This window comes from Amia ocellicauda, chromosome 10, assembly GCF_036373705.1.
Source record: "Amia ocellicauda isolate fAmiCal2 chromosome 10, fAmiCal2.hap1, whole genome shotgun sequence".
NCBI classification, from domain to species: Eukaryota; Metazoa; Chordata; class Actinopteri; order Amiiformes; family Amiidae; genus Amia; species Amia ocellicauda.
In genome coordinates this window covers 14,417,245-14,489,333 of record NC_089859.1, presented here as the reverse complement: position 1 = coordinate 14,489,333, position 72,089 = coordinate 14,417,245, and the positions used below count along the sequence as shown (strand labels likewise).

Genomic DNA, 72,089 nt, shown 5'->3' with positions numbered 1-72,089 from the left:
ACCAGATTCTATTGCTTTGTAATTTACAACCCTGTCACACTTTTGCTCATGGCATTAAGAAAGTAAAGAATCTATACAGAACTGGACGTTATATCTAATCTGTAATAACAGAAACAAAACAACATTCTTAGTGTCTCTTATATTAATTAGGGACATGTTACATAAAACAAATGGAAAAACTCTGCTGCCTTGAGAAAAAAAAATGTAACCTTGAAAAACCTGTATCCATTATAGCAGAAATACATACAGACTCAGCCTGATAGGAGTGCACTCTGAAAAGGTCCTTTTCCACATCTGTTTTAGCAATGTTTATATCTGCCTTTCCATCACCCCGGGCTATCAGTCTGCTGTACAATACCTCTAGGCTCTGAAATATCATAATTTTATGCTTTTGAAAATATCAAAATACCACTACACAGGGAACAAAAATGTGTCTGTCTGGCTGATACAGATACAGAGAGGCTTAACAGGCGCTATGGTTGGCCATGCTTTCTAAGCTGCTTTGACTGGCTACATAATATAGTCATAATTCTACCAAGACAATAATCCATAATAACCTTTATGCACAACATTTTTTTTCTATTAAAGATTGACATTAATTCTGAGAGCGTAGAGTAGTTGCAAATTCATAACAGACTTACTTTGACAGAGAGACTGAAGAAGACATCAGCCAGGTCGGGTTTCTTACTGTCTAGCCATGTTCTTCCAGTCTTAATGGCCATCTGCAATTAAGCAAATAACATATTAATAACAGTATACTTATTTTAACCTACAATGTTGTATTTTATGAATGTGCATGCTGTCTAGAAAGCGCAAAACCCCATGAGTCATGCAATACACAGATCTACAGGTAAATGGAGTGACTCACTAGAATCTGCCTACGAATGGCTCCCTCCGATGGGTCTTTGGTCTCATATGCATACGCCAATCTGCAGGCCACGTGGCGTACTAAAACATATCATAACGGGATCGGGACAAGAGCCCAAACAAAAAGTGTAATTTAATAAAATGCAAATAGACATGTTGATGATAGAGTATGCTCTTTTCAGTAGACACTAGCATACTCCAGAGGTGGGTTAAGGATTTAAGCATGTTTCAGATACTGATTGGATTGTCTAAATATGCAGTCAAATCAAAAAAAGCTAAACATCAAAAAAAGTGCAATGTTTAAACGTGTTTGAGGTCAGAAGTATAGAAACAAAGGTCACGTTGTTTCAGCGATTTTGTTATTAGGAAGCATTTCATCATGAATTAGGAAAGCTTCATTGCTCAGCTGTTTCACTTCACTGATTAAAAACCATACAACAATAAAGAGAGTATATGGGTAGTTTGATATAATATTGATTTAGAATGACAATTTCAAAAAAGTAACCTTTTGCCCTCTGCTCCTCAGTGATGGCTGTGCCCACATGTTTGGTTACTGCCCAGTTCCACAGTTTTATGGCACAGTCTTCCACCTATGGCATGACAATATACAACCTCTGAAAATGAATGTAGCTTAGAAGTGCATTTACTTAATCCAATCAGCCGACATACATTTATATTTGAATTGCAGAGCAACAGTGAACCCCCTGATTTTGTGACTTCCCCGTGGCACTCATACTACTCTTATCCGAATAAACATGAACCAGTTTCAATACTATACGAATCCCAATCCACTTCTCAATACAACAGATAGAAAGACTGTATCCGGGGCCGCTTCGTCGCTCTCGGTACCTGAGCCTCTGACGTCGTAACTAACGTGACGCCATCCAAACACGACGCCTCACTGAACAGTTTCTCGATGACGTCATTCGCGTTTTCCGGGGTCTGTTTCTGTACCAGCTGCTCGGTCAGATCTACAGAAGAGAAATAAAATACATCCAGCACTGATATTCCGTAAAGAAAACGTGTCTGTGATGGAAGAAGGTGCGATTCGCATCTCCCTCGACACTGAAGACGGAGAGCTAGAGATAGCGGGAGAGAGGGAGAAAGAGAGGGCCGGGGGAAGTTCAGAAGCGTCTTATGTGGTAGGCCCCGTTTGTCGTCTTATAATTCGCCAATACAAAAATAGTCTAAACTAAACTAAAGTGTCGAATACAAACCAGAGAAATGTTTGTTTAGAAATAATTAATAGTTCATTATTATTATTTTTATTCATAAACGAAACATACTCACCTTTCATATTACAGATGAAATCGTCCATGATACACAGACAAACATAAAACACCGAAATTATAGGTCTGTTTAAAATGTACGTCCGCCGAATTGTATCTTATTTCGCGAACAGAGGGATGTGAGACGAGTTTATATTTGAAATGATCTATATTTTATTATAGTTGTGTTAACAGCCTCAGCGCGAGCCGAGCGATTTCCCGCGCGTTGGGTTCCTGTCGTCTCGCGCGCACACGTCATTCTGTTTGCACCGTTTCGCCACTAAACCCACCGTAACAATCACCAAATAAGACATTTATTGGCACAGAATAAAGCTTTACAAGGACCTTATTACACATGTTCCTTATTAGTTGCTAATTATATGTTAATAAAGTATTTGTAACTCATTTGCGGCAAACAAAACAACCAAAAACAGTGACTGAGACAATGTCCTGGAGGCATACATACAGCTCCCTAGAGTAATCTATGCAACTGTGCTGGCACTACTGCCGCCTGTTGTATCAGATCTATTGTAGCACTGTACTGTACTGACTATTGTACAATTTGGCCTCCGTGAAAGGCAGTTTACTGGATAGTTGAATCGGGTTGTAATCTAGCCCCACCTTCAGTTAGTGATAATTTTACAAGAATTAAGTACAATTACTACATCAATGCATCATTTTTTCTTAAAAAAATATTGAAACTGTAACTGCATCTCTCAGCACAGTGCAGTAGGGGTCTCCAATATTACAAATAATGTACACAAACATATTCAGCTCATAAATATACTATAAATTAAGGTGTACATGGAATGGGTTTTGTTGGGACCTCAGGAAAGTAATACTTTAACTTTAGTAAGCATTATTTCGACTAAAGTACTGACTATCTCTGATACTAACCTGCATAACACGAAACACCGTATTTAATATTACATCTTCAGTCATTTATTATGAAAAACGTACTTTCACAAAGTAAATTCAGATGCTTTAAATTATTATCCAGGTATTGTTATTTACGTAATAGATGCAAAATGAAATGCTTGTAAATGTCATATTATTATCGCCCGCTAGGGGGTGCTCGAGGCCTTATAATCCAATCAATGCTGACAAATTGAGCTACAGAGAAACTACTCAAAAGCTAAATATATTTTTGTGAACATTTGATGTAAATGGTTTAAATAAATTACATATAAAATATGATCATCAGTTCACTGCTATATTAAACCATTTTCTACTTTGTTGCCTTAAGGTTCCAATGTAAACTGAAGAAAATAAAATCTCCCAATTCCTGTACAGTAAAGAAATTATACAGTAGATTTCTATAGAAATCCCCCTCTCTTTTGTAGATATCAGACACATTGGAATGCATTCTGTTCAACTGTGTCTTCCTTTTGCCTTTCTTTCTTTATTTAAAAATGGTGAATGACCCTACAGTTAAGGTAATTCGTGACGCATTTTACAACCAGTAATATGATACAACCACATAGAATGAGGAATTGTGTTGACATTGGCACACATTCTTCTTTTCATCTTATTACAATTAAGCTGATCCATTGTTCTTGAAATCCATCTGGAAATTAAATTACTACCCTGCAAATTGTTCCACTATGAACAGTTCCTGTTTGTCTTTGATTCGCCCTGAAAAGAGTTGCATTAGTCTTTATTTATTATTGTTTTACAGAACCCAACATATTCATTATGTCTGTCTACCAACAGTAATTTATTGTATCAATTTTTTTTAATGCTTTAGGATAATATAGTGGCACTGTATGCTTTTTAGAGAATACTGTGTAACATATGACATGCCTGTGGCAGTCTGAAAAATATACAAATTGGTGCTCAGTTTAAAATATAAACAGCAGATATTTAAATTTGAAATCATGTTGGAAACTGGTGCTGACAGCTAATTTAAACAAGTTAAATAGAGACAAACATAATTGTCTTCTTTGCCAACAATGAACAAAATCGATTTCATATGCCACTTTTGACTTGAATTATTTACCAATCATTTTGCACCAATATAAAAATGTACATATTTCAATAAAGGAGTGTCAAATCTTTATCATTTACAGTAATACTTCGAGATACACTACATGTCCAAAAGAATTTGTACACCTTCTCATGGAACATCTCATGCCAAAATCATTGGTTGGTCCCCCAATTGCTGCTATAACACCCTCCACTCTTTTGGGACAGCTTTCCACTAGATGTTGGAACATTGCTGCTGGGATTTGCTTCCATTCAGCCACAAGAGCATTAGTGAGGTTGGGCACTGATGTTGGGTGATTAGACCTGGCTCACAGTCGGCGTTCCAATTAATCCCAAAGGTGTTCGATGGGGTTGAGGTCAGGGCCACAAGTTTTTCCACACCGATCTCGACAAACCATGTCTGTATGGACCTCGTTTTATGTACAGGGGTATTGTCATGCTGAAACGGGAAAGGGCCTTCCCCAAACTATTGTCACTAAGTTGGAAGCACAAAATCACCTAAAATGTCATTGTATGCTGTAGTGTTAAGATTTCCCTTCAGTGGTACTAAGAAGCCTATCCCGAACCATGAAAGAGAGCCCCAGAACATTATTCCTCCTCCACCAAACTTTACAGTTAGAGTTATCCTGGCATCTGCCAAACCCAGATCAGATGATGAAGCGTGATTCACAATTCCAGAAAAGAGTTTCCACTGCTCTAGAGTCCAATGGTGGCGAGCTTTACACCACTCCACCATTGTGCATGGTGATCTTAGCCTTGTGTGCGGTTGCTCGGCCATGGAAACCCATTTCATGAAGCTCCCAACGAAGAGTTCTTGTGCTGACATTGCTTCCAGAGGCAGTTTGGAACTCGGTAATGCTTGTTGCAACCGAGGATAGAACATTTTTATTTTCTGTGAGGTTGTGTGGCTTACTGCATTGCAGCTAAGCTGTTGTTGCTCCTAGATGTTTCCACTTCACAATAACAGCCCTTACAGTGGACCAGGGCAGCTCTAGCAGGGCAGAAATTAACTGACTTATTGGAAAGGTGGCATCCTATGACGGTGCCATGTTGAAAGTCACTGAGCTCTTCAGTATGGCTCATTCTACTGCCAAATATTTTTCTATGGAGATTGCATTGCTGTGTGCTTGATTTTATACACCTGCCACCAATGGGTGTGGCTGAAATAGCCGAATCCACTAATTAGAATGGGTGTCCACATACTTCTGGCCTTTTCTCACAGCTTGGGGAGCATTATTCAATTAACATCTATATAAATCACTATAAAATAAAAAGACACTTAAAAGTTCCATTGAGATCAAGGACAATCTTAATTATTAAGAATTATCACAGCTGCCAGGCCACCTGGAATTCATCGTCAAGGCTCTTTAATGCGATTTCAAGCAGAAGCCATAGGTGTAGATGTGGCACCTACAAAGTGGACTGACTTGCCAGGCACCCCAGCTTCCATGTAGTTCCGTGTACACACATACATAAACACACACATATGTAGATTGAATTTTGTGAAACCTGTAATTTTCATTAGACACCGATCACAATGATGTGATTTGATTTACAGATGGCTTGCTCCAATTCTGTCCCAGTCCTGGCATGGTGCTCTTTTGTTATTTGATTTTTTTTTCTTCCTTTCAGATAATTTGTGAGTAATGTTTCCTGTCATGCATACTGGATCCCCAGATGTATTAATTATATGTCCATTGTTATCCCTCTCATTTAATCATACTTTGAATTTACTGGATGCTTCAAACCAATACATTTTAAGGTATTGAATGCAGTACAAGCTTTCTGTTGCCACTTTGAGATATAATAATGACCATGATTTTAAAACACTCGGTCATACACCAAACTCTAAAAAACCTGAACTCCACAGTAACATTGCGGCCCTTAGACATCTGCAACTGTTCTACCACTGCAGCCCCCAAGACAGTGTGTTGTGAGATCACACAGACATAACTCAATAACAGGCATTAGTTTGTGACTAAGTGGTAAAAATTTTGAACGTTGCAGATCTTCACCTTCATTGTAATGCCCTTCAGAAACTCTGAAATGAGGAAAATGTTCACCTCACCACACAACACATTTGCCTGCAGGGTGCAAAATATCTCAGTATTTGAATAATCCAGTATGCAAAATATCCTCTATTAAGATTTTTCTCTGAAAAACCTCAAACTTCAAGAAACAAGATTCTTATTAACCTTCACCGGATTTCCTGGCTGGTGGCATCAGATCTGGACACTGCAAAATCGTTGGCACATCATATTGTTTCTCTGGTCAATGCCCAAGTCTGTAAGTGCACATGGGTGAATTCAGTGGTGTCACCTGCGCTGCTGAATAGTGGCATGCACTGTAACTGTTGGCCCAACCCTGCACTCCCTGCTTTGATATTTGCAGCAAATAAATAAATAAATAACAATATAATAATATATTACTGTACAAGGAATTCTGAGTAAACATAGAATTAAATATTGTGTTGTTTTTGTCAGCTGCACAGTACTTTTTTTATCAATTGCAACTTCATCAACCAGATTGAATAAGGAGAGCAAAGTAGTACAATAGTTGAGAAAGTCAAGAAATATGCTTTTCCATTATTACCCTAAACAATTACTAAGTAAGGCCATGTTGACACACTGATGTTATTGCATACCAATACTGTGAAGCCTACATCATTCTAGTCTAAAATGTAACTGAGTTAGTAAAAATGTAACTTTGGAACAACAAGGCTCTGGTTCATGTTAGCAGCTAAAGTCAAGCTTATGTGTGAGAATTGTGGAACAGAATATAGTTAACTTGAGTTGGACAGTTTTACTGTATTGTTGCCAATAACAGACACAGGTCTTCATGTCGCTGTTATATTTTTGTGGCACCCGGGACCCCGGCAGGGGCGCTACAAAGAGGAAATGAGGGTTGAGTGGCACTGTGGGAGAGAGCAGACAGATGGATGATGGTTAATTATTTTTTATGGTTGTTAAAAACAATTAAAATACAAACAATTAGAATACTTAAAATACATTAAACAATGCATCAATGCGTCATCCAAATTTGGTTCAATATTTATTTTTGTGCACAGATGAATCAGTTGTATATTCTAAATTAATGTTGAAAATGTTAAAATAACAGTAATGCTGTGGTGAGTGTGTGTTTTTTTTAAACATCTATACACGTACCTCTATTTGGTTGAGCAGCCAAGCTTCATGAGAATTTCAATAAGTGTCAAGTTTGAAATTACAGTGAACATATTAGGCCGCACATTCAATTTCAACAATACTGTATTGTGGAGAACTAGAAGTACTTTAAAATAATTGCAGTAATTGCTGCATCTGTGCATTTTCCACAAGAACAACAGCCAGCCTCTTTTAATGGGATTATTTTCATTGCTCAGTACTCTGTATTTGCCTTCAAAAGAACATAAACAGAATGTCCATTAAAGAGCATTAGTCAGTGCACACTGAGATTATTTGGTCAAGAAACAATCATCCAAGCATAGTCATAGAGAACAAAATACACCAGTTTTAGGATTATGAACATTGAAGCTCATTTCACAGGTTTGCCAGTCTTTTGTGGAATTGTGACAAAAGGCTTCTGGATATCTAGGATACAAATATTGCTTGCACATTGTATCTACTGTATTATGGTCCTATTTATTCTAGAGTAAAATATATTCTCAGATCTGCTGTTGCTTTATAGGCATTTTTTAAACCTGAGTTTTATTGTTGGTTTAAAGGAAGGGCTTCAAGCTGTGTGGACAGGATTGTTCACGTCTTCTAATGGCATTTTTCGGCCCTGTTTCTAAAATAAAATGTCTTAAGACTCATTCCTCTCAGATCCCTGCTTCCAGGAATTGTTCTTGTTACAGTCTTATCTAGCCATCATTCCTATCCCAGCAGGAACTGGCATTAATTTCAACAAGGCAAAATGGCAAATTGCAAATTAACACAAAGAAAAGTAAATCACGAACACTGGTTGCTACAAACAAATTAAATTACTATTTAAAAAATCGAAACTGTTGCCCTTTAACTGCTGTTTAAATACATCTATTTAAACTGCTGCAACATTTATATCAGCTAGACCATCTTTGAGTGATTTGCATAGCAGAGAATACATGTTTTACCTTGTGATACATTTTAAGATGATGTACTCTAATTTTTATAACATCCAGTATTAAACACAGCTCATTACCAGTGCAACTCTTAGCTTTTGAATAATTTGTATGTTGAGTTATTTGACAGGAATGCATATAGCCCCAATTAAAAATACATACATTTCTTTAATGTGTTATTATTAATTTTTATATACCATATTAAAAACAATACCAGATGTGCTTTTTGCAAAGCCAGTTTGACAGTATTGAATCAAATGGCTTAAATAAATACTTAAAAAATTAACCACTTTAATGCTGCTTTAGTGCTTGTCAAATCTTGAGATAAAGCAAGCCTGTTCTGTGTAGTTCTACCATTTTCACAATTGTGCTGTTTTTTGGAGGAGGCTTATAGCTCTATACACAGAATAAAGTACATGACGTGTATCACATCTGTATGAGAAACATAGGTAATACATTTAATGATGTACACATTAAAAAAAAAATAACAAGACGAATCATCTGTTGTTGCTATATAGTGGTAAGCATTCTTAACTGGAACTTTGTGCTAAAAAGTAATGATAGATTGAATTTGATAAATTACTGCATGCTTATTTGGTTTCTCAAGTACAAGTTTCTCACTTATAGTCTAGGATCTTCAGGACTTACGTGTGTAGGACTTACATGTAGAGGAAAGATCTTAGGTCTTGATCCCTTATAAGATTTTGTTAACCTTAGAAAACAGATAAATGGCATGGTTTAACTTTAAAATAGGGATCGGTTGCTGATTTATCAATGCTGAATAATAGAATTCTATGAATAAATGTGTAACGTAATGAAACAAGCTGACATCAAATGCATTAGCCATTAACTTCATAGGAAATCTTCTGTTACAGTACTTAATGTTTAATTACACCACAATTAAATCATCTGTAGCAGAAATTGCCAATGAGTTAGTGCCCAAAGGATATACTCTGTTCTGTATTAGGTTATTAAAGGATATGTTGATCTTTAAAAATTAGGGGCACTACCTCTATTCAGATTTTCTCTGTATGGCCTTTACTTTCCATCTAGTTTAAACTGTACATTAATGCCTAGCTTTTCTGCCTAAGGTGCTACACAATACGATACAAGCATTACAAAATATTATACCCAAGTTTTGTATTGAAGATTTGAAGGTAATGTAGCCCCTTATTTTAGCACAACCAAGGATATCAGAATTCTTCACAGTAATAAACCATCACCAATGGTTCACCATATGGCAACTGCCCAAATAGAAAAAACTGCAAATGAGCAGAAAGGATGTGAATGTGGAAAATCACAAGTATAGAACTGGTCTAAGAATATTGGGTGTGATGTGCTTCACACAAATTCAGAACACCATCATTCTCACATATGTTATCATTGTGTTTTCCCATCTACGATATCACAGTTATCCCACCATAACCCAACCACTGTTGAGGACGCTCTGGGAAAGGAAGTTTGTATGTTTTTCTGCATAAGAGTAATCTCTTAGAGTAACTTATCAGTATTGACAACTGGAACATCGTGTTGTGAACTAGTATCCCCTTATACATGCTCCCATTCATAGAAATGTCAGGTCTTCTTATCTAGGGTGAGGGGAAATTGCAATAGGATGTTCAGATATGGAGGATGTCCTACCTGGCACCAGGGCGTCCTGCTGGTAAACCCATTTGTAACATCGTCAAGGTAAACAGTCTGCTTAACTTCCACAGAGAAAGGGCGTAGCTTGGGACAAGGGATCTAAACTGTTTATTTACAGTGATATAAAAAGCTGCACATCCTGTTTCGATAGGTAAAAATAAAACCAGCAAACATTTATTTAAGATATTTGGACATCTTCTTTCAGATTGTATTTTTGCTTATTTATTTATTTACTTTGCAAACAAACAGAATGACCTTTGAAATCTCAACCAAAGAATGTCAACACATTTTGTGTCTCCAAATCCAGTAGATCCCGCTTAAAACAAACAAACAAACAAAAAAAAACCTAAAAACTCAAAACATTTGCTTATATTCTTTAGAAAACCTCAAATTAATCTCATGACATAAACAAGGATTTGGAGTAGCAGATTTGCTCTAAAATTAAACTACATGTTTATGCAATCCAGATTTTAAGTTAAGAGATTGATTACATTTTTTTAAATCAAGTTTGCATATCACATATATATATTTTTAATATACAGAAAGTTAACTAAAAAAAAAAATATATATATATATATATATATATATATATATATATATATATATATATATATATGGCAATACAAATTCTAATTTAATGGAATGCTTTAACTCCCAGTTGCTGCACCCATGTAAAATTCTGTTAAGCTATCAACCTATAAATTCAATCTATTGATTCATAAAAGCAACCAATAAAGCCAAATGTAAAATAAAGGACATAACATCACATGATCCTCTGTCTCTCTGTATCTCTTCTTTTTGCTCACATTATTCTCTTGATACTCAGCTTTATCACCAGTGTCCAATTTATATTTCTAATCTGTTGGCTCAAAAAAGGTGTTCCTCGTCCAAACAAGTGACTACAGAAGACTAAAACACATCAGTTGTGTAAAATTATCTGCCTAATATCTTCCTCATTCATACAGTTGTCCCAATAGTTTATTTACAAATGGTTACCTTACAAACATTTCTACCAATTATACTATGGCCAGTTATACTAATGACTCTGCATTACAATCCTTGAGAAAACACAAGTTCACTGGCTTCAAAACTAAACATTTTATTTATAACATTCATATTAATTGATTTTTAATAACATTATGCATTATTTGCTTTTCTTTGTCTTTGTAGAATGAGAAAATATTCTAATCTTATTTTCTATCTATTCTAATCTAATATTCTATCTAAGTCTGTGTGATCCTGTGTCGACTACTGATACAGTTTTCATGCTATTTGAAACTATGATATTCTTTAATTTTCATGTATTTAATCATCATTGAACATTAAACTATATGTATTTATCAGTGATATCAAGTTTGCAGAAAAAACTGAAGATTCAGATTGATTGAACTAAGATAGGATGTGTGTAAACTTCAGCTACCACTGAAAATGTATAGTTTAATGACAAGTATCTAGGTAACACTTTACAATAATGGACACCAGTTCCTAATTAATTACTGTATGAATCCCATAGGAATAACATATGAATGCCCAATGTACTTCCACTGAGTTCTGATGTTGATCACATGTATAAGCCCAAACCCTAAACCTAGTGTGTAACCTTATCCATAACCCTAACATCCATAAACCTAACAGCAGAACTCAGATGAAGTGCATGAGGTATTAATGTGATATTTGTAAATGAATTAATTAAGGACTGGTGTCCATTATTGTAAAGAGTGACAAATTCAATAATTATCTGAGTTACAATGTTTCAAATGAAGGGTGTGAATGCATGAAGCTAAAACTATTACCCTAACTTTAAGCTTCGGTGATAGGCACCTTTAGACTGATTGAAAAATATTGTATTGCATGTTGTATGTAACTTGTTTAGAGATAATTCTAATATGTGTATATATATATATATATATACACACACACACACACACATATATATATAGTGTAGCCTATATCAATATACAACCATTTTTTATATGTAACGATGAAGTAACTCTGCTGAAGTGGCGTCATGTCAAAGTGGTAGCAATCGCGACTGCAGAAATTGTGACGTTACCTCCTTCCTCTGTTTTTCACTATAAAGGATTTCAGCACTGAACAAACAGCCCAGAGCTGAAAACTGACGGGAAAACAATATCGCGGAGATTCGGCAATGAATTAATTCAGTCATTATTGCAGAGCTGATTTTTTTGTCGTCCTTTGTATTTTTAAAGAAACAAACAGGGATGCGTTTTGGAGCGTTAACTGTGGGGAATTAGACGCCCAAAGCGCTCGGTTAGATTCCCATCACTTGACTGAGAGAGGAAAGAGAAAACCGCAGCACCTGCCCCCGCGAGCCGGGTCATCTCTCCGGGTCCTTGCTAAAGTCCCACAAGCAAAGACACAACCGACATTTTCGCAAACAAGAGCTGGTCTTTTGAACTGGGTTTGGAGCTCCTCTGACAAAAAGTCATGCGTGGAATTCTGAAAGGTTCTGGAATGTAACTTTCGGTTCCAGAAGCCAAGCATTTTACCTCAAGGATACAACAAATATCGTTTTTTCCTGTCCTTTGGATTAAGATAAATAATAATATTATATCAAGAAAAACTTTTAATTGAAATTCGCCAGTTAAGCACTACTGGAAAGCACCACCGTTTTGGAAGTAACGGGATTACTTCCTGGCACCAGAATGCCCCCAGTACACTGTGCGGTTTTGGCAATCGCTATGCTTCATGGACTCACCTGCGTCTGTGGTAAGTGGATTTATTTATTATTAAGTAAACAATTGTTGTAAATGAATTTGATAAGATTTTAATCCCTGTAGATCAGGTTGTACGATGGATGGCTCCTTAAAAAATAACCTATTCAAATGAATGTATGCAGCGCCACTCCGTCTATACCTGTCCACTACGAAAACAGCGAGACTTGATATTCAGATTAATAACACATATTTACGTGCCTTGAATAAAGAAAAACACGTTGCTCCGTTTTCACTTAAAATACTATTATTATTGTTAATATTAATTTCACATTGTATTTCAATTGAATATTTATTAGAAATTGCATCTAAGAAAATGCAACCTTGAACAAAAAGTTGAATTACCAATAACAATAATTTATAAAATGTCAACCAATTAAAAGCAACATTTGTGACCAACAAGAAAGTACAGAATTCGCAACCTTATATTAACGTGATATTAAATTGAAATAGCCATTTTCGAGGCCTTTATAGAGGTCTCGGAACGTCCCAAGTAGCTGTAGCTATAACTTGAGGTAGATATGGTATCAGCATGAAACCAAACCTCTGCTTGCTCGATACTACATGTTATCTTACATTCCGCTTTTTGATGTAACCCCCTTTAATATATCTATACTATAATTTATTAATGTATTTACTTAAATATAATCAACATGTTGTATTATTTATCTTATTTTAGTATTGTTAAACATCGTACAGTGCCAACTATTATAACTGAACTGGGAATATTCCTTATCAAAGGTTTAATAATTGCAATTGTACTGTTACAACTACAAGTTCATATTGTCTCCAGTAGGTGGGGTGTGTTTCCACTATTTTTACAATTAATAAGATGCTTGGAAACCTGAAGATTGCTTTAGAAGTTTGGTGATCATGGCATTTCTAGGTGGTGGGCTGAGATTTGTGGATGGATTGTCTGTTTATGTTGGGTACCACTAATAGTGGTAAAGTAGGGTTAATTACATAATTACCTTATAAACGGAAATTTGCATAAAATATAGAGCTAGACAGAGGTTGCAAAATTCACCAAATAGTCTAGAAAAATGTTCTCTGATACTCTTAGAATTGGTTACTTTGATCGAGTAACCATTTCTATTCTAACACAAGGTATAAGAGAAAATTACTTTGGGACATGTAATTAAAAACAGACAAAGTATACAAACGGTTGATTGTTCATTACATGTATTTTGGATTAGATTAGGCACCACCCCCTACACACACACATACACAGACATAGCTTCTTTCTATGAACATGGTTTTAACTTTGTTAGTAAAGGAAAACATATGTGTGAGCCACCGCAATGCTCTCACTTAAACATATGGCAGATCTGGAAATGTTCCTAAATATCTTGAGTTTGTTAGATTCCTGTTAAAATTGAGATAATCCATTGTTTCTAGTGGGCAATGCTGCTGGCTCTCCTGTACTAGTACACAGTGGGGGTGGTTCTCTGTTCTGTATTGTGCACCGTCTTGTGCTGACCAGAGCTTTCTAAATAAACAGCATCCGATCTGATTCCAAACAAAGGAAATACAGCCAGCCCCTTCATGACTATTTTCAATTTTCTTGCTTTGTCAATGGCATTTCCAAGTAGATTTCCTTCGATGTTCCTCTGTTGTTGGCGAGCGTGGGAAAGACGCAGTAAGGAAGTGGACAGAGAGACAGGAGGCACCCTGGAATTGTTCTTGTTTGCAGAGGTCAAGGAAACGTGACCTGCTACCTGTGCTAAGATCCGTCTCTCGGCTTCCTCAGCTTCTTCCATTTAGCCTAGCCCTAAGTATTTGTGCTAACCCTCCGGTGTCTTAGGACAACAGTCAGGAGGAAAAGAGAAACCCATTGTTTTTAGTGATACCGCTACTGTAATCATTAGCTACTGCGGAGCCGTGTGGTTTACACCAAATGAATAAAAAATGTGCAACAAGCAACATGTGTTTCAGGTTTGTCATCAGATGCCTGCTTCTGTAGTTCATAAAGGTCAGGTATTTAAACCTACAAATGTGCTCATGTCAGTTGTAAATGTCACAAACTAGCAATGCAAGGGGTATACATGCCTGAAAAACTCTCGTTACTTTTTTTTTAAAGTTAGTGAATCCCAGGGGCTTACATAATTTTCCAGCATATGATTTATATATGACCAGAAACGCCTGCGATTAGAGACCGTCCTTATACTTAAGGACATGTATGAGCAGCACCCAGGGAAACCGGAAAACATTCCTAGATTCACTTATGATCATTTAAAACTGGTTTAGTCATCTAAAAATCTAATAAAACTATCACTTGTATTAGTGCAACAAATAATAATAATCCTAATTCTTTTCAAAGATACATGAAAACACAAAAAAACGTTTATTTGTGTGATTTATGTGCACTAAAAGTACATCTTGGATTCATTAGTAAATATAGCAGCACAATAATCCCTCCTAACTCCCTTTTATGCCTGGTATTACTGCTTAAATACCAATAATACATGTGAAATTATGCCTCAATTCAATGCCTTACAGATAAACCCACACTGATTTCATTATTAGCAAATATTTCATTCTTCTTGGTATGCACCACTGCTTTTGATATTACACAAGACAAGGATCCATACCTTTTGTTTTCCTTCAGTCTGCCCATGTTGTTTTAAGCAGAGATTTTAAAGAAAACATATGGTGTTTTCTATTACTTTTTTTCCCTCTCTCACTCTTAAAGAAAAAATGTGGGCCATCATGATTTTACAGGAATTGTCTTTTATGTCGCCTTGACACTGCCACTACCAAACTGATACTAGGTGTAGTTAAAAGATTAAAATAGTAATCACTGGATCAGGGTGATAAGCTCTTGCAGAATGGAATTGGTTGATATAGTCATACACGGGCTCTATTCAAGTATCAGCAGCAGCATCCAGCAGTTAAGCTTAATTTCACACTAATCCCGGGCCAACAAGAGAAATAAAACACCTATCTGCTACCACGGACAGAATTAAATACATGTATAGATTGAACTGTTGGCACTTTCACGACAGCCTTTCCCTGAGCTGTGCTTGTTTGTGGTTTCTGATAACATCACAGTGCTGGGAACAGTGTTCTCCCATCCACCTTTTGTAAATGTTTTGGACAACACCCCTCTCAGGCCAGAACACAGAGGGTGTGTGGTAGTGGGGGGGAAGGGGGAGAGTTGAGACAGATGTAGAGCATCCTGAAACTACTTTTCCAACACATTTAACTAATTTACCGCACTGAAATCCAGGAGACCGAAATATTCCAATGCCCCACAAAGGAGTCTGGGTGATTCAGACCAGTCTGGGGCCGAGACAGTATGTAATGAATGCTGATGCTGTGATCAGGGGAAGTTCCTCATTCCTTTGTTTTACCCAAATCAAGGCCAGACAGATCTGGATCTTAGACACCGATATTGAGAGACGGGAAAGACTGACTTCCCTCCACAAATGAAAAAGAATATTTTTTTCTAATGTGGGAATAATTTATTATCAGACCTAGGAATTGGGCATTGTCTTCTTAATGGGCAATATGTATACAGATATAACATCTGTTAACTTGCTCACTCTGTGGAGTCAGCAGTAATCACAGCCCAAAAATCTGTAACCCTGGTGAAAGCAGCTTGTTATTATGAAAGTATTTGTTCTAGCATTTTTAAGATGTAAATTCTTATTTTCCAGTGTGGGCAAATAGTGGGCAGTCCACAGTGGAGGACACCAGTGGGCTGTTTGCCCCCTGTTTCTGCATACTGGAAATTGCAGCCCATAAAATCTCACCGGCACTATGTGGTAATTACATATAAGCAGATGTTCAAATAATAAAAACCACGGACCAGCACACAAAGGTCAGAAGCTGTTTCTTATTTCAGACTGACTGCCTGTACTGGCTCAGGGATGTTGGTTGGTTTTGATGAATGCTGGGCTTTGATTCCATAAGGATGTTTATTAAGAGTTGTAGGAGGAGGAAAAGATAATTATAATAATTGTTCTCTTTGTCATTATTACGTGAATGATGCACAAGCTCCAACTGGAAAGCAGATGTAACCATACATAGCAGTCATAACACCAGTGTCCAATAGCCATTAATAATAATAATAATAATAAGAAGAAGAAGAAGAAGAAGAAGAAGAAGAAGAAGAAGAAGAAGAATATTCAGTGTATTTTAAATCACACATGGTTTTAGGTCGACTGATTCACCAGATTTGGAGACTAAATTGCATCATGCCACAGTTGGTTGTATTGTAGTAGCCAAGTTTTCTTTCAGTGGTTTCAGATAATAATGAGGGAAGCTTGAAAGTATAATCCAGCTGTCAAAGGCCTTAAAATACGCTGCGACACAATTAGTTAGCTTAATTAGCCTACAATCTGTGTACATAACTTGGTTAACTATGCTTAGTGTTGTGTTTCACCTTTAAACACAGAAGATGTTTGGAAGCTATGGACTCGGCCTGAAACTAAACCCTTTGGAGCTGACTGTTTTTATCTGACAGACCTCACTTGATCTTCAGTAACAATTTAAGGTTCTTGCTTTCTTCCCCCCCCAATGTTGGCACTTAAACTGTCAGTCAGGGATCAGATTGATAGCCGAAGGTCAGACAAACACACACAGAACCCATCCTTTAAAATCAGAAAGCGCAGGTCTCGTAAATATCTCTGTTTAAACATGCAGTTAAAAGAGCAAGTAATGTTTCTGAGAGGCTACTGCCAAAACAAGACAGCTCAGTGTTTTTCGTTGATGAAATACAGCCAGGCTTGTTGTTATTGGCATGCTCACATCTCTACTTCTTCTGCGGTCACGATGGATTCTTGGAAAGGACAGTTCTTTAATAATTTGGCAGGTTTGTTACGAGAAGATTAAACTCACTGAAGCTTAGATGAGGCTTGCATTAACCAGCAATATAGCAGATATATATGTTTATGTTAATGATATTTTCATTCAAGTGGAGTTCAATAAAAAAAGAAAGATATATATTGTTTTTCTAATACAGAAATTTGGAATCTCAAGTTGCACCTCAGCACTACTAATTCATGCAATTTCTTTACTTCACTCTGTAAGTCCACAGTGGAAAAAACAGGGCTAAAGCACAGGTTTACCCGTATCCAGAAAGCACATGTGGAAGCTCTAATGCACTGCAACCACATGTAACATACAAATGTGAAAATAGATATTCAATAGAAATCAAGTGGTGTGACATTGTTATCTGAAAATAGCACTGTCCTTGGTCATTGTCTATGCATCAGAGCTTTTAACAGCAGGGGCCACCCAAATGGGTCGGGCACATTCCTCTGTGGGTGTACTGTGTGTTTTTTTTAATCTCTGAAGATTAATCCACAGGCTAATAACATGTTTTCTAAGTATTGTTGTCTTAACCTTGCTATTCAAAGAAAAAATGTGCAGCCATTGTGGGTATCCTCCATGGAATAAGAATGCACTCCCCTCTGTCTAGATCAAGCCCAGTTACACAGTGCAAACACCTTTTTTGTTTTGGCAGGTGCTTGTTATTGCTGGAGGAGAGCTGTCCTCTGGTTGGACATTGTATTTCTTCTATTTTTCTATATTTGTTTTGTCCTGGTTTGAATATCTGGCCCTAATGACAATGTACCATGAAATACTGATGGAAACATCCTGCATTGTGAGCAATAAACCTCCATTAAGCTGCCACAGAGGAGTACACCATTGGTAAAAAGTACAGAACAGTTTACAGTTTGGCACAGTCATTAGGCCCCTCAATTAAATGTAATACAACATAGTTTAGACTTTCTGGTTGTATTTCTGAAAGATTTTGGATTTATTACTGTTACTATTTTTAAACCAAGAAGTTCTGAACAAGAAACAAAATGTGAGCATGTGAATGCTTTGTTTTCTCATGCTGTGCTGTGTTACTGTATTTGTGGAGATGGCTCACATTTATTTTGTTTTGGAGTTTTAAGGGTTTTTTTGCAGAATGTTCCGTAAGTATTTTAGGGTGTTTTGTTTTTAAGTGAAGGGATCCGAATTAGAAAGAGTATGAGGCAAGGTCATGGCACAGCGTTGTATTTATTGTTACTGTTGCCTTGAGGACAGAAAAGCCCACCGCCTCCTCCACCCCAGAGATTGCTGTGGCCCTCATGCCAAGGGCTATAGCGTGTGTTCGCGGAGATCGCTGGAGAGACGGGAAGCACCGTGGGTTCTGTACCAACCGCAGATAAGGGAATTCCGTAAATTATTTCTGTGACTCGGAGGGTTGTGACATGGGATTTCCTTGTGTAGTCAGAGAGAGGCTTCTGCAGTACATTTGCAAGGGACCTATCACCTAGCATTACTCATCGTGTGATTGTATTTGGTACAAAAACCTAACTCATAAGTGAGGTGGCCATCCTTCTCCTTGTAATGCAACATGTTTTATTTGGGGTGCTGTACAGTAAGTGCAGATAGAAAGAATGGAAAAAGCTTGCTTTCTTCCTTAGCTTGCTCAGAAACAACACAATCAAGCAGATGACAGAATTATAAATTTAGTGGTATTTACAGTGTGTCTTAAATTAAGTAAGCCTCACTGAAACAAGGTGAAGCTTCAAACTGTACGTTTTGATGAAAAGAAACATTCTTCATCTGGGTTTTCTTACGGTTATGTTCACTGATTTGCTTTTTACATGTTTCCAAGTTTACATTGCATAAACAGTATGCCGATTTCCCTATTCGGACCTGATTCTAAGGAAACTTGGAATCAGATGAGGCTATTGTGTAAACTGATCATCATGACTGTATAGTACTTAGTGCGGTACATGGATTTCATGCTTTTTAAATAAATATTACATGATTAGCATGGATGAACACAATTATGAAGTCTGAAAGGGTCTAGTACTGGTTTTATTTCTACTCTTGGAAGTGTGGCAGAAACGCTTTGGTTTTTCTGTTGTCTTCTGCTGTTGCATTTTCTAATAGTTCCCTAACAGAAAGCAGGGTTTTGCCTCCCTTGTCAACACAACCAACAGTTTTCTTATCCTTATTCTTCTCTCCCTTTCTCTTTCGACTCCAGGAATCCAAACCCGCCAGTTCACGGAGAGCTAGAATCTGTGCGATTTCAGTAGTGCTGTGGATAATGGGGAGTGCCTCTGTTTCATTCCCTCTGAAGCTTTTTCAGAAAACAAATCAGTAACTGAAGGAGTATTAAATTAGGGAGGAGACCGATGTGGTCCTGAAATGTGAAATGCAGCGCCGTCTTACTTATGGTTACTGATAATGTTGGGGTATGAATGTTGCAGTGGTGATTGTGGTGGTAATTGTAGAGTGGTCAACAGTGACTTTTAATATGGCAGTGGGATGTGATTGCTTCCTGTAAGCGCCTACTGTTAACCCAAGCAGCAAGTTCTTCTAGGATTTTTTCTTCACGTAATATAACGTAAGTTCTAATGGGAACAAGTGCATTTCCAAAAAACACTGCATTCTGGGATTCATTTGTGGGTAACAAATTAGGTACATTACACAAAGCCAATATAGGCTACCACATTTGAGCCTTTGATGAGAAAGAGTTTTCATTCCAAACCCAGATTCTTTATGATGTTATTTAATTGTTTGATAACTTATGGCTACATTCAGTTTGATTGCTTGTTTGTTTATGTGTTTATTGATTCATTCCCTTGCAGTATTTAATTTAATTAATTGAGGTATACACAGTTTGCATTATTTTAATTGAATAGAATTGCATTACAATATTTTTATAAACCAATATTTTAATTATTTTAAAAAGGACTGCTTAGGTACATATTTCAACAGAAGACTAAACAAATACATTTTTTAATGTACTGTGTTCTAGTTCACAAATGCATGTGATGCATAGGTTTCAGTGACATCCCTTCACTGAGAGTAAACTAAGACTGTGAAAACAGTGATTTTATAACATTTCAAAAGGAAGTTAATATTAAGTGCCAACATTGGCAGGGGTAGTTCATTCTTGGAAGACAGCTGTTTCAACTTCCAGGGCAGAATAGCAGGCCATGTGCTGGGGGAGGGGTGATGATCGCAATGCTTATGACACACTATTGTGTTCCGCAGCAACAGAGTTACATAAAGAATTATACCATTTTCCTAGTAGACAATACACATACAATTTAATGTGTAACGTAAATGGCTTGATGACTAAGCAGCAGAATAACAATATACCAGCCATTTGGGAGTTATACTCTGTCATATGAAGGAAGTCACATTCCCTGTTGCATGTATAATACAGCAAATATGCATTTCCTGTCCATATCTTTAGCATTTGTCATTGCATTCAATTGGCTGAATTTATAGCCCACCCCCCTTTTTTCACAAGCTCATGATTGTAAAACTCCGGCACAGTAAAGAAAACACTAGTATAAAAACCACCTCAGTTAGAAGCTCCACCTCCTGTTTTTTATCTTCCAATGCAAAACAGGCAGAGACAAGCAGCATAGACACAGCACCTCTATGTCCTTCACACCTCTGAAGGGTCAAAACCAAGGCAATGAAAATACAGACACGTCCCACTATTGTCATGTCCACGTCATAGTTCATATAATATCAGTATGGTACCATTACAGGACACATCATTTATTTTATAAGAAAGTACATGAAAGATTGAGAAGCCAATGTAAGAAGAATTAAGGTATTCAAACCTGGCGCAGTATGTAGGAGAAGGCAGCTGAATGGCTAACTGTTGCATCAAGTGTACATTTCAAGGGAATTTATCCTACCATGAATCATCATTTTTACATTATTTATAGCATATCAGTTGTGAAAATCTTTGAGGACCATATAGACTCTCTTTCTAGATAACCTTGTTGTTTTGTGTTTTGCATATAATCCTGATTAATGCAGAGCATTCTTAGTTCAAATAGTAAGTAACAGTACCTAGTTATAAGTAATTTTAAGGTCCTTGATCCAAGATTAGTATAAATACTTTTGAAAGAAAGGTTCTGCATGCATGAAAACATATGTGCATGCTTTTTTTTAAGTGGGAGGCCATGTGCTATGGTGGTTAGTGTAGTGTACACTCAATGTACTAGTGGAGTATATATTCTTCCAAAAAAAGGAGACTCCTGGATATTGGTTACACTGAGTTTCTGATCTCAACTGATGCCTCAGAGGGAACATGCTTGTTTTAATTGCAATGCACAGAGAGTGAAATCGATAAAGGTTGACTCCATATAACCTCTATACCCCACAAATAGCTAGAGGAAGTAGGTATTTAAATTTAAAATTTAAATTGTTCAAAATCACTTTCTGACCAAGTCTGTTCAAAAGATGATCCTGCCAGAAAACAAGCAATGGAATCTGGAATTCTAAAGAGAGGAGAAACATAACATTTATCTAGCTTAATAAAAGAAAGATGAAAAGCAATGGTATTCTGGTATTCTCTGCTCTCTTAAAAAAGCTAAACATTTTGATATATGCTCATCTGGGCCAAACTAAGTCCTTCACAGCTTAGATCGCACAGCTGCTGATACACTTGACCATGCAGGGCAAGGGTTGTCTTTGTCAGGAACACAGCTGCCTGCCATATTCACAACACATGGGCTTAATAACACTCATTACTCTGCTACGTCTACCTCTGTCTGAACAGCACTGCAAATTTATTTAGCCAGATGTAAGTGAAATATACCAAAATAATCATAACAGTACAAAAATATACAGGAATACAGGAAATCACTGCTGATATACATTATAAACACAAGTCGTCTCATTTGATTTAATTTAAATAAACTGAAAGAAGAAAAAGCATATGCATAGGGTCTGGAAATTTCAAGACAAAACTGAATGACTTGTTTTTCAATATGCAACTTTAAAGGTACAATTTAACTACAAAACAAATAAGATTGTAAATAAAAGTGCTGCATTTAAAATAAATGAAATCAGATTATAGAAAGACATGTATTTGTGTGGCTTCTTACATCCCATTGTAAGGCTGTTACAATACAGGACGTCCTGTTTTGATCTAGTTTTAATTGCGCCTGAAAGTGTGTTTTGACAGCGTATGTGTTTTGCTTTGTTTTTGTCCCAGGGTTGGTGGATAGGTTGAATCTGCCTGCACCACAGCTGCACCCCTCAGACAAGGAACATGTAACCGCGGCTGGGAGCTCCATCACACTGACATGCAGGTACAGCAGAGCATCGCTTATAACATTCACACAATCCCACTCTTTCTGCAGAGAATGGATGTGTTGCTTCTTCCTTGCTGAACAGTTATAATCAGGCTTGTTCTCTGCAGTGTGCAAAATAAGGAAAGCTCTTAATTAGCCATGTATATTTACAATCTTGCCCACATTTACAATTTCTTCCCAGCTCACATACGGGCACTTACACAAAACAACAATTCCAAAAATGAGGAATTCTTGATGTTGAGATTCTCTTTAGACTCGGAGCATCATGTGTTACTTCCATTCAGAGCAACAGCATTCCTGTGGAGTGGTACAATTAAACACCCATCTTACATACTAGTTGTTCTGAGGCCACTTCCTGCATTACCTCATGTAGAAATGAAGCCATGTTCCCTGTTTATCTTGGAATTCTCTCATAAAAGCAACAGGTTCATGATTTTTACTCAGAGCGGCAGGAAGTCTGTACTGGTTGAGAGCCAGGTGCTCTTACTTTCTGCTCTCTATCACAGATACACTAAAGAGATGGATTTTACAAGGTTGCCGGATTTTTTGTTTTTAGTAACTTATCCTCCTTAAAATGAAGGGATATTAATTATGATTACATTTCATATCTAGGCAACTTAGAATTGTTACAATATATCACATTATTTTGACATACAATTACCAATTTATATGGCAGTTTTTTTTGTTTTTTTTTACTGATGCAACCACAGTATCCCCTACCTGGGATTGAACCCATGACTCTTCACTCCAGGGCCCGATTAAATCAAGCAAGCTAGCAGTCAAACATCAGTTAGTAAAAACAGGACCCCCTCAATCGTACATTGTCTGTCAGTTGGTAACTTAAAATGCTTAGGAGTATGATTGTGTATGTGTGGGGGGGTCATATTTTACCAAAGCTTACTCTTTATTCCTCACCACCATTTAGGGCCTACTGGGTGAGCATGTGGGTATGTGACCTGTTTTGATGATAAATAAGCAGCTATTCCTATACAGCATGACTAGTGTGACCTGTGATGATGTAGACCACCTCAGCGACAGCCTTGTCCATTTCCCCTCTCTGTCCCCTATCCCTGTCTTTTTGGTAGTATTGAAAATAGAAAATGGCACACCACCGACATGATGACTCATACTCTGTAAAATGAAGGGTCTTGTGAGATTGTGGATTGCATCACTTTCTGATCATGTAAGGAATTCGAACTTTTGTAAACAATCCCAATACAATGCTTCCCTAAAAGGTAATGCCTAAGTGACATTGTGTGTGTTTGTGGACCCTGACCTGTCATATCTCAAGCACAGACTTCGGTATGTCAGATATTTTCTAATCCTTGGGGAGATCCAATAATATATCGTTTGAAATGTGCTGTTCCAAAACACATCACCCCCTTGCCCCATGTTCCCATGTGAAAGTTTTACTGTTTAATGACACTTTTTGAAGTGGGTCACATTCAAATACTTTGCAAACAAATAAATAAAAAACTAACATTGGCACCCAAGCCCATAATTAACTAGATATCAGTTTAAATCACATCATCATTAGAAAAAATGAAAGGTTGGATACGTGGTTCAAATTTGACAAACAATACAGTGCATATAGCAGAAGAAAAATGAAGAATTCTGAACCAGTTTTTCAGAATCAGTATTCTTTCCATCAGGTGATTCAGAATTGAGACTCCACAATTCAGGGTTTTTGAGTAGAGATGGACAAACGTAGTCAGGCGGAGAATCGTTTATTTCTCCCTTTGCAGCAAAAACTACATCAATGCCTGTTGTGTGATCATTTTAAGCAGTGTAACGAGTGTTATGTGTGTTGATGGCAGGGGCTCGGCACGCATGAACTGGACTGTGCCCTCGCTGACCGACCCAAAGGTGGAGATCGAGGAGGAGCTCTGTGACCGGGGGGCACACAGTCACTGCAGCCAGCTCACGCTGCGAGACCTGCAGTACTCTGACACTGGCTCCTACACCTGCAGATACACAGATGCAACCCTGGACGTAGCCAGGCACACATACCTCTATGTGAAAGGTAAGAGAGAAATCAATGCTGCTGCATCCATGTTTTTAAAAACGGTCCTTGGCCTTTTTAACATTGTTTAGGCTTCAAACAAAAAAACAGTGCTGAACGTTTTGCCACTACCTAATGGGTCTCCTGGTCATGAACGTGTCACACTTTTCCTTTAAGGACCTCTTGGTTCAACTGAGGGGGGAGATTTCCTACAATTGTGCACTCCACTAACAGGGAGAAGACGAAATGTATTTATGCACATTCGTCAGTCCGATCCAGTGTTGCTGTCAATGTGTATGTGCTTATTCCTCAAATAAAACATTTTTCTGTCACTTCAGAGGGACATGGCAGTCATCATACCTAATAACTTCTAAAGTTGTTTTAGATTCATATACATTCTGGGCTGTGGCAATTTTAGGACGGGGCAGAACACCCAGCCCCTGATTAAATGAAAAGAAAGAGTAAAAAGTGAAGTGATGTCATACCAGGAGGCTATAAGTTAGACATCAAAATAAAGCTTTTATAGGAATTCCTTGTTGGAATATCATGACACTTAAACTTGAATCATACACTTAAGTCGAAGTTTGTGACAAACAGTTATTTCATTTTGTTTTATGATTAGAACAGGGTTGTAGGGAATTACATTTCCCACTCTACTGAGGAATGTATTTTTATTTTTATTTTTAAATCCTTTCCTGATCTTAATTATAATTAATTTCTTATCAGTATAGGCATTTGTAATTTTAATGCTGCCCAACTCCAGTCTAAACAGTCCCACAGTCAAATAACTACTGCTCTTTATAAGCTGGGGCTGTACCTAGGTCAGTGAATAATCCTACTTCTTCCTGCATGAACATTTCAAAAACAACAAAAAAATAAATCCCACCCTTGATTTATCCAACAACAGAGCAATAAATCTTTCAAAAAAATTGTCAGAGTTGATTGTCCTTAATTACTGATATATGACTCGGCGCACTGAGGTTTAATTAACAGGCCTCTACCGGAGCCGAAATGAAGTTGCTGAGAGAATGCTATCTTTTGCAGAAAGGAAGACATTCATTTTTTGACAGCCTTCTTCTTGACTTGAGAATGAGAGTGTGATTATAGCGGAAGCCCTGGTCATTAACTATTATTTCCTGTAATTGCTTCTGTTTTTCCAGTTTCCCCAGAGCTCTGACACGTCAGTCTTAACTGTCTCCCAAACTACTGGCAGAGCTCTCTCACTTGCAAATGTAGACTGACCCAACTGAACTTCTTTGGCACACTTGAACTTCACTCGAAAAGGCTGTGAGAGTTGCAAGGTCTTTACTAAAATAACAAAATAATTTATACAAAAACAAATAAGGAAGTATCATAAAGAAACACAAGAGATAGGACATTTTTTATACCACATCAGTTTTAAATATTTCCATGCACTGAATGACGTATACAAATGTCTGTCATATTTAGGGAGTTTAAAAAAACAAAAAAACATTTTGAAAACATTTATACTGGTTTGAACAGAATGATTTTCCTAAAATCAACAGTCAGGGAAAGTGAGAAATGCTGTGGTTGTTATTTCAGTCTAGCAATGATTTGACCCGAAATACAAACCTACTGAAGTGTATCACTGCCCATACTGTGTTTCACAAAGGCCAGTACAGGAAAAAAGCACAAGAATTCTCAATCAATCAAATACATGAACAAATTTGTTTGTATTCAAAACACCATCTTTGGCAACTTTTCAGAATAAAGTGTAGAAATGCTGCAGCCTTCTTTTGTGATTGTGTTGTGTTTTTGAAAGTATAGATATTTTAAAATGGGTAGAATCAAAAGCTGGGGCCTGTTATCGGATGACAGTAAGCGAGTTCTTCTCTAAGGAAAGAAGGCTTGTGAAAAGACAGCCCCCGCTATTCAGCTGACCTTCTGACAACTGTTCATAAGACCTCAATCACGACAGCCTTGATTAGGACTTACTGCTTCTTGTCTGAACAGAAACCACATCCGCAGACTATCTGCCCTGGCTCTCTGACAGTCTGGTAGCCCATGTTTAGTCTAACCAGCCACTTATTTGACCCCTTCCATTGTTTATTGTATGATTTCAATGTTTATTTTTAATAAGATAGTCCCACCATTACAGCACAAAGCTTAAATATTTGCAATAGAGATCTTCAGCTAAACACGACCTACAGTATTTATTTTCCTAACGCATTCCTTTGTCTTTGAAGTTACCAGCAATAAATGGTCCAATCGCTACTCAGCCATTGTCAATATGCTGATGTATAACAGTTCCATTGCAGGGTTGTTTCTTTTTGTTTTAAAGCTCTCCAAGGCTGGGAGTGTTTGGACAGAATGATGATTTAATTCTAGTTCAGATATTTATTTCTCCTGTGGGAGAATTCCAGCCATTAGGATAGCTCTGGATTGAGTGTTCAGCTTTGATGTGTAAATACGAAACAAATTATGCTAAAGGAGTTGTGTAAATATTCAGTTTTACTTTTAGTCAGTGACTGAGCATGGGTGAGGAGGGGGGGTCCAGTTCTGTTGCTTGGAGTTGAAGAGTTTCAGCAGTGAAGGCATTCAGGCCAACTGACACTGCTCTGGGTTTTGGTCCTGGTATCTGTTACAATGTAAACCTGGCTGTTCCCATGAGACAAATGGCCAAAAGTATTAGACTCCTTTCTGATCTGAAACATTTACAGAACCCTCTAGGCTACATCACATATTGACAGTCATCACTTCACCAGATTTTAAACATTGCTTTATTGATATATTTTATAATGTGTATAATAATGTGTATATAATATCACTTTTGTGCAAATATTGGAGTCAAGTGCCAGCCCTGCCATTCTCCATGCTTAAAATTCAGCTTACAAACTCAAATTATGTTTAAAATAAAACAAAAAAGGCTGCTAACTATTTTTGACTGTCGAGGATGGTTTGAAACCCCTGCAGTCCCAAATCATACTGAATCCGACAATTAAGAGAATGCCAACTGATGCAACTGTTGGTAAAGCTCTGAGATCACCAGAGTAAATCTCATGGGTGCGGTGAAGAACCATACTCTAATCTATCTGAGGAAAAAGAATGATCAGAAGTGTGCACATGGCAAAATATGGCAATCTATAATGTGCTTTCCTTATTTCCCCACAGATGACCAACACCCATTTGTTGAGCAGGACAAAGACTACCCTAAAATTCTGAGTTTGATGGCGGACAGAGCTCTGGTTATACCCTGCAGGGTGACATCTCCTAACTACACAGTCACCTTAGGGGTGGTGAGCACACTTTGCTCTTTACACTGCATATGCATGAGTCACCACGCTGAACTTTCTAAGCCTTAAACAGAGCAGGAGGGAGACGTAAGGTGTAGCGAAACAAGTACAAAAAAAGCACTTCAACTCTGCAATACTGACTGGCCAGTAACCCCAGTCATCTCCCAGCAGCATATTTATAAGATCACCAGTTAGAGTAATTACATACACATGTATTCTGATAAGGTTCTTGTTTTACAAATTAGCTACAAGAAACTGTTTTATTAGGATAAGTATTTTACATTTCAGTAAATAAAAAACATTCAAAATTGTAATACTTATGATTAAAATTTTTTAAATCAATTCCTAAAATCACTTTAAAAAAAAAAAAATCTTAAAAATCAAATTAGCTACAAGATGTCATGGAAAGCTACCAGCACCTGAGGCAATCACTGCCATTTTCAAAATGTTTTCTATAGAAAATATTTTTCTCCTGTTTTTTATATATACAGTTAGGTCTAGGGCTGGGCGATATGACTTAAAAATAATATCTCGATATTTTTAGAAGTTTGGGCGATACACGATATATATCTCGATATTTCTTGGTTTTATCCAATCAAGCTACAAAATAAGACCAAAGACATTTAAACAACAAGTCTTTATTTAATCATTAAATATGCAAAACTAACAAATACCACATGCAGGCTGTCATGGTAAATATATGCAGAATGCAACACATTACAGCGTAAGTGTTGTGTGATTACTATTATGTGTGTTATGTTGTTATGGGATATATATGTACACAAATACACTGTATGATTTACTGTAACATCATAACAATAACACAAGTAATAGTAATCACGCAACACATGCGTTGTAAAAGGGTATAGATTCAGGTAGATTTACCACATCCGGGTTTATAGTGGCACATTTAACATCTGCTACACAGGGACATTTCTTCTCTGACTGTCGCATTTCCATTCTACTTACCGGTACAGCACGTGTTAATACAAAATAGTTATAATAATAATAATAATAATAATAATAATAATAAAAACTGTTGTACCACTTCACCGTCATAATAAAAAGAAAATGAAACTTTCTGCATGTGTTTACATTGCTTTCCAATTTATTAAAATGCAAACCAGCTTTGTTATTATTTAATTTTATACAAATTATATCAATCTAAATTAGCGGGGGTGGGGGGTGGGGGGAGATCGAGTTCAGCCCGGCGACGAGAGAAGGGCAAAACGTTTGCGCTTGCACATTAAAGAATCTCTTGGTTATTGTGGTTATTTAGTGTCGAGTCCACTCTCCTCCATGTCTGTTTGTGTGTCTGAATGCACATTTCTTACCTGCATCTGACACATGTGGAATAACCGGGGAGAACGCAAAGCGTTGTCCAAATGCTCGGTTTCTTCCCTGGTGATGCTCTGCCAGGCCTGTAATGTAGCTGTATTTAGTTCCTGCTTGTTCTTGGGGCATTTTGCCTTCAGTTTTGCCACCCAGCAGCTACAAAGCAAGCAGCTTTGAAAGTTTACTTTTATGTCTTTCAAGTGCTGGATCGCATTGAGTAGTTCCATAAAAGCTCATTTAGAAGTGTTCCTCAAAATTAGGGATACCGCACAAAGCAACTGAACAGTCTTATGTCTACACCCCAATTGTGGGAACAGGTATACAGTATTAAAAAAAAATTCTGTAAATTCTAACGACACTCATTTCCAACAGACGAAATTAGACAGCATTTGGCATTGGAGTAAAGAGCTTCGAAAATTGACCTGGCAGTTGCTAATACATTGCACATTTAACAGACATGCATTTAAAGTGTCAAAAAACATCTGCCATCTATGTTTAAACAAAGGGGCGGGATCATTATATTATTTGAGTGGAAAACTACATAGGGTGGCACTTCAGGAATCCAGACTAGCCTAAGTGTCGCAGTGTTGCTTGTGTGTTTTCTTCAGTCTGTGAGTGCGGAAACACAAGCAACACTTGCGCAAAGCAGCTCATGATACAGTTGGGAGACAGGTTGTCTGCTTCCTGTGGGGACAGGAAGTTGGGAGGAGATTCTATTTTCTTAATATAGAACATTATTCTAAAATTAACCTTTCTGTTTTACACATTATGTCCAGGAAGTGTAGGAAACATACTAAACAAAATGGCTTCAGCTCAATGGAGAGAAAACAGATATACTACATCATTAAATAAGGAATAGAATGTGATTCCAAATTTCACACAAATCCATAATAATTATGGAGATGTCAAATTTCTTGTAACTTGTAACCGTTGCTTGGCGAGTATACACTGCTCTGTGTGTGCTGACCACTTCTTCTGTGTCAAACTAATAAAACAACTTGAACTTTGCAAGACATAATGGCAAACAATGTTGATAAGTCTTCCCATTCTCATCCAACATACTATCAAAACCAATGTTAATAATGTTGTCAAACACCTCATATATAGTTTTCGCTGCACTGCAATACACTGTGAAGTATAATTCATATTCTTTTTTGGGGGTTCTTTGCTTATTGCTAATGAATGACCCTTCTGCTTTTGGTGGATCTATGCCAGTTGTCTTCCTTCCTTCCTTCCTTCTTTCCTTCCTGACTGAGTTTCAGAACAACAACAAAAAATACACCAGCAATCCTAGTGATATACTGCTTTCCATTGACTCTTGCCTGAGAAAAACATGTTTTTTAAATTATTTGTTAAAAGGGAAACATTTCAATTGAAATGAAGTGTGGATGACAAATTAAATTAAAGATCAGTAACCTTTTAAAAATGGGCTTTTGCTTTTTGCTTTCAGGCACCAGATTGGACTGAGAAACTCCTAGATGCGGACTGGGACCCCAAAATAGGTTTCACAGTTCCCTCACCCTCGGTTTCCGTCCCGGCTCTCAAATGTATGACTACTATAAACGGCAAAAGCGAATATTCCCTCTACATGCCAGTTAAATTGTGTAAGTATTAATGTAAAGAAGCTATATTTTGTTGGTGAGATTATGTATTGTTTTCAGTTTCAGTCTATTTACAATAGTTTTAAACAATAAAAACCTTTCAGCTTTGAGGTATGCTCTGCTGAAAGGTAAATGAGTCTTCATAGTAAGCCTTGTGCTTTAGAAGTATGGTGTTGAAATTATAATAAATTGTGTGAATTGCCTCGTTTGATAAATAGGAATTACTACTGTCCTCCGCAGCAGAATAAATTATGGCGATTGCTCTTAAACTTGAGAAAGGAAAAGGCCTGGAGGTTGTGTTTTACTCTTGGTCAGGCCAATGCAAGCTTTCTATAGTCCTTTCTGTAGCTTTCTATATAAAATGCAGAGTTAAAATGTAGTTATCTGTGGTGGTGCCTCACACAAAGCACTTCAGACTGTAGATGGTTTCAGAAGAGCTAAATGTGGGATTTGCCTTTTCTTAGCTCCTGAGTTTAAGAACCTCAAGATCAATACGACGAAGCGTGTCAGAGTACTGTCCGGAGACTCACTGTCAATCATGTGCTCAGCAGACACCAGTCCCAATGGACGCATTGGATTCAAATGGCACTATCCAGGAGTAAGTGGGGGTGTTGCATGACTACAGTGCACTCTAGAAGTCCATGAGGCTTCACACTTTTTTCCCAGAGGGCTGTAACCTAGAATTTCAGTTACTCGATGTCATTCATTCAAAAACAGATTTCCATTAGGGCTGGGCGATATGACTTAAAAATAATATCTCTATATTTTTAGAAGTTTGGGAGATATACGATATATATCTCGATATTTCTTGTTTTTATTAGTATTAGTATTAGTATTTCATTAATCATTAAATATGCAAAACTAACAAATACCACATGCAGGCTGTCATGGTAAATATATGCAGAATGCAACACATTACAATGTGATTACTATTATGTGTGTTATGTTGTTATGGGATATATATACACAGTATGATTTACTGTCACATAACAACAATAACACAAGTAATAGTAATCACGCAACACATGCGCTGTAAAATGGTATAGATTCAGGTAGATTTACCACATCCGGGTTTATAGTGGCGCATTTAACATCTGCTAGACAGGTCGCGTTTCTATTCTACTTACCTGTACAGCACGTGTTAATACAAAATAGTTACAATAATAATAATAATAATAATAATAATAGAAACTGTTGTACTACTTCACCATCTTAAAGAAACTTTCTGCATCTGTTTACATTGCTTTCCAATTTATTAAAATGCAAACAAACTTTATTATTCTTTAATTTTATACAAATTATATACATCTAAATTAGCGGGGGTGGGGGGTGCGATCGCGTATTGTCGGGTTGCTTGCAGATCGAGTTTTGGAACGTGTATCTTTTGGTTATTTTGGTTATTCTGTGTCCAGTCCACTCTCCTCCATGTCTGTTTGTGTTTCTGAATGCACATTTCTTGCCTGCGTCTGGCACGTGTGGAAGAACGTGGGAGAACTCAAAGCGTCCAAATGACCAAAAATATTGCCGTAAAGAGTGGGATTTGTGACACCACGAAATAAAAGATAGAGCATAATATGAAGCGATAGATGTTTTTCTATCGTCATACAATATATATCGTCATATTGCACAGCCCTAATTTCCATTAACTTCTGTATCAATATGTTGTGCCCAAGCTTTTAGCTAAAAAAACGTTGATAACAAAAGCTAAGCCATCAATGATGAAATATTTTTGAAATTGTTGACCAATTAAAGATCCTGCATGTCTCGGTGCATAGTACATTTTTTATTTGGCCATTTCAAAAATAATAAAATGCAGATGGCATTAATTTAGATGGTGAGAATAACTGTGATCATTTGGACCAATTACAAAAAAAAAAAAATTATGAAGACTTATTATGACTTATTTTTTTCTTCAGGCAAAACTTTCTGATAACATCTTAAAGGGATTGAAGAAAAAAGGGAGTATATACACATTCAGTAGTACGTTAATCCTGCAAAACATAACCACAGCAAACAGAGGCACTTACAAATGCACTGGAATGAATCTGAAGATCGAAGAAGAGACGATAAGAGTGATTGTCTATGGTAAGTGCCAATTGCTTGCAAGATAACTCCGGTGACACTGCAGTTCTTTTCACCAGTGCATCGATTAGCTGCATGAGAACTGTACACGTCCAGCTCATAACAACTAGGTAACAATAATGGGCACCAATTCTTAATGAATGATTGTACGAATCTCACAGGTATAATATACGAATGCCTCATGCACTTCAGCTGAGTTCTGATGTTGATCATGTGTATAAAACAAACCTAGTCTATAATGCTATCCCTAACCTTGACCATAATCTTTGTACACATGTGATTGACAGCAGAACTCCAATTAAGTGCATAAGGTATTCATGTGTTATTCTTGTGGTATTCATATGTCAATTCATTAAGAATTATTGTAAAGTGTGACAAAGTGTAGGATCAAATTAAACTCTTGGGGAACAGACTTCAGCTGAGAAAATCCTCTCTTATTTGTTTGTTTTTTCCTTTCAGAACATCCCTTCATCAATGTATCCTATAAAACTGAGAATCATATTGATGCACTAGAAGGTCAGAGGAAAGTGAAGTTTGGAGCCAAGGTCAATGCAATGCCTGCCCCAATGATCACATGGTAAGACTGGACAGCACAGCTGGGAGTGGGCAATGTGGTGCTGAAGCAGTTTTCGTCCCTGTAAAGAGTAGTTCAGTAGTATGCAGTTGACAGTTAGTATTATCAGGAGCAACAAAGTCCCTGTTGTTTTAAAATACACAGCAGAAAAGCTACCATGGGCTCATTTCAACAGCAATCAGCTGAACAGGAAGTACTCAGCAGTTTTGGTTATAACAATGTTCACATTACATTCACACACTGAAACAACATATAATCATGCCACACCTGTCTCTACTGTATTTAGGTACAAAGATGACATTCTGATCAAGGAGAACCACACCTGCTTTGAACCAAAAGAACATCATCTCATCATTAAGGTTGTGAAGGAAAAGGACGCAGGCACCTACACTATGGCCCTAAGCAATGAAAAACATGGCTTGTACAAGAATCTCACCTTTACCCTGAATGTCCTTAGTAAGTACATTGCAATTCTAGGGGTGCATCTCCCCAAGCCGTGTTTTTTAAAGACTAGGACTACATTTTAAGGTTGGGTTTCAGATGAATGTTAAAAGTATGGAGCCTCTAATGTTTAGGATTACATTAGGGTATGGAAACACACTGTCCATCCTGCAGAGTCACGGGGCCTGTGGGGTTTTCATTACATTTGAGCTGCATAGGCCTGAATTTCATCATTTAGATGCCTCAATGTTCCATCTAAACATTATTCTTTTTAACCACTGTGGATTTAACATGATCTAAGAATTTTGCATGGCTGAGCATCTCCACTAATGACCATCCTTGCACTAGCACCATAAACCACAGCAATCTGTAAAATCTCAGTCGATCTCATTACAGTTAACTGTACATTCAAATGTTCTGCATCATTGCTTTCTGTAGCAGGTTATTATTGGAGTTAGTACTGGACTGACGTAGGTACAGCTGTTGTTCATTACAAGGATCTGTTAAATCCCAGGGTGTGACTGGGGCTGCTCTCAGGGCACGTCAGCCTGCTGCCTTCCACCCCCCGTCTGCAGTATGGAGAGCCTTCTCTTCATGCTCCTGTAGCCTTTTTATATTCACATGGTATGGTTTACTGCATTTACTAAGAAACTGGAAGTGTTCTGAGATTTAATTAATAACATGTCCATTCATGGACAAATTAAATGTAGGAAAATATAGATACATTTGCAGAGACTAAACATCACAGTACATGCACATTATATAATCCAGGGCACATAGAGTGGTTAATAACTGGTTAATCATGGTTAAAACTGTAGCTGTAGAGGTTGTTCGGTATAAGCATCATGTAAAGAATAACAAGTGGGTGGTGAAGTTATAATGTATTGTCCAAAAGTAGCTCAATAATGATGGCAGACATTTATTAATTCTAACCAGGAGCTAAAAGACATAATTTTTCAGTTAATGCTGTGCCAATTCTGTTCAGAAGAAGCCACATGTGTCTCCCAGATTATGATCTGACCTGAGGTTGGACTGCAGACTGACTAATAAAGAAAGCATCTGAATTATTTTCATGTATTTTTTTCAGGAATGTTTGGGAAAGCTTTTCATATTTGCCTCTCAAAAACAGTCAGCGTGCAACATAGATTGTGTTCTGGTGCCTTTATACTTAATTATCATGAAGATTTGTAGTTTTCTTTCTGTCTTCTCACGTTGTTTCTATTGTAATGACAAAAGGGTAGAAAACAAGTAGGCAAACAATAGAAGTGAAAATAGAGGTCTCTGCTAACAATTAAGAAACTATTTCAAACATCGTATATCAAATGTTTGAAGTCTGCCTGCTTGGAATCTTGTAACAAATTGAGTACCAAAAAAAGTTAGACAGTTGGTTTTGTGGGATTGATGGAAAACAAACTATTGTTAAATGAGACAATAAAACAATCTTAATTTTTTGTAGATTTAAACTAAATTAAAAATGGATTTATGACTTTCATGGCTGCACATTCTTTCATTTTTTCAGTTGCTGCTCCTCACATTTTTTGGAGAAAACACAGTAGACAGGGGAGTGGAGTAAAGAATCACATATGTTCCAATGTCATGCATTAACCCCATCAACAAGCCCATGGCGACTGACCAATAGTGCTGATGCACTCCTGCTTTAAGACCTGCCTGTAGTTCATCAGCAGGGACATGAGGGACCCTCATGTTGCAAATTCACTAAGAATAGTGATGTATTTAAACACTCTGCAGGGGGGAAAAACTAAAAACAGCTGATGATGCACCCCAAGCATATCCTTACCTATACACTGCAAACACCCATACATGCAACAAGAAGGAAGTATTTGATGATTATAAATTATAATGCAGGCACGGATTTAGAAAAAGGCTAGATCCACCCCTGCCACAAACCAACCACACGTGAGAGCGAACAATGTTCCAGGTGGGCTGGCTTGTTCTTTTAACAGCCATTGTCTATTCCAGTGAAGCCCCAGATCTACGAAGAGGAAGTGGCCACAGTGGATCTGCCGACCTACGAGGTGGGGAAAGAGCATCAGCTCACCTGTACGGCATTCGGGATCCCCGAACCCGAGATCACCTGGAATTGGCAGCCCTGTGACCCCAGCCCCTTCCTCGAACAGTGAGTCGCCCACCTTCCCTCTGCTTGGAGAACTGTTTGAATCAAAACATTACATTCCTCTACAAAAAACAGAAAAATCCTGTCTTGAAATTGCCCGGCCAATGCACGCAATATATTTCAGACCTTTCCCACAGTCCACTTTTGATACCGTATATGTCCAAATCTAATATTAACACTGTGGTAGAAAAACATTGGAAAGCTCTTAGTGGATCTCACCCCTGGGGAGAAATGACATTTTTTGAATGTCTCTTTGCTCATAATGAGCATTGTGCGCCTATGTGATGGACACGAAGTCCTAAATCTGCAAATCTTCTAAGAAACTATTCTGTGCATGTCTTCACTGGGCAAAACGCAGATGAAGCAATGCATAGGAACAAAGGTTTTGCTCAAAGTTTTAGCATCAGTTTTTTTTTATATATATATTTTAAGAATTGTTGTTCACTACCAGTATCCTTCTATTTTTCCTTGAATATGATTAAATGCATTTCCCATCAAGAAGACAACGAAAATAAACACAAGAAAACAATGGAATGCCAGGTTACCTAATTCATCAACTTATGCACCCAAACATACCCCAGGTCAGTTTAATTCAATCAGCCTATATCCTGCTGTTGAACTTGTGTGGAATGTCATTCAGGATGTCTGAAATGATTGCCCTCTACCTCCAGGCGGCTGACATATTGAAACCTCTGCTCTTGAGGTTCAGGCACTCACCTAGCGTTTCAGTCATTTGCCACATAAATATGTAAACCTAATGAGATTGCTTAAAAACGGCTGCAGTCTAGCCCAGTGTCTGGCAGGAGAGTGTGGGCGATTACACACAATGTTTTACAGTCCAGCTTTCAAACTCAATCCCTTTTTAAGCTCACTGTAGATCTCAACCAGATGAAGGCAACAAGATGGCATTTTCACATCTGAGCTGACCCCCCACCCCCTCCCAAAAAGCAATTAGATTTGAATTGAATAAAAGAAAGAGAATAAATATGAGTCTCCCTGAAGCTGTCTGACTGACTGTACACATCTACCTCGCTTTAAAAGAGGCTGAAAAAATAAATAAATGCAGAATTGTTGTGTTCCCAGAGCCCATTCTTTCTGTGCATTTTTGGATGTTTGTGTAAGCATGGCCTGGGGACAGAGGGGGAACTGTCTTTAAAACATGCCTCTCTGCTGCTGATGGAACCTGGCTCAAGTACTAGAAAATGTTTTCCATTTCATCAAATTCAAATTCTAGGCCTCTCAGAAAACCTGATTCCTAAACCAGAAAATTCTTTCTTCCTGGCTGCTAGTTTTGAAAAAGAGCCCTCATTTCTCCCTGATGCCTGCATTTTGGCGTCATGTTGTGTGCTGAGCTGTATGTATTTTGCTCTTTGCTGTTGTCCCTTTGGAGTTATATGTGCAAAGCAAGTTGAGAGTTGCCTGCCTGATCTGGGGCTCCAGTTTCTAGCTCCAGCATCTTGCGTTCAGGACAATCCCACATAATTCAAATGAAGGTTCCTTAGCAAGTAGTCTTACTACTGGCTCTGATAACAATGTGAGGGCCGAATATATGACTCTATAATGCTTGAAGCTTTTAGATAATCTGAATTTGGATAGCATCTGAGTAACCCTATGTAAATGTCAGCCTGTTAACTGACCTTCATAAATAAGCTAAACATCCACTGGGATGAAGTCCAACTTGAAAGGTCTAGAGAAAACCACACAATAGCATAGCATAGCTGTGGGCAGAGTTCAGAGAAAAGTAAGAAGGAACCTTTTTTTTTTCAGCTTGTGAAACGCATAATGAGGATTTATACACCAGCAGGGATTTTCTGTAAAAAATCGCTACACTGAAGAGGCAATCATCAAGTCAGCCAATAAATCGGCTGCTAAAAAAAGCCTTTATTAGTGACAAGAAAGGCTACCCAGGGTGGGTCAAATGTGCTCGGCTTGAGTTTATAGAAAACCAGACCCTCCTTCGAAGTCTTTAATTGCAGCAATCTACCCTTGAGCGGATAATCACTCTCTAAATATTAAACAGCCCACTGATTTGGAGAAGCTGAGTGTTTAAGGGGGTCAGGGGTGAAGTGAAGCAGCAAATTGATGGGGGTTTATCAGCTGGGTTGAGAAATATGATCAGCTGTCTCCCATTCGTCTAGCGAATTCCTCAGATCGGCCTTATCTTGCCTGACCAGAATGTGGAGGCGACTTCCTCTGTGAAGTGACGCATGCCCGGTCCTTCCTCTTTCGTTCTGGTTTCCTTCTCGGTGTAACACTGGTCTCAACAACCCGATTGTTCCTCTCCTTAGTAATGAGCAGGGCTGGGCAGGCTTCCTGCATCATCCAGGAGACACACAGTGGGAAGCACGCTCTCCCTGCCCCCCTCTTAGAGCTATGAGGTGCCAGTCCAGCCTCTGGGTGGAAGATGAGCAATGCTGTAGGAACGTCCTGTCCCGTTCATACCTCAGTGATGGCTTAAATGCGGGAATTGTGCCACCCGGTTTACCACATGCTCTAAAAAGAAAGACAGTTAATTACATGACTTGCCTGGGAATTTTGGACAGCTGCCATTTCACACAAAAAATGTGCATTCAACGCCAAAAAAAAACAAAGCTGATGCACAGCTAATGTTCTCTTGTTTAATTTGTGTAATTTATGTGCCAGCAATGCTGAGTGGTACATTTTAAAGTGTTTGGACTTTGAAATCAAACCTCTCCTTACTCTGCTGAGTTATAGGATAGACCAATAAGCATAAGTACCTAAGTTGTTGGAGTCTTTGAATATATAGTAAAAACATATTAATAAATTACAATTTCCATTTGTGGTCCATGGGATTTAATACGCAGTATTTTGTGATTTAGTGGTTTTCATCCTGTTCCTTAGGTCCTTGTAACAGAGCTTCCAAAAACACCTGGCATATTAATTGGTCCATTGAAACGTCCAGTTTTAAATGTATACTGATTGCAGATTGTTTTCTCTGTGTCATAGGTGTAAGGGAATGAATGCACCAGTGCCGGTTTCAACAGAAAACAACATGCAACATTCCAACATAATCAAGGACATTAAGTTCACATATGAGTCACTCAAAGGAAAAAACAAGGTAGGGGGAACTATGTATTTCATATTTTTCTATTGAAAGTTCTTGAAACATGCAAATTGAATGTATGAACGCAATGCATCTACTCTGATATTGTAACTCTCTTAGTTACTTTTTGTCAGATATTAAGGGATCATTATTGACACTATTGAACGGGGGAAACCAACACAAAGAACTAACTGAATGCACAGCGTGTTTGAATTAGCATAATCCTTCCAATGGCATGTTAGCTCTCAATCGCATTTAGTGGTTATTGCTAAAGTCATTTCTGCAAGTCCTTTGAAAACGAATTGAATGTATTAAAGTCAATTAAACTATTTCTTATATTTATAGTAATTTGCATTTGATTAACTTGAAACTGTTAAAATTACTGTCTTTATTTTCTTTGCCAAACTCTTGTCTACATGTGTGTTTTGCTTTTCTTGTGTTTCTGTACTATGGTGGGCTGGATTAGATCATTGTACCCCCACTAGGAACAATATACTCTAAACCGTACTTCAATATAAAACAGAAACCTGTAAATAAGACAGCTGCTCTGCTTAATCACTTCCCAGAAAGCAGCACTCATATCTGGATTCCTGAGTCACTGTCAAAGAAAACACTACTCGCTACAAATCACAATACAGTACATGGGACTCGACATGCAGAGTTCATATAGCATGAAAGCCTTTGATAATATATTCTTCATAGACTCATAATAATAAATTTGCTTTGTAAGCCAGTTTATCCCCATTTACCTATTTACATAATTTAGGTAGTAATGACTAATTATCTATACAGGTGAGGCTGTCAACACAGACAAGGCTACTTATGTTCATAAACAATATTCTATTTTATAGGAAAGACACACAAACATTTAGCAAGTAGCTGTGAATGTATGTGGAAGATGGTTAGCTTTGGTGTGTCAAGAAATTCAATAGGCCTTAATTTCCACAAGGGGTCTATAAGAAATACATTAGAGAGGTTGGCAATGTACCCACAGAGGTACACAACTGATGCCTCTATGAAATGTTTTTTGGGGGGTGGGGGGATTAGCTGGATTTATTATATACAATTAAATACAATTTTAGTGCATTTGAATATAAACACGTCATATGAACTGTTATATTGCATACCACTGCCTGAAATACATTCTGAATACATTTTGTAAAACTTTAGTATTTAAAAATCATTTACGATCTCTTTGAAATGCATTTTAAGTAGTTTTTTTTCCCTTAAATAAATGAAGGACAAGAAAGCTAATAAGTAAAATATATTGGAAAGTGTAGATGAGCAATGATTTTCTACAAGATGCAACTTATGTTACTCCGCTCTCAGCAGGTGTGGCTGGTACAAGGTCTGGGGTATATTAGCGAAACTGCATTAAAATGGGGTCCATACACATACCTTTGGCTCTCATCGCTCTGATTTATACCTGAAAGCCTGTGAGGTCTCAGTTGGTACTGGCTACTTCGGAGCCTGTGTTTCATAAATACATACAAGGGACTGGAACCATGACAACAGGTCTCCCAGAAGAGCTTGTTACCAAAAGCAGTCACCCCAAACTTCATGAAGCACATTGTCAGGTTTACTTAGCAAGAATGTAAGTTGATCTACAGTGCTTGTTTGGAGAAGGCCTTCACAGTTCACAGGGTCAGTGGGAGCACAAAACGGCCATGCTGTTATTATTATTTATTATTTATTATTTATTTATTCCCATATCCAGGGCGACTTTTGGCGATAAACCCAAAGTAGAAATAGGAAAGCCTAGAGATACTGGGTTTAAGAAACTACAGAGTGAAACATCCCTAACAGTACAGTAATGCATTAGCAAACCACACAATCAATGTAAGGAAGATTGGCGTCTCTTTTAGTTTTCAATGATACAGTACAGTAAACATAAAATGAAAAACTTCCTAGAGACATCCTCCATGGGATCAGGTAAATCTTAGACTGACATAAATAAGGGTGCTGGGCTGTATTTTAGGGGCTCACAGTGAAAGGGTGAAAGGGATTAGGGGCACAGGTCAATGATAACAAGACGCTCCACAGACATGAAAGAGGCATTCTTCAGAGCGAATTCTTGTCTGTCACCCCACATAAATCTGCCCTGCCTCCCAGCAAAGCCACGGTAGTGGCTGGCCTCTGAGCACCCCTTGTAAGGACCGTCAAACGCCAGCGAGATGGGCAACCAACGGCAGTAGCTGTGTGACCTGGAGGGGGCAGTAAGGCTATCCAGCAGTGAAAAGTCTCGCTGTCACCCCTGACCACTGCGGCCTGATAAACTTGCAACGTCCCACAGTCAAAATAAAGCGATGTTGACAAAAAAAACGGAGAGGAACAAAGATTGTTACAGCCCTTTCATATTACAATAACTGTGGACAGAGATACTGCCATTTGCGGTCAGAATATTGCGGCTACAATATCACCACTGTGAAAGCCAGGCAGCTTTTCTTTTGCTAGTTTATTTTGGATTATCAGGGCTCACACATAACACTGCAGGGCAAGCCTAGTACTAACCCCCTGATCCATTTAGAGACAGAAACCGCAAAAGTAAATTGAAAAGCATTATTTTAAATGTGCTCCTCCTCGTGCCAGACAGATAGCTGGAAATCTAATCTGGTTCCAATCAGATGTTCTATCAATTTAACCAAAAGAGCGAGATTCCATGAAAAGGTGGACAACCATACGAGAATATGAATATGCCTAGTTGGTATGATCATAGTTTGTAATGTAATACCAGCCAAATGTAATTGATATTCATATGACACTGTGACTGTCTTTTCCTTATTTGGTTTGTATTTACATTGCCAAGGAGATATTATTTAAATGTATTTATTTATTTATTAGCAGGTGCCCTTATCTGGGGCGACTTACAAATCTGCTTAATTTGTCTTACCACTGTATGGTTAGTTGAGCTGTAGAAGACATACTCTTATCAGTTCAGTTTTTGAAAAAACAACAACCCCCATTTTAATTAAATTAACAAGACAATTAATTCCTGCCTCTTGTCTGATGTATAAAGTTAGCTGTAACAAAATATTCAAAATTAAAGTGGTTAGGGATGCTACTGTGATTTTATTTGTTGCAAAAATAACTATTTTGGGTGTCCAATGTAACCTATGAACTTCCCAGAGGCAATTGTTACTGGACTGCAAATTCATTCTGAAAAACTTTCAGTAACACCACTGCTGAAAACAGATTTCTAAATAATGTGATAATATGTCATGGTCTATCCAGTAGGATGCGAAGTAGGATCAATATAACACAATCTTAAGAATTATTCCTGGATGTGGAAACTCTCTGACATCATTAGAATCCATAGCCTGTGGCTGCAAGACTATTGCACATTGAGCAAGTGACCTGATATTTCTGACTGCTGATCCTCCATGTTAAATTAGTATGTCCAAGTTGATTGGACAAGGAATATCTGTACACAGAACATTCCACTTACACAAAACATTAACACCTTTTAATATGCTTGATGTTACGGACTTACAACAGAAACAGAGCCCTAAACTGGCTTTTCGCCAATTTCCAGAGGTTGCATGGGATGGGGGGCCCGCAGTAGAAAATGAACCATCGATGAAAACTAAATATGTCCCAAATCATACCTTTTTATTTCCTATACATTTCTGTTAGGGAACTTTTATTTACTGTAATTGTTCTTTTATTATATTCCCCCAAAATACACGTGCAATTTGTAACAGAACATTTTCACTAAGTGAAAAAATATAGTAAAGGTTCAGAAAAGGGGTGGTTGAAGGTTGGCTTTGAGGGCTGCACCAAACATCTTGGAGGGCCGCATGTGGCGCCCGGGCCACACTTTGGGAAGCCCTGACTTAAACCATTAGGTCAACAATCAAATGTTGAAAGACAACAGTGTTATCAAGTGAAACATAGTCAATACTACTTACGGAATGACAGGGAAACTGCACATATTTCTGATTCCACTGAGATTCCAAATGTACCCTTTGATTAAAATTGAAATCCTGATTATCAACTGTGGAAATTAACTTAATGATGAAAAAAAACACACATGCAAAATTAGAATGTCCTGCACCAATCTAAAGCTATTGTGTTTGTTTGTTTTATTGTTTGTTCTCCTCAGAGTGTCAGCACACTGGTGGTGACAAATGCCACTGTGTCAGGAATGTTCTATTGTGTCGCTAAGAACAACGTTGGCATAAGGACATGGAAACAGACTTTTTACATCAGAGGTAAGTAGGCTCACTGCACAAAGAAATGTAGGTTACTTTAAAGTATTAGGCCTGATTATTATTATTATTATGCCAAATCTTATATTGCATCATCATTGTTCTCCTTCTTTTTACTTACTGAGCAAACATTGGACTGTGTTATCCCTTCACAGTTTACAATCACAATCTGCAATTAAACAATGTTGCATGTTTTTTGGGGGTAAGACTAACTGCAGTACTAGTCTGTTTCCTGTAAGAGGCTTACATCAACAATATGAGGAAACACAAAACAAAGCATATGCAAATTACAATAAATAAACTTTGGAAAACTCCATTAACTGAATGTGAAGCAGATATTTTTTGAGAAGACAGACAAAACATGACCATACTCATGTGGTATTGTGTTACTTTGACTATGATTATTATCCAACATTGAAATGCTACACTATATATTATTCATGCATACTAGTATCAGTTGGATAAGCCATTGCCTTCTTTCTACATTCATAATGCTATCCTTAAAAAGTCTGCCATTATTTCTCTGATAAACAGCAAAGGCAATTTTAAATTGCTCCACCATGGTAACCTCAATTACCTTGGTAACTGTGAGAGTGCTTGGGGCTGCTGGCATGAGAGTGGTAATGGCAGAGGTGAAGTGAAAGTCACTAAGTGGACTGGGAATAGAGAGGGAACATTGCAGAATTTTGCTCAGTGCATCCAAAGACCAAGATGAAAGGAAAAATGCTTACGAGAGAGATGGGATAGTGGTGGAATTGGAATAACAGCTGGTTTCTTTTATGGAATGGGAACAGTTTCCTAAATCGTACATAACAATCCCTGCACTGCTTCCCGCCAGCCAATTCCAGCCTACCTCGAATCGTGCCACTGCATGTCGTTTGTCAACGGTCCCAGCAGACTATTCACAAGGTGCTTTTAATTACCAGTAATGAAACTGGAAATGACTCTGAGTTTTGACACTTGGAGCATCATGATCCGTGGGTTGGGTTTTCTGTTTAGTGTGCTGTAGGACAGAGCATGCCAACATTGCACTAATGGCTTGTCATGGAAATCAGTTGCTTTCAGAGTGTGTTCAGTTATTGTTGTCATGCATTTTGGTATGTATGCAGAGTTTGTGGCTTTGTTGTGATATTTTAAGAAATTCATTAAATTGTTCAGCCTTTAAAGGAAGAATGTTCAAATAAACATGATCATCTCAGATGTTGGAACTTGAAGAATGTATTTAACATATCTTACATTTTTATTTCTTGCAATAAGAAATATAGTTTTCCTCTGAATCTACCAGTTTGGAGGGGATTGTAATCTTTATGTATCTATTATACTGAACATGAATTATGACCATATTTATGTTTTGGCATTTAGTGCCACTGCTTGTAGGGCTGCGATTGTACAGCTTTCTTATTGTTGTGGATATGACTCACAAAGCCCAGAAGAAAATAAACTGTTTTGTCCCTTATAAAGCTTTTCCTTGTCCTTGGAATCCAAGTATTTGAAGGCCTTTCCTTCATTTCCACTAGATCAGGGAGACACCTTTGAAACCGAGCCCCTGGAGGCTATACAAGGAAACAATATCACCCTCACCTGCCGATCAACACGATACCTGTACACTAACCTGCACTGGTACAACAACCGGACCCAGACCGAGATCAGAAGGGCTTCAGCACCCGTGAAAACGCAGAACTCTGTCTCCATCTCCCTCAGGGTGGAGAACATTTCCAGGATAGACACAGAGGGGTATGAATGCAGGGCAATTAACACCTACACAAAAGCCTTGGTTCGCAAAAGACCTGCTTTCGAAATTGTAGGTAAGTGAGGAACACATGACTTAATGCCACATTACAAAGATAACTGGATCGAACGTCTGCAGCCTCAGTTATTTTATATGACAGCAGATAAAACTAAGGTGACAACTGAGCCAAGCTCGTTCTGTAAGGCTTCGGTCATACCATTGATTTCTGAGGCCACCTTTTAAGACACAATAACGCACCCCAAGGTTAATTTAAGCCAATAACAAGTTCATAACAGACACTAGATCCTTAACACATCAGTGAGCTGTATAGGCAAATGGGTTGGACCTGATTTTCATCATGTAGACTGGAGCATTGGTATATTTTTGTTTATAAAGTTTACTTTCTGGGAAAATGTCCAGCCTATCTTAGTATTTAGTAATCACCAGATCTAATATTTACCAACTTAGATCTCAGTCAGTAATACATTTTTTCAATTCCACAAATGAGTTTCTGAATTTGTGAAAAAGGCTTTTGGTTATTTTGTTCATTGATCTTGGAACAACCTTCAAAAACAGTTGAAACAATCTGATTAACTTGTCTGAGTCAGCTCACCATATCTAGTTATGGTCTTCCTGTCTGAATCCACACCCACACCGTTCTATAATTCTGAAATTGAAGGGCTGAAGCACTACTTCTCTGATGGTCATGTGAGGGATGTGTAATGTGTGAAGCATGCATAAATCTGCAACTTACCTTCTTGTCCTTTTGCTTTGTGTTCTGCAGAAAGACAAAGCCCCTGGTTGCAACAGAACCTCACCAATCAGGATGTGAACAGCAGTAGCACTCTGACCCTGGCATGTTATGCAGAGGGAACACCACGTCCTCATGTCACATGGTACAAAAATGGCCAGCTGGTCCAGGTTGCCCCTGGTGAGTCAGAAAACTAAAGCTTTGAATTGATGAATGGTTAATCAGGGGTTAAATGTTATGTTATGTCTTGATTGGCTCTCGTTAGATCCTGCCATCTTGCAAACATCTATTAAGATTTTTTCCTTCTGCAAAAAGATGCTCCGGTTGTATCTTCTTCCACAAGATGTATCATTCACAAGAGAATTAAAATAAAATAATTAGATGGGGATATACTGGGAAAGCATACTGGGTAGGAGGGAGCATGGAGAGGAAGAAAAACAGGAGACAAACGTAGACTGGGGATGCACTAAAAGACATTGAATAGCCCACTTTGATATAAAGGAGAATTGTGGCTATATAGACGAAGGCAGAGGGGTCTGTCTGCATCGTCCTAATAAACAAGTCTGTGTTCCAGGGATCACTTTGACTCCAGAAGGTTTGCTGATCATTGAAAGAGTGAAGAAAGATGATGAGGGGCTGTATGAGTGCCTGGCGAGCAATGTGGAAGGAGAAGTGAAAACTGCAGCCGTCATCACTGTTTTAGGTGAAGTACAAAATGCCAATGTGGGTGCGATTGTGGGTGTGGGTGTGTTGTCAACGTGGATAGATTGGCTTCTAGGGCTGCTGCACTGCTAAAATGTCAATGCATTTCTATAATATGTAGTGACAAATGCTTAATCACACTAAACAAATAAATAAAAATGGAAATGAAAATAAGGACAGCTGTCCTTACTTTCATTTCCTTTTATTTGTTTAGCAGTTCAAAGCACTTAACTCCTTTCCGAAGGCATTTCAAGTAATAATATATTTTTTTAACTATCCATTGATTGTATACATACAGTTAAATCAATGTAATGGAAAGAAAGATGCATATTTGAGGTGTACTACATTTATGGAGCCACCACTGCCTTGACAAAACTGGGCATTTAATGAGAAATCAAAGGCTACGTGACAGAACCTGTTTTTGAAAAGGTTTGATTTGCTATTGCCATACTGTTTTGTCAGTACTACAGTAGCTCTAGCTGGGCCTTAATGACAAACAGAACGCACTCAGCAGAGCTACTAACAGCTGTAGTTACCAAGAATGTCTGGCGAATTCCTCTTCAAAGTTTATTATTTCGGTTACTCTGCTGGGTCACACACATGGGACCTGACCTTCAGAAAGTTTGTGAAGAGGTTTACTAATGAGTTTGGGCAGTTTGGAAAGACATTTGGTCATTAAGGTGGCATGAAACTTGAAACATAAAACAAGCTTTTACAAAGTGAAAGGCAAGGTATTTTTAGGTGCACCAAACTGCAGTCCTCTCTCACCCCCCACCCCACCCCCTCCCTGGCTCCTGCAATCATCCGTTTTATTATTATTATTATTATTATTATTATTATTATTATTATTATTATTATTATTATTATTATTTATTTCTTAGCAGATGCCCTTATCCAGTGTGACTTTCAAAATATAAGCGCAATACATATTTTACAACATATTTCACAAGAAGGTTCAGTTTGAAGGACATCAGCAGTGCTTTACAGTAAATTCTCATTAGTTTTATTCATCCAGACATAAAAGGAATGATTTGTGAACAGTCACCAGCCCTGTTTTGCCATAAACGGAGAATGACATATTCGAGTACAGCACAAATTGGGTCAGAATTTTGGGTCAGAGTCTTGTTCTCTTGCAAGATTTTATTATTACTATTATTCAGCTCCTCTAAACAAGAACTCCTTCCACAGTTATTGCGCTATACACACCAAACTTTGTACAGTGATTCAGCCAATCAAGAAAAAGCATTGCGATCCAACAAACAAAGGCATAGTTGTTTCCAGACACACAGCTGAAAAGACTAAGGTTTTTCCATAGACAATCTGCCTGCAGCGGATGTAAATAAGGATGTCTTATGAAACGTGACAGGGTATACCTACAGAGATAATGAAGGCCTATATTCGGCCTTCCCATATGCAGTCAGTGTTGTCTTACATTGTCTCAACGACTGTGTTTCAGGCTCCGAGGAAAAGCCCAACATTGAAGTGATTATCCTGGTGTCTACTGGAGTGGCTGCCACCTTCCTCTGGCTCATGCTGATCCTCTTTATCCGCAAACTAAAGAAGGTATGGCAGCAGTGACTTGTTCCTGAACAGTCTATTGTTCATTGTTTTGTTTTTATTTTCGGAGCAGAGGCGGGTGCCCTTACCTGCAGCATGTAAACCGATAACAAAACAATGAGAGCACTGTAATAGTTTGAGAAATGCCTTTGTGATGGCCTTGTTTGGAAACGAATGACCCCTGACTGAATGGGTTTAGTCATGTGTGGCGAGTCACAGCTTTATTTTGAAACACTCTGATTTGGAACACAGACTGGCTTCATAAGTATTCACAAGGTTTCACAATTCTGCCCTTCTTATTTAAAGCACTAATATTTTTAAACCATTTCCAAGAAATAGAAAATAGATTAGGGAACTGGAGATCAGTGTAGCATTAAGTCAAACAGAATCTCTCTTCATTGCCTGCCCACTGGACTGAGGGAGTAAAGGAACACAATCAAACCCTTTTGTCAATGTTTCCATTAAAGAGCCTTTATGACTGAAAGTTAAGCATCATTATGTGATTCACTGGAAATTAATACATTTTTTTCTCTTTACTATAATTTAATGTTATTACATTTTAAACTTGAGAGTCAATAGGAAGCCTTTATTTGCACCAGGTACCACTGGGTCACATTATTCTAATTGGTAGTTCATCACATTAAATGGCTCACGTACTTTACTACAGTTAACCCTCTGACTCAAGCCTGAACATTTACATCCTTGCTTAAACGCAAAACTGTTCTCCCATAGCCCAGCTCTGCCGACATTAAAACCGGCTACCTGTCCATCATCATGGACCCTGACGAGGTGCCACTGGACGAGCAGTTTGACCACCTGCCTTATGACAGCAGCAAGTGGGAGTTCCCCCGAGACAGACTGAGACTGGGTAAGAAGGAGCTGGCACCCTATCCTCCAGTACCTGTTCACTTCTCCCCCCCTCCTTTCTACCCTACATGAAGCACGTAGCTGGGCCTGGAGGACTCTTTGAGACACTGCTTAGGACTGAACTCTCGACTGACTTACAGATGGGAGCTGATGTGTGTTCCGCTCATGGTCTTCGAGACAGGCTGTACAGTAGGGTACATCCTGGATACTAATTGTGTATAAGATGCCCCTTTCATGTCGTGTTGCTTCCTATGAATCGGGATGCCCCTGAAACCTGGTGATTTAAGGTCAAACCGAGGCACTACTTGAAAGATGTGGCCTAACTTGAGATATAACCCTTGTGCCTCGTTGCCAGTCACCATCCTCAGCATTGTCCCTCAAAAGGAGTTATACCGGATTCTGTTAACACAACCGCCAACCACAGCCTGTAATCTACTCCAGTGCTCGTCGACAAGAGGAAACCCCCACACAATCTTACAAAGGCACTCCATAATAACTCAGGAGACACTGTACAAAGCTACCAAGCCAAAGATCTGAGTTCAATTTCAAGTGCCTTTTAAGTCGAGGAGAATAATAAGTGGGGCCACAGCGAGAGATCAAACTTTTTTTTTTTTTAACAGGTATTTAAGTTAAAGTTAGAATCAAGAGTTTCAGGTTACGCTTCGTTCCAGAAAGCGGTTTCAGACACATATTCCGCTGCTCTGTCTTTTTTAAATGGGTGTCCCACTATTATTTATCCGAGGCCCGCTCCTGTCGTCTTCACTGAACTCCACTGTAAATCGTCAGTGGATGGCTCCCCATGCAGACATAACCTCAGCAGGTTGTTTTAATTAGCGGCCTATCTCTCCTGACAGCAGGCTTGGGGGTTTGAGTTATAGCACACCAGGCAGAGCATTCTGATGTGGGCGCCCTCCTAAACTTCCCTCTGTCTGTGTATGTCTGTCTCTCTCTCTCTCTCTCTCTCCCTAATCTGCGGCAGGTAAAACACTCGGCCACGGGGCTTTCGGTAAAGTGGTAGAAGCATCTGCATTTGGGATTGACAAGCTTTCCACCTGCAAGACAGTTGCTGTCAAAATGCTAAAAGGTAACTTGCATTTCCCTGCTCCCCACTCCCATCTTACTTCAAGTGTTGCATGGAAGGTAGACGTTTCTTTCTTATTGAGAGCAAAATAGTTCCATGCCCTACTTTGCTTGTGTGTGACATTGAATCAGCAAAGACTTAATGAGTTCTCTTGGATATTACTCCTCAGTTGAGCTCGAAAAAGGCAACTGCACCATTGCTCATTTTCAATACACTGCCAGTTATTTTTTAACAGAATATTTTTTCCCATATACAGTACAGTAAATGTCTTCAAAGAGCTTTAATAATAATGTGTAAACAATTAGTTATTGCACATGGGGTATGGATTTAAAGGAGGTGCATGATTGAAGTGCTTTATACCAAGTATTCAAGGATAACATGTCCTGAAAAATCCCCAAAGAGTAAAGCTCGTAGACACGAATTTGTAGCAGTTAAGACTTGCAGGCGACGTATGGTTCAAGAGCATAAGGTACAATTGAAGTAAATGCAAAAACATCTGAGGTTACTTTAATAACACAGAAGCAGATGGCTGTCACATATCTGTTTCAGATATTTTTTATCCAATAGATGTATGATAGCAATTATCTTCCAATTAAAAATATAATAACACTGCAGAATAATTGTGTTTCAAAACCTCATGTTGCCTTAATCAGACCAGGTAGTAAAATTAGAAAAAAAAATGTTAAAGACTGAAGTAAAGCTGTATTTATCTAGATTTAATTACTTGTGTGTCATTTTAATTCAGTTCTTACAACAGACAGGAAATTGCAATTATTTCAGAAGAAACATGTTCAATGATACTTATTTTCTCAGTGTGATTTAAAATTGTGTGTTAAATTTATATAAGGGCTCTTTAGTTCCCCCATGTGGATTGAAACCCTCCAAGAGGATCAAACTTAATTTGCAGAGTTGTTCTGGTGCAAATGTTTTCTCCCTGAACCCATAGCCTTTACACCATTGATCTGGGAGAACAATAAGCACAACAGTAGTGCTGTGAGGTAATGATATATTAGATTTTTTCTAGATATTTCCTTAAGCATTAATCTTTCCTCAGCATTAATCATGGAGGTACAGGGTGACGGGATGCTTCTTCACTCATGCCTTCCCCATAATGAAAAGCAGCATGCTCTTTGCACTGTGGTGTCTATATAATTTATCAGGCTGCCATAGCTGGGTCCTGTCTCTCTCCGAACTGATAAGAAGTAGAGATCAGAGTGCAGGGGACTGAGAACCGATAGTGGGAGGGTGAGGAAGATGCAATAATTCTGCCGTTAGTGTCAAATAACAAAGACAGAGCTCCCCCCACATTCACACAATCACACAGTGGTCTTATTTGTCAATTACACACTAAGGTCATAAACACAGACATTAGCACGATAAGGGACTATACGGCTCATACGTCTTCCGAAAGACAACAGCCAGCAAAGTTTTGGCCTCTTTGGTCAAATCTCTGTTAATGATATGAGGATCATAAGAAGAAAGGTCAAAATTGTCCCAGCTTGATGAAACCGGCATGTACAATATTGCAATGCTGTTACCACTGTTAAAAAGACCAATTATATATTACATAAACATATTTGATATACTTTTCAGTAAAAATCACTGAATTGTAAAAATGTAGGTTGCATCAGGAAAAAGTGGGCAAGTTACTGTTACAACGAATGTTGGTTGCATATATTTTGGTAGGGGAAATGTCAGGGGGGAACATTTATAATTTGGCAATTGCCTTTTATCATGTCCTCAATCAATTGACTGTTTTATATAACATATGGCTGGTGCTTTTGCATGTGAGTAAATCAGCTTTAAAAGAGGACCGGAACTAAGACATCTGAAGTGTCAAATGTGCGTTATCTTAAAAGATTCTCATGTGAAGTTTAATTCTTTTCACATGTACATAGAGAGGATTATTTCACACTGTAATATGGAGCATATTGGGTTTTTGTTTTCAGATGATCCTTGTTTTAGAGAAACCAATATCTGATGTTAGAAAGTCTGTCAGTAATTGCTGCCCAGTATTCTTGAACTTGAGCGTCATAAACTAAATTAAACGTTGGATATCATCAAACACTCACAGTGCTCTGCCATTTACACCTATGTTACCACTCAAGGTGCTCGATCTTCATACTTACTGCTCGACGGTAACTCAGGCGGTGCACAAACATACATTTGCTACATTTGCTGCCTGTGGCCAGTTGTACTAACACTTTCAGTAAAAACATCCAATCCTGGAACATGGATAGAGGAAGTGAACCTGCTTTATGCTTTTCAAACTACACAAAAAATTAAAAATATATGTTTGTTTAAATTATTAATGAAAGTCTTTAGGTGTTTCATAAAGTCAAGTGTTAAAATTCCTGTGATTAACCAATATGATAAAAGAGATTTACGTGTTGTGTATTTAACAGAAGGAGCTACAACAAATGAGTGCAAGGCTCTGATGTCCGAACTGAAGATCTTGATTCACATAGGCCATCACTTGAACGTTGTGAACCTGCTGGGAGCCTGTACCAAACCAGGAGGTGAGTGGAAGTCTGGGGGACCCAAACACTACTGTGTCTTGGATAAATGTCTCAGGATGGACATTTTATGGAGCTTTGAGGAATCAGAGCCAACACAGACACAAGCAAATTGGCTATTAGTAATATGCCTTAACCTGTATGGCATAAGTACGCGTACAGGCAAGAAATTCTGCTCGTCACTTGAATTCCATGCATGTAAATTAAGTCATGAACTGAGAAAAAAAGCAGAATTGCTCTTAAGAGTTTGTGTCCAGATAAGCTCTTCAACGTTACAGACAAAACATCTCCCTGGCCATGCTGGACCAGATTTAACCCTCTTGTCTTTTCTGGTCTCTGTAGGTCCTTTGATGGTAATAGTGGAATACTGCAAGTATGGAAACCTGTCCAACTATTTAAGAGGCAAAAGAAGTGATTTCCTTGTGTATAAGGTAAATCAAAACCAAGGCTCTTTTTTATTTAGTGCTAAGGTCTGTTATTAATTTCTTTCCCATGAGCTTAACATCACTGCTCAACTTACACAGTTTTCACATGCTTTTCGTACCCACTTGATCTCTTACTGGGGGGCCTGCTGAGAGGACATACAAAACATCACAAAGGTTGGAAAGTCTTAGAGAAACATCAATGGGAAGGAAGGAGAAGCTGTGGTTGTATATGTTGAGGAGTGTGTATCTGAAATCCTGGTCTCCTGTCCTCCTGCTACAGAACCAGGAGAGCGCAGGGAAGGCTGTGACATCGGACTCCAACCCTGACCTGTCGGAGCTGATCAAGAGGCGACTGGAGAGTGTGGCCAGCACAGGAAGTTCAGCCAGCTCCGGGTTTGTAGAAGATAAGAGCTACTGTGATTCAGAGGAAGAGGAGGAAGGTAACAGCAGTGCTTCTTCCTTCCAGCATCACTGGGCTTGCACGGCCCACAAAGCTCCCTCGATTGTTTTCTCTGACGATCTGATAGCGAGCTTCCTCCTGCATTCATAAATATTATTAATAAAACACCACTGTCAAATGTCTGTACTCTCGTCTCGACGTTTTGTCCTGTTCGGGTGCCCATCTCAATTTCTTTCTCATTTGGAGAAAAACAATATTTATTCAGTTGGGTCCCTCTGAGGCGCACACTTCACAATACAAAAGACCCCCCCCCCACTGGGAGCAACAAAAATTATATTTACAGCGTTTTTCTATTTGTAAATGGGCGGCACATAAACTGTTAGTCTGCTTGTGTTACAAAGGATGTTTTGATAGACAGGATTTGGATTGCATCTGTTGAGAGTCTCACTCAATATTAACATTAAAAGACAAAAATAAATAGAAGCATTAAAAACTCAAATGAGGGGGAGCTCTGTTTTCATCTTATTTCCTTTAACTGTTTATAAAGCTTTTATTCAAATCTTTGTAGATTCATGTTGTAGGTTATGAATAAGTATGTGATCACATCCTTAAAAGGCAGAGAAAAGTACACCTGCATATTTCAATTCAGTACAAGCATCCTGCAGTGTTCGATAGTCACTATCTAGTTATTGAAAAACTCAAACACAATGATGTTAATATTTTTTCCATAAACGGATTCCCGACTCTCTGCTATTTTTTTTTCCTTCCAATCTACAGAGGCTGAGGATTTATACAAGAGGGTTCTGACAATGGAGGACTTGATCTGCTACAGCTTTCAAGTCGCTAAAGGCATGGAGTTCCTGGCTTCAAGAAAAGTAGGCCTTTTCCCACGTGCATTACCATACATTCAAAATTAACTACAACTATAGTAATAAAAGTATTAATTCCAAGTAGCTTAAAATTTAGGTTGCACAATTCACAGGCATCTTAAGCCTGGACCTAAATTAGGTCTGGAAAAAAATACACACAAAGAACAAATATAAGGAAACCCTTTCTCATTTTGGCCGCTCTGAAAGTCTTATCCGGCATAAAATCATTGCACATAAAATGAACATTTACCATATCCCTGGTGTGCAAAACAATGCATAACCATATTACTGCATTCAGGTTGATTGTCGTCCACTAAAAAAAAATATATATCGGAAAGGGCTTATTAATTATACTGAAAACCTATTGTTGCAGCATTGCCTAATAAATCCCAACCCCTTGGATTCAGGAGCACGTTCGGAAATTCCTCCTAATTGTTGTTGCACATGTTAATCTCAGCTGTGCGCTACTTTCCACCAGATGTTTTCTACACAAACACCACACATAGTTTCAGTTCCAAAAAAATTTTTTTTTTCAAATGCTAGAATGTACAAGATGATTTAAAAAAAAAAAAGGAATGTGGTGCTTTAAGTTTGATGCAATTCACATCCACTATAAAAACAATTTTTTAACTGGGAAAATTCAAAGTTCATTATATATATATATATATATATATATATAAATTAAATTTTTTCAAAGCACCAGTTATACTGGAACTGTGTCTGTTTTGCAGTGTATTCACCGTGATCTGGCTGCTAGAAATATCCTGTTGTTAGAAAACAACGTTGTCAAGATATGCGACTTTGGACTGGCCAGGGACATTTACAAAGATCCTGATTATGTGCGCAAAGGAGATGTAAGTTGAAATGCTCTTGCTTTAAATGCTGTCATCTGAATCTCTGGGACTGTTCCACTGGCATCTCTGCCCTGCTGTGATCGACCGAGGAAAACTTTCTTTGTAACACAACCCTTAACAAATACAGAGTCTGAGTGACAGTAGAAGAACAGTCTGTGAGCAGCCTGGAACACACTTGGCAAATCAAAAAGCCAGGAAGTCAGGGAGAATGTGTGAATACAGACCTATCTTTTCAGTTACAGCCACGACTTACAACTGGAAAAATAAATGAATAGCCTAGACTTATTTTGGTTTAAAAAAGAACAAAGCACTGAGGATCACTTCAAGGGGTTCCCTTTCTTCTTATATAATTACTGAAACAGGCGGTGGGAAGTTACATTGATTAACTCTTCCTTCTCTGCCTGAATAATTCATAGCAATGAATTCTAGGTAACAAGTTTAAGAACTCTGGAATAGAACATTAACCATCTACTTGTCCATCTCTCGTAAATGTATAATCTGCTTAAATAGCCCTTTTGTTGCAAGGGAGACATCACAGTAATTGCTGACTGATATTAGAGTACCTCTGGAACTTGAAACACACCGCATCAGGAATCATTTCCTAAACAATGGGGCATAAAGGAAGGGAATTATAATACACAATAGCAAGCTGGAGGTTAAAAGATATTCATAGGACATCGATGTAGCCACCATAGTCACAAAGCTGTAGACAAGGCTGTTACACAATCCATAACAGTACAGTTTAGAAAGTGTTAGCTGACCTTTATTCACACCTCTCCTTCACTGACTTTGAGCTTGTTTATCATCTATAGCAAAAGCCAGGGTCTGTTTTTGAGTTAAGCCAGTAATATCCCCCGTTTCTTCCTCCCAGGCCAGGCTGCCTCTGAAGTGGATGGCACCGGAAGCCATTTTCGACAAGATATACACCACTCAGAGCGATGTGTGGTCCTTTGGGGTGCTGATGTGGGAGATATTTTCTCTGGGTAAATATTAGCCCTCAATAGGGCTCAGCATTTAATTTGTGTGTCTGCTCATTCTCAGGATTCGCAAATCTTGTTCTGTCACTGCTACAAGCCTACAGTGTAACATGTATTTTGTTTATGGACTTCACTTTTCTTTTTCTTAAACAAAACATAAACAACAGAAACATAGCTCAAATACCATAGTGTAAAGTGCATGACATTTTTGAGATTAAGTTTGTAGGTTTATGTATTGCTGCAGTGTATCCCAGAATTGTATCAATTTGTATTGTATGTTTGCATTGCTGTTTTCAAATCTGGAAACAATGAAAATGTGACATAGAAAATTATTTTAAATTTTTATTTTTTAAAATTAGTTATTTTCTCTGATATGTACAAAAGTATCCAATCAAATCAACGTTTTTCCAGACAGTATTGTAAATCATTGGTATCTAAGCTGCCAACCAATGTAAATGTTTGTCCTCATTGAGGAATGCCATTCTACTCAGGTTATTAGTCTAATACTCACTGTATTACAATACAGTCCCCACCTCACACCACAGTTTCTCGTTAGCCTGAATGCGGTTTAATGGTTAATTATTAAAATGATTAGTAGTTGCAGTAGTTTCATCTTTGTACTTTTTTATTGTGAAAATTCTCTTAAACATCTAAACCCTGCTTCATCACAAAACTACAATTTAGTTACAAAATAACCTAAAATAATATTTACACCATTATATTTTGTATCTTTAACCATAAATAAAGTTATCTTTAACCTTCTCATGTACATATATGTGTATATTATATATATATAATCTGACAATGTGCAGGTCAGATGTTTACACTGGCCCCAGTGTACATACATCAGCATGTTATATCACACCAACTTCAGCACTAGTCTCACATTTCCTGATCTTGTTAGTAGAGGTGCCACACATGAAAACACACAGTTTTTAAATCAGCCTTGAGTTACCCTGCAATTAATAAAGATAATCTTAGATAACAATGAACCAAACCCAACAATAACTCTCAGCGGGAATTCTGTGTGCTGGTTGAACCGGTGCCAATGCTTAGATAAGCGGACATTATTGTTATTTTAAAACATCCTTATTCAGATGCGATTATCTGAAACTAAATATTTAAGTAGGCATTTAAAAAGCAATCTAGTTAGAACTATTTTGGCACACCCAGTTAATATTGGAATCACAATAATGTGGGCAAGAATTCTAGGCAAGAATATAGTATAGTTTATGTACAGTTTTGCAAGCAGTGAACACAGCATTTGTTCCCTAATATTTAGTCTTATCTCCTGATTTTTGTGATATTATTATTATTATAATTATTAAAATGTCACTTGACAACTTTCAAAACCACTTGTACAAATGTTTCTCAATGAATGCAAGACGGGCAGCAACATTGGAACTCTTGCCTGAGCTCTTTGCAGACTGCTTCTTAGTGTTCATACAGCAGCAGGGCAAAAATGTCAATTCTGCCCATTGCTGCTTTTCAATTGTCCTCCTTCCTGTGCCCCTCCAGGAGCTTCACCCTACCCCGGCCTGCACATTGATGAGGAATTCTGCTGCCGACTGAAAGAAGGGACGAGGATGAGGCCGCCGGAGTATGCCTCATCGGAAATGTAAGTACCCCAAAAGAGAGGTTTATCAGCCTCAGTGCCATAGCCACTAGATAGTGTACATTTAGACACGTCACATCTATGGTGAACATGAACATCTTGTCTCTTTTTGGAGAAGATGAGCAATAAAATATATAATGTCCTTATTCATTTCCCTCTCTCCTGTGGTCTCCATTGTCAGTACTGCCAGTTATGCATAATCCCCAAATTCACTGTCCCTGCCTTTCTTTCTTTCTTTTTCTTTTTAATATGAACATCTGAAGAACTTCTTCTCTATGGGACCTCTTTAATCATGCTCCAAACATTGCATTAAGTTACTCCTGAAAGGCTTGATCAATGCATTGCTACAGAGAGCACACCAAAGCGATTTACACAGTCATCCTCGTGGGAGATTAAGACAGCCCTTTGGTAGACCTTAGCAAAGTGGAAAAATAAGCTTCTCACATTAATACATTAGAAAAGAAAAATATATCAGATTTCACCACTGGAGAAGTTCTGAGTGAACTTCACATCTTGAACAGAAGTGCGACTATGCTGTTATTGTGAACGGCAAACCGAGACACATGATTGGCAGGAAGTTGAAGTGCAGAGGACACTTGGCATGGATTTGTTTCTGAGTGACACAGATCAACCGGTAACTGATCCTCACAATAAAAGAACCCATACCTGAGAAATAAGAGCAGCCTGACTCAGAGACAGAACTCCCTGGCAGTCTGTAAGAAAGGGCAGTCTGAATACTCCCCAAGTGGGTTAGCAGTTCGCAGGCTAGATCCTTGTAAATGTTATTGAAACACAATCTTTTTATTATATATTTTTTTCCCCACACTGTCAATCTGAGAATGAAGTAGATTTCCTTCTCCCCCCCACCCCTTTCCACGTTTTGGGGGAGGCCAGGGACCCAGAGCTGAAACAAAGTTCCCCAATCTCAGTAGCCTCCAGTGTTCAGTCATGTGGTTTGAGTTGTGGTCCCTCACTTGCGATTATGAACATCAGCACGTGAGATTTATAACCTGCTGCTAATCAGACCCCCTCTGTCAGTTCTCCAGCTCGGCACTCATTTCCACTCTGAAGCTAAATTTTTAAGCCATAAGAGGAAAAATCTAAAACCAGCCCTCGTTAACTTTTAGGAAAATAGCTGCATCTGGCAGTACTAGACTGCATGGAAGTTTAAAGTCTAACTTAAAATGAAATGTTCTGTCGAATGAATAGGCAATGTCATGATGCAAACAAAAAAGGAGGGAAAAATGTTCTTTCATGACAGTACACAAATAAAAAACAGGTTTATGTTCACTCAGAATCAGTTTGTTTAATCTAAAAAATCTGTCTCTACATTTCTTTAATCTGTTCCACATCAGAAATGTCAGAAAGCAGAGGAAAGGTGTCGGCTCTGGTTTATTCCCAGTAAAATCAAATCCTGCACCTCTGGAGTGCTGGGTCCAGATTGCAGCTGCAGTGACAAATTAAATAAAATGTAACAACGTCAGCCTATGACACACATACCGACATGTAACCCTGTACCAGAGTACCCAAGACCTGTATGATCAAAAATGGGTGGCTTTCTTGGTTAGTTCCAGAAAGGGGGAAGGGATGGCAAGAATGTGTAATTTACTGCACACTGGCATGCACCCTGTGAGACAGGGCAGATGCATACTGGGAGAGGACCTGCAGCAGTCCTCAACTGACACTGCGGACAGAGAGGGCGTCACTCCCCCCTTCCGCCTGTCTAGCTCAGTCGCCACTCATGAACACAAGGACACAACGAAATGGAGGGAGCAATAAAAAAAAAAACATCTGCAACGGTAGAGAATGCTCAGAGGAAAGAAAAATACATCCATTCCCAGCTGTTGACATCTAACCACATAACAGGAAGGAGGTGAAGGGGATCTCACTGTAGAGCTATTGGATTGGATGCTTTAAGTTAATGAAGTCATTATCTTTTGCCATTCCTGATGGTGACAGAATCTTTGCACCTGGAGAATGCCAATTACGACAATTATTCCTTCAATAAATCCCGGCCTAACCGAAGAAAACTTGTTAAGGTGCAGATACAGGTGTGTCCTAACCACAGTTACAGTTGGAGAGGGTCAAGTGTCAAGGGTGTGAAGATTGTGCATATTCCATGAAAATATTTTTCTACCACACCAACTGAACTGTACTTCTCCGTGTTTAATACGGGACTGTAAGCTTGTCAAACACAGTGAACCACATGTGTTAGGAAACCCTTTTAAAAGGCCTCTGCCAGCCACTGAACAAAATGTTGAATCTTCTGATAGACACCGATATTAACCCAACTTTTAATAATATAACTGACCGCAACCCTGTGGTGCATCGATACATCTGAAATATACATCAGCATGGAGGTGGGATTCATTCAATCAAAAAATACATCCATCCCCTGCGCCTGTTCACTCTGCGATTCCCAGACCTAGAGACCACTACCCTGTTATGCTACCTCCGATTTCAGTTTCCTTCATGGAATCCGGGACATTCTTTAAACATTCTAGTTCTAGTTTTCTTTAAATAAATATAAATCCTCGGTGTTCCGCTTCTGAATTCCTCCCCAGCTGAAGCTCTTTACTGTCAACAGCAGAGCAAAACACCACTAGCTCTGATTTTTCCCCACATGGGTCAGTCTTGTTGACAGCCTTCTGAAGAATACCAAACATATTTTAAAAACTGAGCGGGGCACCACATGTGACATCCCGCTGATGACTTTACAAACTAAATCTCCTATTTATTTGGGATAATAATGTTAAACCCACAACTTCACTCCTCTCTGATCCTTATCCCCTCCAGAATAGCTTTCAGTTTGCAGTGCTTTTCAGAATTTGCGCTACACTGCCCTCCCACCATGCTGTCCCCATTTTATATGGTAGACTGCAATTTTTCAGTTTCACCGTGTAAATATTTTAACTGTGAAAGCTTATTCCACCGCATATTATTTTTCAATCTAGGTCTGCTTTGGCATGACTGACAGTGTATGACTGTGTACCTCTCCTAAAGCTGTAGACCCCGAGTTGGCTTTGCTCGCTGTGGACCATCTAACAATGGTATTTTTTCCCCTGCAGCTACCAGACAATGTTAGACTGCTGGCAGGGCGAGCCGGCAGAGAGGCCCACTTTCACCGACCTGGTGGCAAGGCTGGGAGACCTGCTCCAGGCCAATGTTCAGCAAGTAAGAGGAGCTTTTAACCTTTGACACCTCAGGATTCACAACATAACAGCACCATACTAATAAATCTATGTGAATTCTGTGGACAGAGAGATGCACTCGTCTCTGTTTCTAACGCTCATGTGCAGATTACAACATTTTAAGGGGGGGTAGGGTATAAGTGAGATAACAGCGAAATCAGGAAAATAAAAATGGCTGACGAACTATCAGCTCCAGGCCTTCAGAATACTTTGTGTAGAGAACAGCTGTCATACCCAAACCCATTCTCACTTGAGTTCTACCCTAGTATACACCAGCTTATTTTGGCCAGGGGGTGCACTCCATTTATACCTGCCTGCTGTGTACTGTGCTGACATGAGAGGAGTTTCAGGCTGTGGAACATTAGAAGGGATCATAGGCACTTGGCACAAGACACTCCATTAACAGATCCACACATCTGGAAAAAACAAACTAAATAAAAGAGGGTAACACTTTAAAAAACACTCAGGAAAGGGGCAAGTCTTTAATTTATGCTTTAACAGCTCGTATGACTGAAGAAAGAGAATAAAACAGCCCGTGGGAGTGCTGAGAACTGCTGCAATGCAAAGCAGCACTCAGCGAGCCTAGTGGCCAATTTCCATTGAAGATCAGAAAGAAAAGTAACCATGGTTGCCGAGGAAAGCTTGGCCATTATAGCTCCACATTTAGTTCCCGTCAGGAATTTAATTCTAAAACCCAAGAGTTAAAACAGGGGTAACAGTTGTGCAAATAATAGTAAAGATTGTCTAATGATAACTCTGGTCAGAGTTTAACCTGTTAGACAGATCGTGACTGGCCAGTTGTTGTATATAGATAAAAACCACCACGAAAAGTAGAATGCAGAGTTTCCTATAAAAACTAAAACCCAACCCAAAAACTTAAACACTTACACAAGACAGTACAGGTTTGTTATTTATATCAGATGCCAGGCACAATACCTGGTCTTGTAGTACAGTATTTAAAATACAATTTATCTCAACGGGATGCAATATGTCCTCTCTTTACTCCCACATATACATTACATAAAAAATATATAAATATTTGAACACATCTGTGGAAAAATTCACCAATACATTGTAAATTTGATTTCTATTTTTCACAATGGATTGTAAGACAAAACAAACAGCTGCCCTTTAGATTAGAGACGTTTGTTGTTTTTAACCAAGTGGGACTTGGAAGAGAAAGGAATATTTTTGTTGGAAAGGAGCTGACTGATCATCATAAATGCACTGCACAGTTTTGTATGACCAAAGACACAATCAGCAGGTTTGTGAGCGGGCATATCTGTTACCTGATAGGTCTGCATTCCAGGATGGATTAATAAACTCTGATAAGTCCCTTTTACTAACACTGAAATGTTAAGAGACTATTACTGTACATGTTTAAAGCCTTGTTCTTGAGCTCAAACTTCACCTTCAAGTTATTTGTTCATACAGGAGGCCCGCCATGCCACTACAGATTAGTTCCATATGTTTTGTTCTTTGTTTCCTTCTCAAGGATGGCAAACATTACATTCCCATAAACACTGCGCTGCTGGCAAACGGTGGTGGGACCTCAAGCAGTTCTACAGCAGAGGAGCCCTCAGACACATCTGTAAATCATAGGACCTCAGGGAACACATGGTAAGATATGGCTTTTGCTACTCAGGCCGTGACCAACTGACACCAGACACAACAGAGATATAAAACTCATATGAAAGACAGTAGTAACCTTTCCCGTATCTTCCTTCATCATCTGCTGTGATTTAGCCATTATTTTAATAATGGATAAGGGCGTCTGCTAAGAAATAATTTTAAGGGCTTGTGAATTGGATACTTCCGAGGTGCATTACCGCAGATAAAACACCAGTGCCGAAACCCCATCTTCTTCTATAATACATCTTTCATTACTCAAAGATATGGATTGTCAAGATTATAAATCATAGACGTTTAGGGCAAATGTCACTTCAAAAACAGCTTTCAAAGTTATCATTGTGAGATTTAGCACGTTTGACATCTGATGATATTAGACTCCTCTCTGCAGGAACACAAAGATCCGCCCTGCCAGCGTAAAGACCTTCGACGAGGTGCCGGTGGACAATGACACACATGAAACCCATGAGGTAAGAACAGTCCCGCTCACTCTTACTGCACCGAACTGGCAGACTGTGCTCATCAGACACACAGGCATCAGGCTACCAAAGCAGTCATACCTTGTGTCGATGCCTTCCTGAGTTCAGACAGGTCTCTCTCCATTCAATGCACGGCTAGGAGTCAGGAGTTATCTCCATGTGTCTAACCTTACTTCCTGTCCTGTCCACTCTGCAGGGGGGGCAGTCAGACAGTGGAATGGGGCTGTCCTCGGATGAGATGAAGACCCTGAAGCGGCTGGAAACCCTGGCCAGGCCCTTGAGCATAATGGCTTTAGCGTAAGTACATGTAATCCTGTAAGAGTCCTGTCACTGAAGGCTTCCAGAGTCACAGGAAGAGCTGTTTTTCTCCCACTCTGGCTTGCAGATGTTGCTAGTCTTTGTAGGGCTTCTGGGTTTCCCACACTCCCAACCCTCCTGATTAGTTTTCCCTCTGCCAAAGGCGGCAAACGAGAGACAGCTGATTTGTGAAGCGTTAATAGTCCAAGGTGACAATCCAAAAAGGCAGAACACAAAAGAGGAAGGAAATGTGACTTTCCATTCAGGGTAATCAGACAGGAACCTTCCCATACTGCTTTAGCCTGCAGCTTGTTTGAAGTTTTCAGTTGAAGCTGACAGAAAGGCTATAAAAAAACGCAAGAGACAAAGCAACCGTGACTGTCAAAGTGGTCCATTGTAGCTGTAAACTGTAATTCAATTTGGTCAGCAAGAAATATAGCTGACTTCTGATCAGTAAATAAGTGAATTCTATTCAAATTGAAGAATAATTTTATTAACGTCGCCTATCTCCTGTCATATAGTAGGATGTGGTTATCAGATGAAAGGCAGGTGATGAGGTAGTAACATTTCATAGCTCAGATCATCAGAATACACGGATTGGAATACAGACACCTGGCAGATTCTAAATAGAAAGCGTCTTCCATTAAAAAGATGCAAGAAACACATTTCAGAAATACAGCTTTTTGATTTTGCGTTGTATTTGCTGTAAAAACAGAGCCTTGCCTACAGAATACTGCAACCTTTACTCTGAATACTGCTCTTACAAATAGAGAAAGGAAACTGTGGCTTCTGAAGTGATGCTTTCCCCCATCACTCCCATACAGTTACAGTGCAGTGCTATCAGAGGGAAGATCAGATCTCAGCATTGAAGCTGTCAACTGAATTGAACTCAATTTGAAAGTTCTTATCTCTGAACCTCAATGTCATTCATTCATTTATGGCTAGAAAAGCGTCTTTCGGCATCCTCATCCTTAGTTTTGATTGTTGCCATTTTATTATTTTTTATAATCAGTAGACTTTAAAGGTAAGCCAGCCAACTAGACCCAGTCATGCTGAATTGCGAGTTACCCTAGGCCTAGGGCACACAAGCCCCCATGCCACCTGACTCATTTCAGTAAAGGCTTTGTCCTAACCCCCTGAAGACAGATGATTGCTAAGCCCACAGTTTGGATGTTGTCCAAATGGTTTTTATACACAGACACTGAAGCCTGAAAAAAGATAATTATATGAAGTACGCCGCTAGTGTTGGCAAACCCATTTATGAAGATTAACTTCCCAGGTGGAAAAAGAAAGGTATGCTTCAAGCTCAGATAGAACAGTTTAAAGTTCAAAAAGAGCCTTTTGTTTTATTATTTTGCTTACATACCAACTTTTTAATATAGATTTGAAAATATTTTCTTTAAACAATTTTTGATTTATACATTCAGAATCCTCTGAAACAAGTTTACAAAATGATAGAGCAGAAAACAATTTGATTACAGTATTGCTACAAACACACATTTAAGTTAGATATACTAAACCAACTACTCTTGTAACTGTGCCAGTTATAAGTTATCCTAATGTTTTCCTATTTAAAAAAAAAAATAATAATAATAATAATACATTTCACATATACCTTAGTGTTTAAGATGATCAGGCAGTGTATTTCTGACATCAGTGAAGACATAAAAGAGTGTGCTGAAAGTGAAGGAAACTAGATATAATACGCAACCTTAATAAAAAGCATTGAATGCAAGCAGTCTAATGTTCTCCAATACTGGCTGCATAATATGGGCCTAGAAACTGAAACAGTGTGTGAACTAAAGACTGAGATTGTCTTAGTGTGTACTAATTTATACTCGGGATCCTGGAGTTCAGAACTGCTGTTATGATAGCTTCGGTCAGAAAACCCTCCAAAATCGTCATTATTGCCTTTGCCCATTGCCTAAACCCTGCTTTATGTTTTGCCCATTGAAGTTCGAAAGACAATTTAGTACGAAGACTGCAGTCAAGCTAGGGTTAATCCCAGAGGTTAGCCCTGGACGCATTACTCAGTGCTGCGGGCTTGACTCCACCCTATTACAAATATTAAATAACACTTAAAATGACTGATCTCCAAACATCAGCACAATTTAGCTGATCTTGAAATGCTTACTGCCCCCGGGATGCAAATGCATTCATATCCCCATTGCCAAGACCCCCATTAGACTTGAGAAACATTACTCACTGTGTGGTCAAGCCAGATCCTAATAACTTTGCCCTTTATCTCACTCTGCAGTCCTTTGGAAGGATGCCAAGTTACACAGATAGTTCGCTGATGCTCCTTGTCTCTCTTGACAACTGTAATACCTGAACAGTGAATGCAGAATATTAGGAAAGCTGGCGTGGGATCTCAGACAAACTGTAACATTATGGCAGACAGCTATTGCCACAGCGTCATAAACACTGACAAGTAGTCTATCAATTCTAGACTGTAAAAGACATGTAAAAGTGTAAAATAACTTAATGGTTATGCAAAGAAATTCAAAACAGTGGCCTATGATCAATATTTGGTCAATCCTGCCTCTTCAAATCTGAAAGTCATTTAAATCATTTCAGGAGTGCTCTACTGTCCAATTTAAAATACATTAAAAAAAAAAATACAACATAAATTTTACCATTTTAAATCAAATCATTTTTATTTGTACAAAAAAAATTATAGCAGATGCCAATACTGAATGGTCATGGATTTACGGCGGTGCTTGTCTGTGATTAATGATGCTCTCAGAGGGTCAGCATGCATTCAATTAAATGTGATCTGTCTTCCCTTCCACATCAGCCTTTGTTTCCATCTTCCCAAGCAGTTATTAAATTAATATTGCCATCTTTCTATTCATAATCAACCCTCCTTTATTTCACAGCTGAAGTCCTGATCCCAAGTGGGGAAATTAAACAGACTGGCAACACCTCCACACTATGAAGCTATGCCACAGTTATTGCCATGGGAGAAAACAATGAACCCGGCACGCTGAAAATAATGTGAATGTTCAGGAGGGTGGGCCCCTGCTGTACAACCATTCCATCGCTGTCACCTCTGACCCGACTCCCCTTTATTAAATCCAACCTGGCACTCAGTAACCTCCCTTACAGAGACTTTGTGTCTTACAATATCACCTAGCAGTCCTGACCCATCACAGCAGGTACAAAGGCTGGCCTCGGTTAACGTCCAGCAGCAGGCTTCTGTCAGTTAATTACTGCCGCAGTCCACCCAACTCATCAATCAGGACATTTCCATGCCGTCCCTTTGACCAAACAAACTTTCCAACCACATAGTATGGTTCCCTATACATTAATTGGCCAAACCCAGTAACAGTGTTTGATAATGTAAGAATTAATTCATTCAAAAAATTATATATTCTTACATGAATGACCACATAAAAAGGCATATTGAGATATATGCCTTTCACAGTGTATGGGTTTGTAACCTCAATAAGACAGCTGCACATTAAACACATTGAACATTGTAGTAGAGTGTAGGTTATCTGACTAACGGTACCCGTGTATCTCTTATATACCTGAGTGGTTTGCACACACACAAAGCACAGCGGAGAGGAATAATCATTACAGGTTGGAGTTACTCATGTGCCGCCCCCTGCTCTCTTTACAGAATGAAAGCCGTGAGCAAAAGCAAGGAATCTGTGCTCTCAGATGGTGAGAAGGACGGCATCAAGTACCAGCCAGTCATTCCTTCTCTGGACTTCAGCCTGGAGGACTCCTCCCTGCTGCCCCTGGACCCTGGCCTGGAGTGCCACAGTCCGCCCCCCGACTACAACTACGTGGTCCGGTACTCCACCCCACCAGTGTAGCCCTGTGCCACTCAGTTCCCCGCTCACTGTGCCGTCCGGGACTCTGACTGTGTTTCACTGCGTCTCGTGTGGATCTCAGGCCGTCCACTGCAATCTCTGACAGCTCCTAATCTCTCACAAAGGCTTTTATTTATTGAACAATACTAGACTCAAAAACACATTTCATGCCATTCCTTTTATTTATCCACCAAAGAGTTCACAAAATGATGCTGAGTTTCTAATAAATCACTGAAATCTTTACACATTTTAATGAAAGATACAGGCTCAGGTAATTAATTTTTTTTGTAAAAGAATACAACATATTTACCATGAACACAATGGAGCTTTGAAGACTCTGGGAATATGCTTATAGATTACATTACAGGAAACGTCAACTAGACTTCCGTGAATAGTGGCTACTGGTTACTTACCATAACTGGGGGATGAGTCACAGAGCCAATAATGCAGAAAGTAGTATTGTAATAAAGAAGGGCAGGAAAAATAAGGCAGATGTTTTTTTGTTTTTGTTTTTTTAAATGTATATATATTTTATATATAAATTGGAACTGGAAATGTTATATTATTATTGCTGAATTTCTAATCATCTTTATGGAGAAAAATGTATTTTTAAAGATGTCAGCATTATACTTTGCTTTAAAAGCACTTTTCATTATGTTTTATTAACTTGCTGACTGAGGTCAAGTCCCTGAAGAGATTTGCCAGAGTTGAGGAATGGAATCAGTACGTGGAGCAGATACAAGAAAATGAAATACCTTAACAGACCAAAGATTTATTAATTTCTTTAGCTCATCCTCTGCAAATAATATTATAGTTAGTTTATTTTTACAGGCTACAGATGACAATAGAAACCATCTGCCATAAACTGAAATATTTTAGCAAAAAATCCTTTCCAACTTAATTCTCAATCATTTAAATGAAGGTGTAAGACCTTAGGTTCTGTTGTAGCTCACCCCCATTCAATCTGAACAAAACTTCTGGAACATAAAGTCTGGAGGCAGTTTTTTATTTTATTTTATTTTATTTTTTGTTACCAAATGTCAGGTTTCTCTTGTTAATATTGTGGTTAAGATTTAAAATAGAACTGCAGCACAGCCAAATTCCAGGATCTGAGAATCATGACAAAAGAAGTCCAGACCCCGACTCTTATGTTGCAGATACACTTTGATAAAGCTCAGGCATGGATTATTCCAAAGATGTATCTCCTGAACAAATCTCTTAAACCTGTCTCTGCCTCTGCTTGTTTTTTCATTCCTAAAGATGATTCTGAATTGGACACTTTCTTTGTACTGAACAAACATCAAGTTCTTAAGCTAAAAGTTTGGAAATGTTAACGTTTGTTAAAACAGGAAAAAGAGAGAACGACAGAAAATAGAGATGCGGAGCTGCAGAAGTGCTTCCCTACATTCGTTTACTGTAATACCAGTTCGCAAAACACTGTTTTTTTCCCATTTATTTATTTTGTATTGACAATGTTGTTCCCTTTTATCAAGCTACAGGAAGTGAGAGTGACAATACACAATAATACAGGAAATATTTCTGTTTCTGTTCAATTCAGTTAATTTGTATTTTGATTCAGGATTGCTCTTAATACCAAAGGACTTTATGCTGCTACATAATACAATAAGGGCACGGGGAAGGTTACAAATCAGGACAATCTTTCTTGTCATAGAATAACATTTTCTCACTGCATACTGCAACAAACGTGCAAAAGAACCACATATCATTGTTATTGTTACATCTTACCTATAAGATAACTAACAATTGTGTATTTCTTTTAGAAAGAAGTAGACTTTTTTAAACTGTATATGCTGCTGTATACAATATCCTTTATGAGTGATACAGTAATTCTCTTTGGTGTACCAGAAGTGTTTTGTAATGAAAGAATAACAGCTGTAACAGGCCCATTTTCTTTTACTAAAAACTTTTTACTAATGCTTGCAGGGCAGGCTAGAATTTGTGTAGCACAGTATTCCACATGTCTTTTTAGGGGCTGATCACATGATCATCTTCTAACCTGTCTACTTTTTTTTTAGTGGCAGTTTGAATAAAAATTAAACCCGAAAAACTGAAACGGCAAAAGCATAACTATCAGATATTCAGATATGGAAATGGTTTAGTTACCTCTGCCTTAAAAGTCTTGTAACATATCAGCTACTGTGCAGTGTGCCCGCTGAAAAACAAACTAGCCTTTAAGATCAAGTCAAAACTATCAAGAGGTGAAAATGAGTGTGATATGAAACAGCAGAAATACTGCCAAGTGTTGTTTGTATAAAGATGGAATGTTTTTTGTTGGATGGCTTGTTATGAGAAATGTATGCACTGATCATATTGTCTGTCTTTCTTATGTAGTTCTGTCTCTTCAAATGTATTTTTTATTAACCAAAACAAAACAAATAAAGATCTATATATTTATACATTAATGCTGGCTTGGGTTTGTGACTTGCTTTCAATTAAAACAGCAGCAGCATCAACAACAACCACAATCTTGACTTCCTGTGGCAACACATACAAAATAATGCTCTATACTTTTAGTTGTATTAACATTACATTGGGATCACCCTTTTAAACAACTATTTCCTATTTTCGTAATTATGCAAATCAAAGAAAGGAATACCACTTCCCAGTGAATCTGACAATATGTCAACCCCTTTTGCTCCTGCCCAATTTGTTTGCTCCCCAGTGCTCTCAACACTCACTATTAAAGTTAACAGCAAGTGAGAAGAGTATGCATCAGACAGTGTCATTTATTTATTAATTTTAATATAGCTGAATTTCCTTTGCAGCTGGATAGAGTATCACGATACTTTTTGGAAAATCTTCTGCACAACATCCTGTGAGTGGATAGCTCAGACAGAAAGCCGCAGAGACCGGCAGGTTGGGAAGTGTCTGGCGGTGAACTGGGGGGTGGGGGGGGGTCAAAAGGCGAACAAGAGCGTGGCACTGCCCTGTGTCCCACCCAACATTTTACACACAACGAGCCACACTTCCTCCACAGAGAAGAGCCGGCAGCCTGTCTGTCACAGTGCAGGGGAACAATCCTACTGCAGGAGGTACAGGAAGCCCTTTCAATAACTTGTTTCAGGTCTGGAGAATGCCACGGAGAGCGAGGGAGACAGAGAGAGACTGAGAGACTGACATCCACTGAGATGTCTATTGTACACTGGCACTGAGTGGGTTGCCGGGATCGCCAGTGAAATGTGTGGCACACTCAGCCTCTGGCTCTGACTAGTACGGTGAGCTGGGCTCCATTTTTAAATTGTTCTAAACTGATAGCACCTCAAGAACTATGGTTATAAATCATTTGGGTTGGGGGTAAAAAAAAAAATGTTTAGCTAATAAAAATACACTGCTCATGATTTCAAGTGTTTGTCCATTTGATGTAAACTGACTCTCATCAATAAATAAACAATGGAAGGATGTCGACACTGGGTCTGTTATCTTTCAGCTATAAATACAATGAGAACACGCAACAACATGTATTTTTCCATGCAACTAAAAGTAGAGGACACTATTTTTAGTAAAGGAACACTCGGTCCCCCATTGCTGTACTGGCTGTAAACTTCTTTCAGCCATGTAGGGTTGAAGTTTTACATTTGCTTGAATTCACAAATAAAATTACTGTCCTTGTATGTTCCGTTTCCTCATTATTATTGTTGTCAGTCACATTTGATAATAATTTGAACCCACACACTACCACAACATATAAACATAAATTATAAAACTGGATGAAGATAAATGATTAATAGAAAATGACATATACAATCATACACACAATATTTCTTGCTATTTCTCGGAAAGAAAGAATATTAGACTAATAAATAGTGTGAGATTTAAGTTGATTGTACAAGTTGGTAGTTAGATCAAACACAGGCAAGATTTGTGTCATGGAAACAATCAAGGAAATACATAAAATTTGCATGACTGAGACATTTAGCTGTTCCTTAAATGAAAACATTTCTGTTTGGGGTCATAAACTGTAACACGCAAGTGAACAGTATCAGACTGGGAGGCCCCTCACTACCTCACTCACTAAACACTCACTAAACCAATTCCATGGTTTCTGGCAGAATTCAAAGCACACCACATAAGAATCAGATATAATGACCGAATGCAAAACTGCAGAACAGAACTACAAAACTGCCAAACATGCTTACCAACAGTTCTACTAATAAACTGTCTGTTTAACCTAGGTTTACGATGTATTTCAGTGCATCTGTCTTAGTGGTGATGTCATATGACTTTTGTTCTGCTTCCTTACAGTAAGCCGTGTTTGTTCAGAATGCCTGACCACCCACCACAGAAAGTGCCTTCCCAACGGCTGCACAAGAGTTCGCACTGCCCTGTGGCAGGGTCACTTAATCACGGCACACCCACAGAGCACGATAACCTCTTTCTTGCTTCTATTATAATTAAGCGCTACATCTATGTGTATTGTTCCTCTCTTTATTTTTTTTTGCCTTTTTTACCACACATACAAGTTCAAAACAGGCCAGAATTTACTTCTACCCATACATACAGAGAGAGGGCAGGCAAGGGGGAAAGCAACGTCTGCAACTGAACGCAAACAGCCTCTTTGAATCAGGTTATAGCTGTAGCATTTGTGGTCAGACCCCTGTTGTGATTCAAACCGCTGTCTCTGGCACACCTCTGAGCGCCTGATCCACACAGCCCCACACCAGCAACAAGCAAAAGACTGCTCCCTCATTGTAGGAGTTACACAATAAGACATGTTCCATACACTTACACACAAAAGGGCTGGCCTTTTGTCTGCATGACATAAGAATAGGGTCAGTGAAATGGGATGCATTGGCCTTCCCACTGCAAAGCTGTGGTTTCTGCTCCCGTCCAAGAATGACTAGCATTAAAATTCAATTAAAAAAGAAATGCACTATGTAAGGGGAAAAAGCAAATACACTGAAATTCTGGAAAACACAGAAATTCACTGTGTTTTCTGAC

General features: G+C 38.4%; 2 protein-coding genes across 3 annotated transcripts in view; one reads left to right on the top strand and one right to left on the bottom strand.

Annotated features, from left to right (window-relative positions):
- tex11 (testis expressed 11) overlaps positions 1 to 2,185 on the bottom strand; it is a 19,144-nt gene extending 16,959 nt beyond the window's left edge. Inside the window, exons 1-6 of the mRNA XM_066715124.1 lie at positions 2,158 to 2,185; positions 1,717 to 1,838; positions 1,373 to 1,457; positions 869 to 948; positions 642 to 722; positions 248 to 367 (exon numbers count right to left, since the gene is read on the bottom strand). Coding sequence (XP_066571221.1) covers positions 248 to 367; positions 642 to 722; positions 869 to 948; positions 1,373 to 1,457; positions 1,717 to 1,838; positions 2,158 to 2,185 — 516 coding nt within the window. The remainder of the gene's footprint in view (positions 1 to 247; positions 368 to 641; positions 723 to 868; positions 949 to 1,372; positions 1,458 to 1,716; positions 1,839 to 2,157) is intronic.
- A 9,797-nt stretch (positions 2,186 to 11,982) lies between these two features.
- Positions 11,983 to 69,553, top strand: kdrl (kinase insert domain receptor like). 2 transcript variants are annotated; one of them, XM_066715122.1, is made up of 30 exons: positions 11,983 to 12,591; positions 22,576 to 22,672; positions 24,493 to 24,698; positions 27,810 to 27,934; positions 30,717 to 30,870; positions 31,332 to 31,465; positions 32,784 to 32,952; positions 33,409 to 33,526; positions 33,810 to 33,979; positions 35,945 to 36,101; positions 39,066 to 39,177; positions 43,265 to 43,373; positions 44,888 to 45,175; positions 45,884 to 46,030; positions 46,425 to 46,553; positions 48,009 to 48,115; positions 48,842 to 48,977; positions 49,956 to 50,060; positions 52,463 to 52,576; positions 52,916 to 53,004; positions 53,279 to 53,438; positions 54,176 to 54,273; positions 54,999 to 55,121; positions 55,993 to 56,104; positions 57,617 to 57,716; positions 60,782 to 60,887; positions 62,400 to 62,524; positions 62,925 to 63,003; positions 63,209 to 63,309; positions 66,935 to 69,553. In XM_066715122.1, the coding sequence occupies exons 1-30, from the start codon at positions 12,528 to 12,530 to the stop codon at positions 67,131 to 67,133; spliced, it is 3,933 nt and encodes a 1,310-aa protein (XP_066571219.1). In that variant the 5' UTR covers positions 11,983 to 12,527; the 3' UTR covers positions 67,134 to 69,553. The 2 variants fall into 2 exon arrangements, with proteins under 2 accessions (XP_066571219.1, XP_066571220.1); XM_066715123.1 differs by lacking the exon at positions 66,935 to 69,553 and adding an exon at positions 66,189 to 66,926.
- The last annotated feature ends 2,536 nt before the right edge of the window (positions 69,554 to 72,089 follow it).

Bases quoted from the DNA above. Each gene is read 5' to 3' on its own strand.
- kdrl (XM_066715122.1), top strand. From the start codon at position 12,528: ATGCCCCCAGTACACTGTGCGGTTTTGGCAATCGCTATGCTTCATGGA. The intron at 53,439-54,175 runs GTAACAGCAGTG...TCCAATCTACAG, and splicing joins TTCAGAGGAAGAGGAGGAAG to AGGCTGAGGATTTATACAAG. The intron at 56,105-57,616 runs GTAAATATTAGC...GTGCCCCTCCAG, and splicing joins GTGGGAGATATTTTCTCTGG to GAGCTTCACCCTACCCCGGC.